We start from the raw sequence: 53056 nt of genomic DNA, 5'->3' as shown, positions 1-53056 counted from the left end.
GGATCAGAAGGTTCTGTAAGTGCCACTGATGGCATCAGGGATTGACCAAGCCCCTCAGGCCAGCAGATGTCTCCTCTCCCTAGAGAGGGACTGTTGGAGTGAAGATGAGCCACTGCCGCTGCGAGTGCCAGGGCTGGTGCCTGCCAGCTCAGCTGATTCCCTCTGGAATGGGATGATAAGGAACCAGCTACAGAAAGAAGCCTTTGAGAAGCATAAAGGAAGGCTGGAGGTGGGGAGGACCCCTGATCTCTCCCCCTGGGCTGAGATGGCGGGTAACAGTTCTCTGGTTTCCACACCAGGTCAGGTGGCATGGCAAACGGCAGTGGGGTCTGATTTAGAGAACGCAGCTGGTGTGTTGATGTACCAACTTGGACATTCTTGGGGCAAGCGTTGCCCCAGAGGCTGTTGGTTCTGGTCTGCTCTGCACAGAATGCTGCATTTTTTTAAAGCTCACCAGAAAACCCCAGCACTCTTCTTGGACCACCCTATTATCTAGCCTGGGCACCTGCCAATGCCATCATTGTAACAACTTAATGGTGGCCCGTCTTGAAGCTTCTAGAGCTCCACCTACTTGAAAGCCTGCTGTGAATCCTTGCTATCCCTGGAAAAAGCGTAGCTTTCACCTACACTTCTCTTCTTCCTTCTTTCACATTGCCTTTCTTTCCATCTTTCACCAATTATTAAAAACCAGGGGACTGTGGCTGGAGAGATGGCTCAACAGTTATAAACTAAATAAACTAAATAAGACCATTGGTTGCTCTTCCAGAGACCATAAGTTCAAATCCTAACACCCACCTCACAATCTCACTTAGTTCCGTGGACTCTGGTGTCGTCTTCTGGCCTCTGAAGGTACTGCATGCATGTACTGGTGCACAGACATGTGGACAAAACATCATACCAAAAACCAAAGCAAAGCAAGAACCCTCAAACAGAACAAGACTGGGCAGAGCTGGAGGAATAGCTCCAAGGTTAAGCCTGTACTGCTCTTGTAGAGGAGCCTATGTCAGTTCCCAGCAACCACAAGGGACAGCTTCGGGGGATCCGACATCTCATATGCACATGTTTACACACAAGCACACATGCACATAATTAAAATTATAAATAATGACCCCAAGCTGGAGAGATGACACAGAGGTTTAGAGAACTGACCACTCTTCCAGAGGTCCTAAGTTCAATTCCCAGAAACCACATGGTAGCTCACAACCATCTGTAATGGGATTGGATGCCCTCTTCTGGTGTCTCTGAAGACAGCTAGAGTGTACTTATTTACATACAATAAATAAATAAATAAATAAATAAACTAAATAAATAAATCTTTAAAAATAACCTAGCTGGGGCTGGAGAGATGGCTCAATGGTTAAGAGCGCTGACTCTGTAATGGGATCCGATGCCCTCTTCTGGTATATGTGAAGGTGGTTACAGTCTACTCACATATATTAAATAAAGAAATCTTTTTTAAAAACAACCTAGTTGATATGGTAGCATATATCTGCAATCCTCTTACTTGGAAGGCTGAGGCAGAAGCCCTGGCCTTGTGTTTAAGACCAGCCTGTCTCAAACAAAACAAAAATACCCTACTGTGTGCCAGGCACTTGTCCAGTTCATGTTGGAATCCGGTTCCCAGTTGTAAGCATTCTGAGAGGTGGAGGGATCTATGTGGATGATGAGGTTGTGGAAGCCTGGAGCCTGCCCACGCTGGGATCGCCTACCTTGTGCCTTTCTGCCTTCTGCCAAGGCCCTCACAGGTGCAAACATAATACATGTAAATTTCCCAAGCTCAGTACCAAGCAACAGAAAACAGCCTAAAGCAGCCCACAGAGGGAAGATGCCACAAGAGGCTGTGCTGGCTTCTTCCCAAGTGCCACATCCTGCCATGGTTGATGTGTACTAGGGAGGGAAGAGTGGTGGCTGAGAGTCTCACACAGGCAGTGTCGACCGTGGAGAGAGAAAGCCTTCCTGTTAGGGACCTCACAAGCCCTGGGTGGTAGAAGTCTGAAATCAGGTTCTGAGCTACATCCCTTCTGCAACTCTAGGTGGAGCATCCTTGCCTGCTGCAGTTTCCCCTTGCTCCTCCATATCCCTTGTCATACGGCACCTCTCTGGTCCCTATCTGAAGTCACGTGGCATTTCCTCTTTTCTAGTTTTCTGTTTTTGAGAGGCAGTCTCATGTAGCCTAGGTTGGCATTCAAACTCCTTATGAATCCCAGGCTAGACTCAAACTCACAATCCTTCCTCTATCACATCCCACTTAGCAGGATCACAGGAGTGTATGAACAGGAGTGTGTATACAGGAGTGTGTATACAGAAGTGTGTGCCCAGGAGTGTGTATACAGGAGTGTGTATACAGGAGTGTGTATACAGGAGTGTGTGCCCAGGAGTGTGTGCCCAGGAGTGTGTATACAGGAGTGTGTATACAGGAGTGTGTGCCCAGGAGTGTGTATACAGGAGTGTGTATACAGGAGTGTGTATACAGGAGTGTGTGCCCAGGAGTGTGTATACAGGAGTGTGTGCCCAGGAGTGTGTATACAGGAGTGTGTATACAGGAGTATGTGAACAGGAGTGTGTATACAGGAGTGTGTGAACAGGAGTGTGTGTACTACCATGACTTCCTTATGTGGCACCAGCAATTGAGCCCAGGTTTTCCTGCATGCACTGTGCCAGCTAAGCTACATCCCATCCTGTTTTGTGTGTTTATACTTTATTATCTTAAATGCTCCTTTTATTTTATGTGTATGAATACTTTGCCTGCCTGCATGCATTCCATATGGAGTGCAGAAGAGGACTCCCCTTGAGTTGGAGTTAGAGGTGGCTATGAACCACCACATGTGTTCTGGGAACTAAATCTGCATCCTCTGCAAGAACAGCCAGTACTGGTAACCACTGACCCACTTCTCCATCCCCTGCCTCAGACTCTTGAGTGTTGGGATTACAGGCATACACTGCCATGTCAGTCTTCATTCTAATTTTTTTTTATATAAGACCAACAGAGATATTAGATTGGGGGTTGTGGAATTACCTCATCCTAACTTGATGGCATCTATGAGATCCTGGTCAGAAGATACCTCAACATGCTCTTGGGCAGGATACAGAGAGGTGGTTTTGTGGGCTTTCCTGAAGAAGGGAATCCTGACCCTGGCTTGGTGACTGTACTGGCTATTTTTGTGTCAACTTGACACAGCTGGAGTTATCACAGAGAAAGGAGCTTCAGTTGAGGAAATGCCTCCATGGGAACCAACTGTAAGGCATTTTCTCAATTAGTGATCAAGGGGGAAATGTTCCTTTGTGGGTGGGACCATCTCTGGGCTGGTAGTCTTGGGTTCTATAAGAGAGCAGGCTGAGCAAGTCAGTAAAGAACATCCCTCTATGGCCTCTGCATCAGCTCCTGCTTCCTGACCTGCTAGAGTTCCAGTCCTGACTTCCTTAGTGATGAACAGCAGTGTGGAAGTGTAAGCTGAATAAACCCTTTCCTCCTCAGCTTGCATCTTGGTCATGATGTTTGTGCAGGAATAGAAACCCTGACTAAGACAAATTGGTACCAGCATAGTGGGGTATTCCTGTGACAACCTGACCACGAAGGACTTTGGAACTTTGGGCTAGAAGACCTATTCGGTGTTGAGAACTCTGTGAGATATTGTGTAGGAGCTTGGAAGATAATGTTGAGAACAGTGCAGAAAAATGGAGGCCTGGCTTGTGAAATTTCAGAGGGAAAATTAAAGACTCTTTTCAGGGCCATTGCTATTTTGGATTGTGAAGATTCTGTGGTTCTGGTTAGCTGGGGCTGAAGAATCAGCTGTGATTAACAAGATACCAGAACTACTAAAGTAAAACCTTTGCATTACTGGGACTATTGATGCTGGTTAGCTGGAGCTAAGAAATTAGCGGTGATTAAGAAGAGACCAGCATCACTGAGGTGAAATCTTCTGGGAAGTATTTTCTGAGAGCACAGAGGCAGTGTTCCAGAGATAACCAAGGTTGAACCTTGTGCTGTGGATGGACTTAATAAAGTGTAAGAGTTACCCAGGTGGTACTGGTTTTGAAGGCATGAAGGGGTCACGCAGAGCAGCTGAGGCTCGGCACTGTGAGAGGCCATGGAAGGCCATTGGTGAAGGTGCAGCCTCAGTTGCAATTGATGGCCCAGGACTGAAGGGGTCATACAGTGTTTTGGAGATGCCAGTACAATGAGATGACCACCAAGAGCAGCAGCAGTGGAGTACAGGCGGCTGGAACCTAGAAGACAAGGTGTGTGCTACAAAGGGCATGGCTGGAGAAGTGACCCAAGCCCTTGGGGGAGCCCAGAAGATCGTGAGTTAGATCCCAGACATTGGACGGTTGGAGATTGATTTTTGCTTTTGATTGTGACTGTGCCCTGATATATTTTCCTCTTGAAGGAAGTTTTTTAGTGAAGCCCACAGTTAAGAGACTTTGAATTTTAAAGTACTTTGAATTTTAAAAAATACTGGATATTTTAAAAGGATTGAATTTTTTTTTTTTTTAGAACATCTGAATTTTTTAATCCTTCTTTACAGGTTACCTAGACCACTTTTGATTAAGAAAACTGTAGAAAGTTAGTAACTGCCACAAGTGGACGCCAGTTGGTGGCATGTGTCAACTTCCACAGAGTCCTGCTTTGCGGGGTGTCTGAATGCACTGCTCGGGGTCTCTGCTCAAACTTGCTGGAATCACTCCTGGCAGATTTTAGTCCACAGGTCGCTTTTCCCCATATTTCTTTGTAAACTCTTCCACATTCTTACAGAATTTTTTACGGTTTAGAGTATTCTTCAGCTAGGCCAGCCCGGAGTGGGTGCTCAGGCTGGGGGTCATTCGCCAGTGCTGTGAGGGACTGGATTACTTGGTCAGTCTTGGTGGCTGGCTTCCAGTTTTCAGCACTAATGACTGGCAGACAGACCTGCCCCTTCTCATCAATGTTAGGGTGGTAGATCTTTGTTTTAAATGTGATCTTGGGTGGTTTGAATGGATACTCTGCTGGAAAGTTGATTTCAATTCTGAAGGCTCCCTTATCATATAGAGGGTTGTCCTTCATCAGCCTCCTGCTGGTCGCCATCTTGGATCTGGTGCTGCTGCTTGCCCCAGGACTGAACTTTTAATATGTAAAGACTGTGGGACTTTTAAAGTTATTTAAGATCTTGGGGATGAATAAGAACTAAGGGTTGAGGCTTACTAGTGATGTATTTGTGTGTCAAGTTGACAAGGGGTCAATTGTACTGGCTAGTTTTGTGTCAACTTGACACAGCTGGAGTTACCACAGAGAAAGGAGCTTCAGTTGAGGAAATGCCTCTATGAGAACCAACTGTAAGGCATTGTCTCAATTAGTGATCAAGGGGGAAAGGCCCCTTGTGGGTGGGACCATCTCTGGGCTAGCAGTCTTAGGATCTATAAGAGAGCAGGCTAAGCAAGCCAGTAAAGAACATCCCTCCATGGCCTCTGCATCAGCTCCTGCTTTCTGACCTGCTTGAGTTCCAGTCCTGACTTCCTTAGTGATGAACAGCAGTATGGAAGTGTAAGCTGAATAAATCCTTTCCTCCCCAACTTGCTTCTTGGTCATGATGTTTGTGCAGGAGTAGAAATCGTGACTAAGACAGTGACATACACAAGATCAGGTCAACTTGCCTGGTTACTACAAGTGTGCGCTGGCTGGCCTGCACAGCTAAGGCTGGTACAGCTGGAGAAAACCAACCGCAATACCTTGCGCCCTCTGCTGTCAGGGAGTGGCAAAAGCACCCAGGAGCCCGCAGAGCCATTTTGCAAATGCTTAGGGGCTTGGACCTCTCCTGTTGTTCAGAGAAGTCAGTTCTCAGGCTGTGGATTTCCCTGCTTTTGCAAAAGATGGATCTAGATTTCCAAGCTCTTTCCTCTCTTCCATCCTTTCTCTGTGACCCTAACATAGTTTCTCAGCCTCTCTGAGTCTCCATCACTGCCTTGGGGAAGAAGCCAGGATCACTCATGTTCCAACACTGCTCATGGTCCAGCAACCAGTCATTCAAATATTAATTACAATAATAAATGTATGAATAACAGCAAAGCCCTTAGGACTAGCAGACAGTAAGTGCTGAGGGAGAGAATCATATTTCTGCTCTCTGCCAAGTTCTCCTTGGATCTTTAAAGGTTCAAACATGTCAATCACAATAATAGTTAATAATATAGTAACATACTAATAATTAATTGGCATTTCTAGGCTGTTTGAGGCCCAAAGAGATATAATTATGAGGTTTCTTAATCCAAGGATACCATCATATTCACACCATAATAGCTCTGTGATTAACAGAAGCAGAGAAAATTAGCATATAGATTCAGGGTGAGATAAACTTCCCTATGAATAATTCTTTCATCAATTAAAAAAAAAAGATTGTGTGCTCAAGTGCACACATGTGGATGCCTACAGAGGTCAGGAGAGGGTGTGGGATCCTGAATTGACAGTTATAGGAGATTGTGGGTAACCACCTGAGGCAGGTTCTGGAAGAGCAGGGGGTGCACTTGACCGCCTCTCCAGCCTCCAGTCCCTGCCATGTTTACTGTTTTCCCTTTATAGTTTAAACCCTGGCTGCATAGGTGGGGACGACAGAGAACAGTATAACTTTACAAAGCCATGAAAGTGTAGGTGGTGGTTCCAGTGGGCTGGGGAGTCCAGGCCTTGTGTGGAAGGTGAAGAGATCTGGGATAGGGAATGTCCATGAGTAAATCAAGAACAATTTTGCAGCACACGGTGGTGGACACCTTTAACCCCATCCCTAGGAAGGCAGGGGTAGGTAGATCTCTGAGTTCAAGGCCAACCAGGGCTTCATAATGAGACTGTCTTAAAACAAACGTGCTCAGCCAGGATGATATCAATATCCACTGAGCAGCTGGCCTCCCTAACTTCTCCCCACATGGCTTGGGCCTGATGTTTAATCCCAAGAGACAGAATTAATCCAGACCCAGTGAGGGTTTAGGATCTGACAGCTCCCAGGCTGGCATCAGAGTTCCGGCATTGGCGCTTAATCACTTATGACTGTGGGTAACTAAGTTCACCTTCTGAATTTTGGTTTATAAAGTCAGGGAGTTGTTAGGCATTTGGGTTTGGGATATCGACACTTAGATTGAACTCGGCACAAGGAGAGTCCACAATTGTTACTTAGCTATGACTAGGGCTACTTTGCTCCTAGCTGGAAGTCTGGGACTTTTGTGTCCCTCAAAGGGTCCTGTTATCTGGGGGGCACCAGGTGCAGGGAGTCACAACTAATTCTTTACCCAGGTGACAGCTCACCATGCTCAACTGACTTGGCAGCCATCTGTATCTCTGGACACAACTCACGAAAGGATCCAGACAAATTTGGGCTGTTGGGTAGATGCTGGGGTATCTTTGAGATTCAAGAGCTGTGTGAAGCAGGTCTGGGTGTCAGTGAGTGACCCAGTGGGGACAGAAGCTGCTAGTTGGGACTAGAAAGGGGCCATTGGGTACAGGGTGAAATGGGTACTCAATATGGAAAAGTATGGGGGGGGTCCTTAGCTCATGGTCCTGAATTTGATGTGATCCTCCCCCAGCATGTCCCTCCCCCAGCAAGTCCCTTAGGAGTCAGATACCACATCTAGAAAGGGACACTAATTGTGTCTGCCTCCAAGAGTTACTGTAGTCACTTGAGAACTTGTGCGATCCAGGGCCTGCAGCTCCGCACCCCATGGAATGCTGCTCCCAGCCTCCCGGTCATGTGTACACATGCACACTTCACACACACATTTGTTTCTAATCTCTGCTCTAACCTGGTCGCCACAGCTGCCAAACAGCTCCATCAGTTCTTTATAGCCTGAGCAGTAAAACGGCTCCCTCCCTGATTTGGTCACATGAGGTCATTAAAATCCCTATTCCACTAAACCTTTGTGCTGAAATCCTATTCTCATAGCACTCATCCAAGAAGGAGGAACACAACCAGCACTCAGCCTCACATATGATCTTCCATGTTTTGGCAGCTTGTGGAAGTCTCTGAGCCACACACGACTTCAGCAAGTAACAAACACACCAGGCCCCTGCCCTCTGCTGCACTCCAGTCTATAGACGCCCTTCCAAAGGTCCCATCCCAGACACCCTCCAATCACCACAGTGAGACCGATTAACAACAACAAAAAAAAAAAAACAAAAAAAAAAAACAAAAAACAAAAAACAAACAAAAAAAAAACACACACACACATAAAATTTCTTTACTTCTGCGTCTCCCCTTGTAAGAGGAGGCTGGAAATAAAGGGGATTTAATAAAAAAAAAATGGCATAATTAGTTAAATACCTCTCCGTTAGGCTCTCTCCTGCAGAGAGACTAGTCCCAGACAGCTATGACCCTAGGGACCCCAGGGTGGCACTAGGTGTGGCTAGGGAAGGCTAGGTGCCAGAGGCTCCCTGCCCGGCCTTGCTGCATCAGGAAGCCAAACAGGAGGTGGGCAGGATACATCACCACCTTAGAAAGTCCCTAAGGAACTTCCAGAGCTTGGTGACCCAGAGATTGGCACCGAGGTCAGACAGGTACTGGATTTCGGGCGTGAGCATGCGCCGGCAGAGCTGCTCGTGTTGTGGCCCGATGCTCTTCTTGAGGTTGTAACCCAGGATGGACTTGATGCCCAGGGGTTGCCAGGGCTGCATGGCCGAGTCCTGGATGGCCTCAGCACCAACTGCTTGGCCGCCATCTATGCAGATGTGGCGCATGTGCTCGTTCGCTTGGCGCAGCTCGGCTACCTCGCGCGCCATGCGCTCACGCCCGAAAGCTTCCACCTTTCGCCAGAAGCTGGCGTTGAAGTGACGGTAGAGGCGCACGTCCAGCAGGTTCCAGGCGGTGGCTCGGCGGTACAGCTCGCCAGAGAGCCGCGGAACCGGCGAGTCGCGCCGCGCATTGAGCTTGAAATACAGCACGTCCTCCAGGTCCCAGCACAGCAGCTCTCGGAGCAGCACCAGGGATTCGTCGAAGTACTCCTGCAGTAGCACCAAGTGGAAGCGGCGCTCCACCTCCAGGATGTGCTCCTGCACGCGCGGGCTGGCCGGGTCCAGGCTACTATCATAGCCCAGATCGAAGAAGAGCAGGTTGCGGAGGTAGTGCGCGTTGTAGCTGCTCGGGTCGTAGTAGCGATCGGGGTCCTGCAGGAACTCGGCCAGCTTGTCGCGGCTCGACAGCTTCCAGGTGAGCGGCACCACGGATCCAAAGTAGTGGAAGGAAGACTCGAAGAGACGAGCAGGGTCGCGGATGACGGTGATGAAGGTGGCACCCGGCCGCACCAGCCCGCGCACTTCCTCATAGTGGAAGCGCATGTGGTTGCAGATGATGTTGAAGCACGCCCCAGGCCGGTAGTCCTGCACCAGGCTTCGTGCAAAGTACGACGGGTAGTGGAAGTCGTTTCGGCCATTGGGGAAAGCGAACTTGAGCTCGTGCTTCTGGCCGAAGCGGAACAGGATGTTGAGCAGTGTGCTGCTGGCGGTCTTGTGCGTCTTCATGAACACAATATCTCGCCGAGGTTGACACCCTCCTGCTGAGCCGTTGGCGGGAGTGGCTGCCACTGGCTCATTGGGAATAGGGGAGCAGGGTGCTGCAGCCTCTGAGGTCCTGGAGGAGACAGGGGTGGAGAAGTCAGCGGGTTGCGGGTGACAGTACCATCGGGGAATTGGGAAGGGTCTGAGCTGGACCAGCCAGGCAGCCACAATCCTCTCATGCAGCCCTGAAGGTTTAACCCCATTGTTTTATGGGTACTAGAAAAGCACTTTACCAACTGAGCCCCAATTTCCCCTGCCCAAGATTGTTGGGAATTTGGGTTTTTTTTGTTTTGTTTTTAAATTATTTATTTTTATTCTATATACCTTGGTGTTCTGCCTGCACTTATGTCCGTGTGAGAGTGTCAGGTCCCCTGATACTGGAATTCCAGACCATTGTGATCTGCTATGTGGGTGCTGGGAATTGAACCAAGGTCCTTTGAAAGAATCTTAACAGCTGAGCTATCTCCTTAGCTCCTTGTTTTGTTTCATTAAAATCACTTCCTGGCAATGATTTTCAGATTACCCTAGAACGGCTAAATGAAGAGCAAGCGGCACCAGATGTATGCTGCGCAGCCTCACAAGGAGATGGGAGAGCCCGGCTGCTTAAGAAGAGGGACACAGTCGCATAGGCCTAAGTTTGAAAAGTCCGAATCTGGACTCTTATGCCAGATAGGTATTCTGGGACAAACCACAGTCTGTCTCTATCCTGGACCTTACTGTGGCCCTGTTGGGGCCTCAGATTATAATTCAAGTCTTAGCCACAGTGTTGGATGATTTTCCTGCTCTGTGGGCCAGGCACACACTGAGGCCTGGGTTGCACCAAGAGTTCTGCCAGAATGTCTGCCCAGTACATCATGGTGCAGGTGGTACTGGGTAGTTGTCCAATAGAAAGCTTCCACTGTAGACCATGAAGGTGCCCGCCCCATGCCCACTTTGATGTCACTCACGTGAAGGCCATGTTGGGATACAGTGGAGGTACCACATAGGAGTACAGCAGCAATAGGAAACTGGTGAAGAGAGCTCCCAGCAGTAACCCCTTGGCCTTGGACTTGCAGGGCTTCTTTGGCAGCAGAGTCATCTCAGGAAACCCCTAGGGACAGTGAAGACAGAACAGAGGGGTCAAGACATTAGTCCCAGGGAGTTTCCATCGCTGCCAGGGCTCGCAAAGGGTACTGCTTTTGCCAGCTCTGTGGACTCTGGGGCAGTGTCAGAACCTTAGAAGACAGCGAACTCAACTCAAAGAGAGCAGGCGAAATGGACAGAGAGAAAAGTCTGCCGAGTGTGGTTCTAACTTTTAGTCAAATAATAAGGACACAGGTGATGACTGCCGTCTTTGCAGATGTTTTGGGTTTTATGATGAATGCATTTTGGGAAACAAAGGAGAAAATCCCGTCTCAGCCCTAGGCCTCGGTTCATACGGAAGGCTACAATCTTTTCTATTTCAGAGGGCGGGGCCAGCCTTCCCTATCCCCCTGTACCACCTTTCCTGCTGGAACTTAAACAAACAAACAAATAAACAAATGAACAAATACATTTAGTTGTATAGTTATGTTCCAAATACCACATAAAATGTACATATTAGCCGGGTGTGGTGGTGCATGCCTTTAATCCCAGCACTTGGGAGGCAGAGGCAGGCGGATTTCTGAGTTCGAGGTCAGCCTGGTCTACAGAGTGAGTTCCAGGACAGCCAGGGCTACACAGAGAAACCCTGTCTTGAAAAACAATAAAACAAAAAACCAAAACAAAAAACCAAAACAACAACAACAAAAAACCAAAACTGTTGAGTCAGCTGGGCAGTGGTGGCACACGCCTTTAGTTCTAGTCCTTTGGAGGCAGAGGCAGGCAGGTCTCTGTGAGTTTGAGGGCCAGCCTGGTCTACAGAGCAAGTTCTAGGACCACCAGGGTTACACAGAGAAACACTGTCTTAAAAACAAACAAACAAAACTACTAACTCACTTTCACAGGGTGTCTTGGTGAGTTTTTGTTATTTGTTTGGGGTGCCAATGTGATGTGGACGCAGTAGCCTTATCCATAGGAGACAGAGCTGTCAACGGTAATGGTTGAGGTCTGAGCTGCTGGGGTAAGGGAACATTTCTACTTCCCCATAGGTGTACAGAAAAGGCTGAAACTTTCCATTTCTCCCCTAGCTGATGCTTCCAAGCCCCCGAGGCTACAGAAGGTCATCCACACCGCCCTGTGGTCATGCGTGGCACGTCACCAAGTGCATGTGGAGCACCACTTCCTGGTAGCCTCCCTGGGAAAGTGACCTAAGGCACCCATGACTGTGGGCTGAGAGAATTCCTCCAGGCCCACCCCCAGGAGAGGAGGCAGCATGCTCTGAGCCCTTGGCTTGTCACCTCAAAGCAAAGAACATAGTGAGGAAATCAGCAGAGGAAGAAGCCATACTGGAGGACTGTTTCCTCTCCTGTGACAATGAGAGACGCATTGCTCATGTTAGGCTGGGTAAAGGCTGGGGAGAGTATTCCCAGAGGGCCAGTGATGCCAAATGTGGTTCACTGACATGCCACTGCTCTTGGGAAACACAAGGATACACAAGTGTATGGAGTCGTGTGTGTCAAAGGTGTTCATGGCAACCTGATTAGAAGCGGAAAGTGGGAGAAAGAAACAATTTCAGTGAGCGGCAGCAAGGGACAAGGTCCGTTCCCAGAAGTCATCTATAGATGGAAAGAAAGAAAGAAAGAAAGAAAGAAAGAAAGAAAGAAAGAAAGAAAGAAAGAAAGAAAGAAAGAAAGAAAGGAAGGAAGGAAGGAAGGAAGGAAGGAGGCTGGAGAGATGGCTCAGTTCTTAAGAGCGCCAACTGCTCTTCCGGAGGTCCTGAGTTCAAATCCCAGCAACCACATGATGTCTATTCTAGACACTTACACACACACACACACACACACACAGAGAGAGAGAGAGAGAGAGAGAGAGAGAGAGAGAGACAGAGACAGAGACAGAGACAGAGATGCAAACACACATTAGAATAAATACATTTCAACCAGGCAAAACGATATACACCTTTAATCCCAACACTTGGGAGACAGAGTCAGGAATATCTCTAAGAGTTTGTCACCAGCCTGGTTTACATAACTAGTTCCAGGGTAACCAGGGCTACATAGTGAGACACAGTCTCAAAAACAGAAACAAAACAAAACAAAACAAAAACAATAATCCTCAAAAAAAAAAAAAAACACCCTGGAAAATTCTGGAGTGATACTCACCGCTCCTCCCAGTCCATACGTGTACCTAGGTCAACATACATGAAAGCCTGGACAGAAGCAAACATCTACTGAAGGGCAGTGAAGAGCAACTGAGCTTCACCAAAAATGCTTAGAACCAGAGATGGTTCTGACTTGGCCGTTTCCATTTTGAGCTATGTTCATGTGCATAAAGAGACATCTTAGAGGACCTGAGCTATGTTCATGTGCATAAAGAGACATCTTAGAGGACCTGAGCTATGTTCATGTGCATAAAGAGACATCTTAGAGGACCTGAGCTATGTTCATGTGCATAAAGAGACATCTTAGAGGACCTGAGCTATGTTCATGTGCATAAAGAGACATCTTAGAGGACCTGAGCTATGTTCATGTGCATAAAGAGACATCTTAGAGGACCTGAGCTATGTTCATGTGCATAAAGAGACATCTTAGAGGACCTGAGCTATGTTCATGTGCATAAAGAGACATCTTAGAGGACCTGAGCTATGTTCATGTGCATAAAGAGACATCTTAGAGGACCTGAGCTATGTTCATGTGCATAAAAAGATATCTTAGAGGACCTGGGGAGATGTACAGCTGGCAAAAATCTTTGCTACTCAAGCATAAAGAGAAGTTCACTTTTCCTAACACCCCATTAAAAACAAAAGCTAGCCGCAGGGCACATTTGTAATTCTAGTTCTGGGTTGGCAGAGGGGTGAACTCGCAGAGCGCAGTGGCCAGCCAGCTTAGTCAGTCGTGGGAGCTTCAGGTTTAATAAGAGACCCTGCCTCACAAAGTAAGGTGGGTGAAGCTGGGCATGGTGGAGCACACCTTTAATCCCAGGATTCAGGAAGCAGAGACGGGGGCGGAGGGGGGGGGATCTCTCATTTTGAGGCCAGCCTGGTCTACAGAGTGAGTTCCAGTACAGCCAGGGCTACACAAAGAAACCCTGTCTCGAAAAACCAAACTAACAGAGGTGGAAAGCAAAGAAGACACTTTGTGCTGACCTTGGACTCCACATGCATGTGCATACATACATGTCTGTCATACTCAGCCAGAAAGAATGCTATACGATATTTGTATCACACCAATGTTTTGACTATGACTTGTCGCATGAGGTCAGCTCTGGAATTTTCCACTTGTGGAGTCATGTTGATATTTAAAAAGTTTCAGATTTTAGATCATCTTTAATTTCAGATTTTGGATTAAGGATCTCAACCTGCGTTCTACATTTCCAGATCCAATCCTCTGAGTGTATCTGGGGAGGGGTATAGAAAGAAATATTTCTCTAATCAGTTTCACAACAGTTACATTTCATGTATACTATTTAATAGGAAAGGGCACAATAGCCTCTAGATCAGGTTAGGGATTTTATACAGAGAGCGCTCTTTTTTTCCTAAGCAGTGCTGGGATCTGCCTGGGGCCTCCAGCATTCCAAGCAAGAATTCTCTACTGCGCTATGCACCTGCTCACAGTTTAAAATTTACAAAGTACACGTGACTGTAACCCTAGGGTTCGCTGGGGGTCAAGCATTCAGGCCAGCCTGGGCTATATCATAAGACAGTGTCACAAAACCCAAACCAAACTAACAAAAACCCCCAAAACCAAAAAACCCAAAACCCAAAAAACGTAGTCAGCACAGGGACCAGGAAGGGAGGGCGTGGACCTCAGTATCTGGTTTATTGCTTGCTTGTTTTAGAGGCAGGGTCTCACTGTGTAGTCCTGGCTGTCCTGGAACTCACTCTGTAGACCAGGCTGCCTCAACTCATTGAGATCCACCTGCCTCTGTGCTGGGATTAAAGGCTTATGGCCACCAAGCTCAGTTGGGCCCCTCAGGGCTTTGCCACTGACTTCTGACAAGCCAGGGATTCCCCTGGGAATCTGTGTCTCATCTGTAAGCTGGAGAGAAGCTGAAGAGGGGAATCTGGCTGGACCCCGGGGAGCCTCCTGAGCAGTCAGCACACTGGTATGGCTCGGTTAGCTACAACCCTCCTGAGTTCTGGGCAAGGAGCTGTGGTAGGGGGCTGAGAGGAGCTGCCCACAAATCTGCCGGATGAGTTCCCGTCAGCCGCCAGCCTTCTGTGGAGGATAGGGAGTGGGAGGCTATCAGAAAGCCAGCGTATGGAGCAAGAACTCAGGCCAGGAACAGACAGTAAGCATAAGGTTCTAGTTTTTCTAGTGTTAGAGGGATGAAGATTCTCGTAGCTGGCTCTCTGCTAAGCCTGAGGGCCCACCCTATCGCGCCCCACTCACCAGAGTACTTTCCGGAACTCCGAGTAGCTTCAATGATGGAGGGCTACGGTGGAGGACTGGCAGTAGGGGGCAGACCAGCATCCTAAGCTGCCAATCAGGGGCTTCCTGACCTCACCCAGGACAGCGTCCTCCCCGACCCGCGAAACATCACGGATTCATTCATTCTACTGTCTGGGTTTTTCGAAACCTCACTAGGTCCACCATGTGTGTACTAAGCCCCTTGAGTCTCTGCTAGAAGTCATGCAATGGTACAGGAGCTTTCCCACAGCAACTACGCAATTCCACTCAGGGGATGCCACTGTGTCGAACCATCACCCCATTTTGTAGATAGGGAGAATAAGGTCCAATGGGTGGCAAGGTTTGCTCAATGTCACTCAGCAAATAAGGGCAGGGCAGGATTTTGAGCCAGTGTTTGTGGCTCTCCCATATGTAGCATTTTGTATGTAGCAGCTCATGTCTGGGGTATCTGAAGCTGGGGGTGAGGTGAGGGAGGGGCAGGAGTGAAAGGTCAAGGCGTAGCCTGGGCTCTGTCCTAGGAACATAGAACTGTCTGACCTTGGTGGGCAGAGCTGACGGCTAATATGAAGGGGTGAGAAATAAAAGGGATCCTGGTGGCTGGTTCTTCTGGGCCAGCTTCTTGTATTCAAGGCTCCCCACTCCCTTGCTGTCTGACCTCTGGGAATATGGTAACAAAACCCCTCCTCTCTCCAATTTCAGTCTCCTCCAGCAGATGCCGGACACAAAGTAGCGAAGTCACTAGAGAAGTCACTAGAAGAGCCTCCGAGCAAACTAAGGCTAGAAATTTGCTGCCTAGTACTCAGGAGCGGGGCTGGAGGGGGAACCATCCCAGAGCTCTGTGGTTCCAATGACAGATGATCAGAGTATTAATTATTAATAGCAGTGACAATTAGCCATTGTCATCATTGTTGATCACGGGCCCAGTCCTGCCTCACAGGAGAGGTATACCCCCACACACTTTTGACCCAGCTGCAGGTAATTCACCCCAGAGATTCTTGAGCCTGGCACTTGGTGAATGTTTGGTAAATGATACCTCATGGCCTGGGCATCTGGGGGAAGAGAGTAGATCAGACCTTTAATCAGGCAGCTACCACCTGGGTGACAGTCTTAAGGGGAGATAGCCTATTGGTGAGACAGACCTACTGTGAGGCTCATGCATGGCATGGATATCAAAGGCCCCAAGAAGGTAATTGTGGTAAAGTCTGTTTAGTGTGCATCGGCCCCTGGGTTCTGTCCCCAGCATTAAGGAGGGTGGTGGTGGTGGTGATGATGGTGGTGGTGATGATGGTGGTGGTGGTGGTGGTGATAATGACTACCACATATTCACTATCCCTTACTGGGTGTGAGAGTGCATGCCTACAATCCAAGCACTTAGGCCAGAGAGAGTGGGTTGTAGATCAAGACTTTGTCTTAAAGGGACAAATAAACTTCCCGTGCCCTGCCATGAGTGAGCCAAACACAGACGTCATATGTGAGAGTCACTCATTCAGTCACAAGAACATGCATGTGAGAGAACACATGAGAGACCCAGAGAGAGCCAGTACCTACAGGCAGGATTCTGATCTTAAAGCCCAGATCTGAAGCCAGGTATGGTGGTACATACCTGTAATCCCAACAGCTCAGGGGACAGAGGCAGGAGGAGGGTGATCTTGTGGACAGAGAGACCTGTTTCAAGGAACTAAGTATGAAGGCAAGACGGCTCTGCTGGTAAAGAAAAGGCGCTTGCTACCAAAACTGATAACCTAAGTTTGATCCCCAGGTCCAGGAAGTTGTGCTCTGACCTCCACACTCTCACCTCTTCCCCATAATAACTAATTAAATATAATTTTAAGTGCCAAAACACACATACATACACCCATTCACTCACACTCCAGCTTGCTGTATGCCCTAAGCAAGACTGTCTTCTTCTAATTTCTCCTCTAAAAACAATACCAATAGTCTGTCATTATGGGATGCTCAATGTTTAGATGGAACACAGACTCAGGGCTTGCACAGGGCAGACATTTGCTCTACTGATCATTACTCTGTCCCTCCCATGGTCCCAGGCTGGCCCCACTCTGTTGTGTGCACACTAGCCGAAACAGTCTGATAGAAAATGGTTGGCACTGAAGAGTACTTTTCCAGAGAAGGAGGGAAACCAAATCTCAGAGAAGGCAACAATATTCTCAAGGTCACACAGCACAGGGGAAGCAGAAGGTGTGACTAGAAAAATAAGTTCTGTACCTCCCGCTGCTCATGATGGGGCCGAAGCCGAACCGGGCCCTAGGATCGACGGTTCCCTTGTCTTTCCCTCATTAATTCCTAGTTTCATGGGCTAGCCAGCCACATCATCCTGAGAACTGGTAGCAAGCCAAACCCAACATCCTCCAGGTCACCTAGGACCCTGCAGGACCAAAGGAAAAGCAGGGCCCATCCACTACAACCTCCACACTGTGAAACTTGCCCAGGTTGGTACTGCTGGCTGAGAGTGCTAGCACCACACAGACCCTCTGCTCTCCCTGCTGGACACAGGGGGCACACTCACCTTGGGCCGTGACTGTCTGCCCTTTTCCTCTCCCAACACCCAGGCTGCCTCTGCAGTCAGAGACAAGAATGCTCCAATGATACCCAGCAGGCAGCTAGCTGGCTCCGTCCACACCCCCACAACCCAGTGCTTATGAATATGTATGAGCTCCCTCCCTAGGGATAATGAATGGAATGCCCAGGTGCCATGGTCTTCTTGCTGTCCCCTGGCTGGACAGCCCTGGGTGACCCGCTCCCCTCTTTAGACCCCAACATCCAGGTAGCTCATTTACCTAAGAGCTCAGAAAGGTTCTAGGTGCCCTTGGGCCAAGGGCACAGACACCACAAGCTTGAAGACAAAGACCGTGAGGGAAACTGGAAAGAGGTGAACTGGTACACACACCTATGTGCACAGCTTATTCAGACTTTCTGGATGCTCTCTGGGTCAACTACCCATCTCAGGCCCATCATATAAAAAAGAAACTAAGGCCCACAGAGGCAGAGCATGGAACAACAAAGTCACAGGCCAAACACACACCTACAAGTAGCTCAGACCTAAAGATGCTAATATGTACCAGACACAGACTTTTATTGGCTAATACAGGACCCCCAGGGTGATAGCTAATAGACGGAGGCATCCAGAGGAAGCCCGGCTTCTCTGAACATGAAGTCCTTCATCATCAAAGAGTTTATGCCATGCTGGGCAGCCTACCTGAGCAAATAATAGGGTCACATGCCTAGACCCATTTTGCAGGTTTGGGGCTTGGCTGGAGATGGTGTCCCGGGGCCTTGGAGGGAATCTCCTAGCTTGAAACTCCTAGATTCCTGCTCTTAACCTGAAACTCAAGCTTAGCCAGCACAGCAATCTCAGGTCTAGCTGTTTCCTGTTAGCTTTGTCCCTTATCAGAGGGACTTTGTTGAGGCCATCCCTTCCTAGATGCCTTCACTTTCATAATGGCTCCACAGAAGGCTCTAGAGACACATAAAATCATGGTTAATAACAGTCTGTGTAAAGCCTGGGACTGTCACCAGTCTGTCCACAGAGGCTGTCCTCTCACTCTTACCCTTACTGAGTAAAGCTCCTCCCTCGGCCCTCTTTCCCTTTAAGGTTCTGTTTGCTGTTTGTGCTGTCTTGTCCTGCTCCCTCTCCAATGCTCTCTCACTTGAAGGTGCAGTTTTGAGGCTCTTTCTCCTAATAACCAATCCCTAAAGGTATACAGGTATATCGGCTCTTTTTAAGGACCACCCTGACTGGGAGGCAGTTTTACCTTTTTTTTTTTTTTTTTTTTTCTAATATGCATCAGTTTTTCTGCCTTCTGGGTTGACCTAGTTTGAAGGCAGCTTTATGGTATCAATGAGACAGCAAGATGGTACTTATGCTTCCACTTGATTGATTTATGGCCATGTCTATGCAGGTATTTTCTTGATTGCCAATTGATGTAGGAGTGTCCAGTTGGCGTGGGAAAACCATCTCCGGTGAGTAGGCCTGGAGAGGCTGCTTAACACGATCCAGTGAGTAAGGCACTAAACAGTGTTTTCTGCTTTAAACCCCTGCCTTGAGCTACTGTCTTAGCATCCCCAAGGATGAACTGTAGCCTGTAAGCTAAAATAAATCCTCTCCCTCACATGTTGTTTTTTAGCCACGGTGTTTATCAAAAGCAATAGAAACCTAACTAGACAGAAATGGGTACCAGAAAACAGGGGTATGGCTATGACAGACATGACTGTAGGCCTTGTTGTTTGGGGTTGGTTGGTTTGTTTGTTTTTGTTATTTTTGAGAAGTGTGTATTTGGAACTTTGAGTGGGAAGAACCACGAAGTGCTCAGAGTTGATGATCTGTGGGAAGCTGGAAGATAAGATAATGCTAAGAGAAATGTAGACAGTGGAGACCTGGCCGATGACATCCCCTCAGGGCTAATTGTATGATATTTTAGATTAAGAATCTGTGGAAGAGTGAGTGCACGCCTTTAATCCCAGCACTTGGGAGGCAGAGGCAGGCGGACTTCTGAGTTCCAGGCCAGCCTGATCTACAAAGTGAGTTCCAGGACAGCCAGGGCTGCACAGAGAAACCCTGTCTCGAAAACCAAAAACAAAACAAAACAAAACAAAAAAAGAATCTGTGGAAGTGTTGGCGAGATGGCTCATTGGTTAAGAGCACTGGCTGCTCTTCCAGAGGTCCTGAGTTCAATTCCCAGTAACCACATGGTGACCCACAACCACCTGTAATGAGATACAATGCCCTCTTCTGGTGTGTCTGAAGAGAGTGACAGTGTACTCACATATATAAAATTAATAATTTTTTAAAGTTTTTTTTTAATAATCTGTGGACGCTTTGCTTTACTGGGACAATTGGTGCTTGCTAATCAGGGCTGAGAAATCAGGTGTGATGAAGAAGAGACCAGCATCATTGAGACAAAGTCCTCAGGGTCCGCACACAGAAGCTGTGGTACAGGGAAGCTGCTGCTGCATCTCAAGCTGATAACCGAATACCCGTGGGGAGTTTTTATCACGTAAGAGGGCTCAGCCCGCTGTGGGGGGTATCATCCCTAGGCAGAAAGCAAACTAGAATAGACCTTTTATGTTCATTACACAGACAAGGATTCTGAGGACCAGATGTTAAAAAAGCTGCCTTGTTATACACTGTAAAGAATGAATGTATTCATTAGAGCAAAACTGTACATCTGTACTTAGATGAAAGGGCCTGAGATGGTACCGAATGTAAAGTGTAGTTCCCCAGGGAATGGGGTCACTTACCCTCACTGACACAATCTGATTCCCTACATGCAATGTGAATATATATATGCATTCATATCTTACCAGAGTCTATATTACTTTGGAAAATAGTGAATCTTTATAAATAATGGGCCAGCAAGATGTCTCAGCAGGTAAAGGTGTTTGCCTCAAGCCTGATAACTCGAGTTTGATCTCCAGAACCCACATGGTGGAGAGAAAGACAATTCCTGGGTGTTGCCTTCTGACCTGCAAGCACACACACTCGGGGCACACCTCATGTTTCTGAGGCAGGCATACTGCTCTTTCCAAACCTTAGTGTCCGCCATGGAAAGGCATAGGCAATGACAGAACAGAGCTGGGGAGGATGGAGCACACAGGGGACCTCCTTCTGGGAGGAGGCACTTCTGGGAGGTGTGGGGTGAGGCTCTCTGGAGTGGGGTCCCAGAGCAGAGAAGGGGAGCATTGGTTGCCTAGCAGGGCATTTATCTGCACCCTAACTTGTTGGCTCACAGGACGCCTCCAAGCTCACAGTCCTGACTCTTGTCACCCTTATTCTCCTTGGCTGGAGCTGTGAAGTCAATGGTTCTAGGCTCTCATGATTTGGAAGGCAGTTCTTTTTTCTTTTTCTTTTTCCTTTTCTTCTTTTTCTTTTTAAAGATTTATTTATTTATTATATGTAAGTACACTGTAGCTGTCTTCAGACACTCCAGAAGAGGGCGTCAGATCTCATTACAGATGGTTGTGAACCACCATGTGGGTGCTGGGATTGTTCAGGACCTCTGGAAGAGCAGTCAGTGCTCTTAACCGCTGAGCCACCTCTCAGTTCTTAATGTCGCCTGCTCCTTCCCTCCTCTGTTCTCTCAGTTGTGCTTCTTCTTCTTTCCCTTTTTCCCTGTGTGTGTGTATGTGTGTGCACACGTGCACCCGTGTTCCTTGTATAGACCAGCTTTTTCCCTGTGTGTGTATGTGTCTGTGTGTGTGTTTGTGTATGTATCTGTCTTGTGTAGACCAGCTCACTATGCTCCTGACTGATTTCAAACTGATGATCCTCCTGTTCAGTTTCCCAAATGCTAGCAATACAAGCATGTGCCACAATGCCTAGCAACCTATTGTTTCAAAGGGCAATCATGTAATCGCAACACACACACACACACACACACACACACACACACACACAGAGTGCCCAACAGAATAGCTCAGTATTATATGCTAGCACTAAGTAACAGGTGGAGAAATGAGTCCAGTAACTGTGGCAAAGCTAGAACTTGAAGCATATTCACAGCTCTCTGAGACACTACCCTGCTTATGCAAAAGCGCCAGCCTTCCTGGTAGCAGATCCAAGTACCCAAAGCAGCTCACCTCGCTAATGGGCAGTGGCAAATCACAGATGTCAACGAGAAACCAAACCACTCCATTAACACACAGACACACACAGACACACACACACACAGACACACACACACACACACACACACACACACACACACACACACAACCAGGGCTAAACACAGGAGTCCGTAATAAATATACTCGATACTTTATACTCGTCACAGTCTGAAGATGTACTTGACTGTGCAACCACACGGCATGGTAGACAAGGTTTATGGACGCACTGCACATGCCACGCACAACGCTCTGGCTAAGCAAGCACACCCACTGTCCATTGCAGGATGCCCTTAATACAATCCTGCTCCCAAGTCCGGAAACAGGGTGATCACTGGCAAGAAACTGTTTGTATCCTAACACTTAAAGGTACAGCTATGCTCTCTCAGTCTCTCTGGGAAGATCCAAAAGTGAGAAGTGTGCAGTCCTTAGCTCGGTGCTTGGCCCGGGCAGTGGATCTGGTTATGTTCATGGACAACTTAGGTCCTTTTAGATCAATAGACTTCAATGACCTATGTTCCCATGATTTATACACAACTTGCCTCAACTCGCATTCCACACCCAGTAAAATTGACAGAGTGCCCACAGAAAGACTGTGGGCCTAACCTCCCTGCCCACACCCAGTAAAATTGACAGAGTGCCCACAGAAAGACTGTGGGCCTAACCTCCCTATCCACACCCAGGGCAAGATGGGAGTGTCACAGAAAGGGTCTGACTGTGGGCCTAACCTCCCTGCCCTGGAGAGAGATCTCACCTGATGACTCCAGGTCTCCAGTCTGGTAACCTTTGGGGTACTTCTGCTCCATCCCGCTGTGTCTTCTCTAGTCATTCACATTTCATGGAGTCAAACCAAAGCAAGAAGCTTGCCCCAAGCCACTGAGGGGGCCTAGAGTCCCCCATTGCCATTGTCCTGTGAGTCACTGCTTTCCTGCAAGTGCTTGTTTGTTCTTCCTTGGAGCCCAGTGAGAGGCACTGTGAGTGACAGATTTATGAGAACTCAGCACAGAACCCAGGAAGCAAAAGAGATGCCCAGGAAGGCATCTTTCCTCCAGTTTGGGCAAGAGGACTTCTGGGTAGGGCTGGGATCCTGAGACAGGGACCAAAAAACAAAACAAAACAAAACAAAACAAAACAAACAAAAACGCACACTGTGGTTTGCAGTGAACTCAGCCATTTCCCAACGGTGTGACCTTCAGCAAGTCACTGACTCCTTGAGCCTCAGTATCTTCCCTCTAGATAAGTAGCAAGGAAGCCTGAAGGCACAGTGCAGATCAGCTCACCCCCTCCAGAGAGGAAGAGATTGAGTTCTGATCGGCTCTCCCTCCACACCCCTTTCCTCCTGAAGATTTCCAGGGCATCCTCACCCTCAGCCCAGTAACCTCTGGTGTCAGGTGTCAGTCCCTGCAGCCAGATGTGTGCCTGTCATCACAACCAGCTCAGGAAGGGGCGGGGCGGGGGGGGGTTAAAAAGAGAAGGCTCATGTTGGCCTCTCACTAAGGGAACAGACCAACCTGAGACCCCCTTATGGAGCACTGGTCCATGGCTCCGGAACCGTGTAGTTGTTGCATATAGGATCTTTCCTGTCCTAACTAGACAAGTCTGTCCTTGTCTCCTGGACTCACCTCCTTAGGGGCACACATATGAGAGGCCTTCCCCAAGCACAAGAGTCTGTCATTGCCCAAGGCCCCCCTCTCCCCGGTTTGTACTGTGACAGCCGCCTCTTCTGGGAACGCAGGTAAGGAGCGGGGAGATTCCTGCCTCCTTCTCCACTAGGGCCCAGGCCACAATGTCCAAGAGGATTAATTATTAACGAACTCACAGCACAACAGCTAACCTTCTGGAGCCCCACCCACCCCATTTTTAGGGACTCCGGGGGTCAGGGGAGGAGGGGCACCCAGAGCAGGGCAAGCAATCAGCCAGAGCCTGCAGGATACAGTGTTGGTGAAGCAGCTCTGCAGCATTTCTATATCCCTTGCTGGGCAAACACGATCCATCGATCCAGTAGGCAAGATGTTCAGGAAGTAGGCTGAGGCAGGGCACAGCCAGCGTGAGTACAAGACCTCCCGACATACCTTTGCCCTGTTCTCCTTGGGCTCCGGGTGGCAGGGGTCGGCCCCGGCCCCCGCCGCCGCCGTGGCGCTCACTGGGCGGCGGGGCGCACTCGCCGGGACCCGGCGCGCTGGCAGGCCTGGTCCATGCCCCCGCCCCGCCGCCGCAGCGGCTGCCGCACCCCGCTCTCAACACTCGCCAGGTGAGGCCAGCAGCCTGGCCCGGCCCCTGACGCCAGAGCCAATGGGCGCCACGGCCCCCTCCCCCCCCCCACCCCCTTCCCGTCCTCTCCCCTGCGCCGCCTGCCCAAGAGGCACAGAAGCTGTATTCAGCTCCCTGGGGCGCAATATTGCGCCCCCGCCTCCGGCCTAACAAGGACTATTTGTCTCCGATGGGCCAAGGGGTCCATTGTCCTACTGCCAGCCCAGAAGGGAATAGAGGGTGCCTGGGGCTTGGTGGTAGTGTTGGGGAAGGGAGCCTGGGCTCTGGAGAAAGGGGGCAGGACTAGTTGCCAGCCTTTTATGGACAGCACTGGAGCTCCTCAGAATCCAGTGGAACATAGGTCTTCCTAGCTCCCTCTGATGAGCCAGGAACACATTTGTGGTATCCAAGAAAAACAGGTGAAGAAGCGCCAGGATCCCTGGGCCGAGTCACTTACATGGTTCAGCTAACTTTCCTCTTGAGGATACCTCCTCTAGAGGTCTGGGCAAGTAAGTAGGGGCCTGTTTGAGTTCAGACTGTCCTTCATCCTAAAGGAAAACCAAGGATGGGAACTAATTTGGAATTAACCCCAGCTGTGGGCACTGCAGAACCAGCTGGCCATCGGGTGGCACATGGGCCACGTCAGAGTCCCACTACCCCCGACATTTCTAGGCAACCGTGGAATGGGGAAAATTCCACATCAGCCTGGCTGCCAGGCATTCTTCCATATCTAATGGGCTTGCTGCTCTTTGTCCTTGTGGGCCCTGAGTCACCTCCCAGGCTATAGGTTATGACTTTGAAACTCCTAACCCTTTGTTCCTGCCTCTTGAAACTGCCATGCCAGAACATGGCATCAGATAGAGCCCCCTCCCCCCATCCCACATATACAGTGAAGCCACCAGTTTGGGGGACCTTGGGGTCCACAAGCCAAAGCCTGCAAAACTCTTGCCTTCCTCTTCAGTTGAGGTGCAGCCATGGCAGCACAAAGTCCACATATGGGGCCAATACAAAACAGGTCTGTCAGGCTATCAGGTCCTTAGATTCAGGGAGGGCAAAGTCCAGCCTACCCTGTTTAGGGTATCACCGCCTCTGGGGAATGGCTATGGGAAAGATGTCCTGGGAAGGACTGAATGATCAGAACCCTGACCCTGTCATGATACATGGACAGTTCCAGGTAAGGACCATCATCAGAGGTACCTGGAGTGAGGGGACAGGTCCACAAAGGTCACAAGCTGAGATACCAGCAGTGACCTCACTTGGATGGAAAACTAGGCTATTGCTGCCCTTAGACCTCACGCTCACCTTCCACCTGTACTGGCTTGTTTTGGGTCAACACAAGCTAGTCATCAAAGGAGCCTCTCAGTCGAGGAAACACCTCCATGAGATCCAGCTCTAAGCTGTTCGTGGTGGTGCACACCTTCAATCCCAGCACTCGGGAGGCAGAGGCAGATGGATTTCTGAGTTCGAGGACAGCCAGGGCTACACAGAGAAACTCTGTCTCGGAAAAAAATGGGAGTGAAGGGGTGGGGAAAGAGATCCAGATCTAAGGCATTTTCTCAGTGATCAATGGGGAGGATCCAGCCCACAATGGGTGTTGTCATCCCTGGGCTGGTAGTCCTGGGTTCTTTAAGAAAGCAGGTTGAGCAAACCTTGTAAAGCAAGCTACTAAGCAGCAACCCACCATGGCTTTTACATTAGCTCTGCCCTGAGGATGCAGCCTTGTTTGAGTTCTGTCCTGACTTTCTTCAATAACGGACAGCAACATGGAAGTGTAAGCCAAACAAATGCTTTTCTCCTCAGTCTGCTCTTTGGTTATGGTGTTTCATGTTTCATTGCAGACACAGAAACCCTAAGGCTGGTTGGTACGAGGAATGGGGTTAGCTGTGTTTGGGGAGGATTGTGGAAGGACTTCGGAATGTCGGGCTAGAAAAGGCATTTCCTGTCTGGAGCTCAGTGAGAAGTCCCTGAGGAGCTTAGAGTGTGAAGAACAGGACAGACAATAGAGGCCTGGCTCGTGAAGGGTTAGGAGGAAATTTAGACTCTATCAGGGTTATTTTCTATCATGAATTGAGATTCTGTTGTTCGGAGCAGCTGGAGCTAAAGTCAGCCACAATACACAAGAGAGCAGCAGCACCATTGAAGAGAAACCTTTGCGCTACTGGAACAGTCGATGCTGGTTAACCTGGAGCTAAGAGCTTAGTGAGAATTCAGACTAGAGCCTGCTGATAGTGGCACACCTTTAATCCCAGCACTTGGAGGCAGAGGCAGGCAGATCTCTGAGTCTGAGGTCAGCCTGGTCTATAGAGTTCTAGGACAGTCAGATCTACACAGAGAAACTCTGTCTCGAAATCAAACAAGAGATCAGCATCACTGAGGCGAAATCTTCTGGGAAGTGTTTTCTGAGAACAGATGTGTTCCAGAGGCATCCAAGGACTTGGTTATGTGTAGACATCTCCAAGGTGATACTGGTTTTGAAGACATAAAGAGGTCATGGAGAGCAGCTGATGACCTCTTTATCAAAGCCCAGGAGAGGCCTTTGAAGGTGCAGCCTCAGTGGCAGTTTAAGGATCAGAACTGAAGGGGTCATGCAAAGAAGCTGAAGGCGTGGCACCAAGAAGAGTCTACTCTATGCCTTGATTTTCCTTTTTTCTTTTTGGTTTTTCGAGACAAGGTTTCTCTGTGTAGCCCTGGCTGTCCTGGAACTCACTTTGTAGACCAAGCAGGCCTCGAACTCAGAAATCTGCCTGCCTCTGCCTCCCAAGTGCTGGGATTAAAGGCATGCACCACCACTGCCTGGCTTTGATTTTTCCCTCTTGAAGAATATATAGTTTACTTTTGTGGGAGATAAATTTTATAAGACTGTTTTTTTACTGTTGTTGGTCACGGCTAAGTAAGACTGGACATCTAACTTCTCTACCATTTCTGCAAGCTAAGTATGTTTGCAGAAGAAACTTATCAAGACGATTAACTGCATCTGACTTTCTCCCCATTCCTTTGTGCGCCCTCTGACTTCATTCTCTGTTCCTTGTGTAGAGTTGCTGTCTGTGATTGTACTTGGACGGCTTGCTTGTGGCAGTACCTTCTCTAGTGGACTATCACTGCACAATAAATATAACAGCCCCTGTGGGCCCCATGGGGGGAGGGGTGGAGAAAGTATTTTACAGGAGCCCACAGTTGAGTTTGAATTTTAATAGATTGGCTATTTTAATGGGACTGAAATTTTAATGTATTTGAATTTGTAAAATCCGTGGGACTTTTAAAGTCATTTATGTGAGATCTTGGGGATGAGTAAGAAAGGAAAGGTTGTGGCTTAATAGTGATGTTTGTGCATCAGATTGACAAGGGGTCAGTTGTATTGGCTTGTTTTGTGTGTCAACTTGACACAAGCTAGAGTTATCAGAGAGGAAGGAGCCTCAGTTGAGAAAATGCCTCCAGGAGATCCAGCTGTAAGGCATTTTCTCAATTACTGATCAATGGGGGAGGGCAAAGGTAGGTAGTGCCACCCCTAGGCTGGTAGTCCTGGGTTCTATTTAAGCAAGCCTTGTAAAGCAAGCCAGTAAACAGCACCCTTCTCTGGCTCTACACCATCTCCTGCCCCCAGGATTCTGCCCTGTTTGAGTTCCTATCCTGACTTCCTTCAATAATGGGCAGCAATGAGGAAGTGTGAACCATACATACTTTTGTACATACAATGTGGAAGTGTGAGCCATACATACTTTTGCACATACAATGTGGAAATGCGAGCCATATACACTTTTGTACATACAATGTGGAAGTGTGAGCCATACACACTTTTGTACATACAATGTGGAAGTGTGAGCCATACACACTTTTGTACATACAATGTGGAAGTGTGAGCCATATACACTTTTGTACATACAATGTGGAAGTGTGAGCCATACACACTTTTGTACATACAATGTGGAAGTGTGAGCCATACACACTTTTGTACATACAATGTGGAAGTGTGAGCCATACACACTTTTGTACATACAATGTGGAAGTGTGAGCCATACACACTTTTGTACATACAATGTGGAAGTGTGAGCCATACATACTTTTCTCCCCAGCTTACTTTTTGGTTATGGTGCTTCATCACAGCAAAGGAAACCTCAACTTAGATGCCTCCTTTCACCTTCTCAGGAACTCCAGCAGGAAGTGAGGGAAGACAGTTGTTTATGGACCATGACTGAATTGGACAAGCATACTGCTTGTGGGAAGGTTCCAGAACTTCCAACCCTAACTTGAGGAAGGAGGTTCAGAGTAGAGCCTGAGCTGAAACAGGAACCAGGCCAGGGCAAGTGTGACTGAAACCCAAGCCCAGAACCTGTGTCTTTTCTACCTTCCTTGAACTCGGGAGTCCTAGTGTGCCTGAACCCATCTGGATTGGAGAGGATGACACCTCTCCAATCCCAGGGAGGCTTCTGAACACAGAATCCAATTGGCTGTAAAGATCCAACCATTTAATAATAAAAGCTCACCACCCTCACTCCGCAACAGCATCCTGAGCACAGGATGGGCACAGCTATGTAGGAGGCTGTAGAAAGCCAAGGAAAATGAGGATGTCAGACGGACTCCTGGATTAAGAACTGCGTTGGGTTGAGGTCTCTTTGCCCAGGCACTGGCATGAACCACAAAGGCGGCTGGGGCTAGCCACATACCACCAAAGTATGAGAGTGCTGGCTGGTGTGTATGTGTGTTTCACTAGCTTGCTTCTGCCAAGTCCAAATCTCAGTGAGGGACAACTGGAGCTCACACGGGCCTTGTCCTCTTGGCCTTTTTCTCAGACCTCACAGCATCATCATGGGCTTTCCTCTTCTCTGCCAGCTTGTTGGCCTGTAAGAAGGAAAGAGGATCTCAGGCTGGGGAGGGAGGAGGTGAGCTAGCGAGAGGGGGCTCTTCCCTTACTGGGGCTAATGTTTCTAGCAGAACTTCTATTCTAGAAAAGCTACCAAAGATTTCAACTTGAACCTTAGGGCAAAAGGACAGAGCTCCTACCACTGCTGTACAGCTCGTTACTTCATGGTCCACAAATCTCAGAGCTCCTACCACTGCTATACAGCTCGTTATTTCATGGTCCACAAATCTCCAGCTTGGAGAATCCAGGCCTACTCTTCCATTAGCTTCTCTGAGGGAAAGACAAATTCCACTCAAGCCTTTACTGGAAGACGGCAAGACAGGGAACAAGACTCCTTCCTGGGCTACAAGTAATGCTCCTAAGAACCAGTCAGAGGTCGGCAGGGTCTGCTCTGGGTGTCTCCAGAAGGTGGTCACACTAGTGTCATAGGAAGAACTGAGAAGACACATGGTTCTGTTATTTAAGAGGCAAGGCTGCCAGCCACCTCTGGAGGCCTCAGTGCTCAACTGCTTTGTTTTGTTTTGTTTTTCCTTTTTCTTCAGTTCTTCCTGAGCCTGTGAGATAGCTCCATCCACAGGACAGCTATGCTGCTTAGTGGTGGAGACTGTCTAGCATAAGACCTAGGTTTCTATTCCCAGGTATATAAAACCAAATCAACAAAGTCTAAAGGAAGAGGCCAGGATCAAATGGCCCAGAGTCCGTCCAGAAGACAGCCTGGGGGCCAGAGCTCTGTGCAGCTGTGTGGAGGCCTGATCCTAGGACAGGAACCTACCTCTCGGATTTTGCGCCGCTTGCCAAACATGATCTTTTGGTAAAGGTACTTCTCTCGCTTTTTCATCATCATGATGGCCAAGCGCTTAGCCTCACTCTCTTCCTCCTGGGCCAGCCGCTGCTTGTCTTCCAGCTTCACAGTGCCGGCCATAACCTGGGGTTTCTGGGGAACAGTGCATCTGCATGTGAACGTGGCCTTCTGGGCTAACCAGGCTGCTTCCCAGGGATAGCGCTGCCTAGTGCTTCCTACCTTCTCTTCCAGCCTGTGCTGCTCCAAGGCCGAAAGGTGCACCTCCTCCTCCTCCTCCTCCTCCGATTCAACTTCCACATCTTCCTCTTCATTTTCCGCTGCAACATCACCTTCGTTGTCATCATCTTCATCCTCCTCCTCCTCCTCTTCCAAGTGTCCTGCAGATCGCAGGTAACTTCTGAAAGGCCTACACATGCTCTTCCCCAGCACCAACTTGCCTCTGCTGCTTACATGCATTCCAAATGCATCTCAAGGGTGCCCTACCAATGACCCCTAACAGTTCCTACAGCCCCAGCTGAGCTGCCTTCAAAGAAAACTCTAAGGCCCGCTCTTGAACACTCTTGATACCTGTGCGAAAACTGACAACCCTATGGCATGCTGCTCAGCTAACTGCTCCCTTCAGATGACTACAAATGTCAACACCAGACTAACCCTGCAAATGCCTGCAGGGCTGAGAGTTCTCTGCTCCAGCTGTCTTGGGGTCTGCCAACTCTGTAGCCAAGGGAAATGACCAGCTTGGGCACAGAGGCAGGGGCACCCAGAGGAGCCTGTCCATACAACTGCCCACCCCTGCACAGCTCACCTGGGTCTTCTCCCCGCTGCAGAGCCAGGAGCTTCAGCTTCTCAGGGGGAATGTAATCTCCTTCCTTCTCAGATACGAAGGGTGAAAGATGTGGGGGCAGCTGCATCCCGGGGAAGTACTCTGCCACAGGGAGGAGGAGCCGGGCATTCACACAGTCAAAGACCCACTGGGGCTGTACATAGTACCTGGTGCAGAGCAGCCAAAGAAATGTCACAAGGGAATAACCAGAGGGTACCACTGTATCACCAAGACCTAGGGCACACAACCTCCCCTACAAGGCACACGAGGGCCTTGAAAATCTACCTGCCAATGATGGGGGTTTGCTGCCCCGGCCGGTCAACAATCTGGTGGGTGATGCATGAGTCTGTGACGTCATAGGTGGCTCCGATACACAGAGACTTGTCCCAGGATACATCCCCACCAAAACTCCTACAGGCACAGGAGAAACCATAAGTCTTTTAGGCATTAGATGCCTGCCTTGTAAGCTGGTTTCTCTGGATCTACTACCTACAAATCCACCCTTCTAGGAAGTGCCTATCCCTGCCCCAGAGTCTTCTGTCTGGGATAACAACTACACTCCTGGTGCAGTTAAAACCTCAGCTAGTAACAGCAGATCTCCCTGCAGCTGAGTGCTCTGAAGATGTCTGCATGAGGTCTGGCCAAGCACCCTGTACATAATTGCTCGGTGAGAAGTGGAGACACGCTCATGATGTTATCAACAGGCCTCCAAGCTAGGATGAAGACTGGAACACTGTACAGCATAGGGGCTAAAGCCTCCCCACCTGATGATGAAGGCCAATGCTTCACGGGGCACCTCTCGGTTCAGGAAGAACTTCAGGCCTTCAAAGAGTTTCTTGTGCTTTTCCTGTGCCTCCAGCTCTTTCTTCCGATCTTCCTCCTGTGCTGTCACCTCCTGCAGAGAAGGGGCCAAGCTTCACACAACCAGGCCAGCCATTTCCACCAGAAGACAGAGACTGGAGTTTCCTTCTAGATCCCATGGCTTCTAGGTACTGGCCCCATCCCTCATCCTGTCCCACCCTGTGCACTCCAGGAAGGAAGGCAGCACAGTACTCACTCACCCCATCAGTAGGGAATTCATCAGCCTCAGCCTCCTCTATAGCAGGCACCACCACTCGGGCCAGGCTGGCACTGAGGGCAGCCAGTTTCTGTAGGGAGAGAGTAGAATTGCAAGGAGGCCTGCTTGCAGGCAGGGAACCTCATCTGGGGGTGGGGTGGGTGGGGAACAAAACCAGCTACAGGGTCACATTTGGGTCTGGGTTCTAAGGGTAAGTCTTACAACAACCCACCTAACAAAACACCAAAGTATCCACAGTACAAAGACCATCTGAATGATGTAAGGCCAATGCCTCCCAAAGCCCTTCTTACCTCCATAGAGCTCTCAGAGTCCAATGCATATGTGTCCTCGCTGATCTTTGTCTCTGCTTGGGCTTGACCTTCAAGCTGAGAAGAGGGAAGCGACACCTATAGTCTCTTGCCTCAGGGTGGGGATAGAAGGGCTAGATCCAAGCTAAGTGAAAAGGTTCTAGGGCTCTACCTTTGGTGGGTAGTGAAGGTTGAGTGACTGGTAGAGACGGAAGTTGACAAAGCCCAGGAGCGTGGTATAGAACTCAGTGAAGGTGGCCATGACCCTGTAGTCCACATCTGTCGGATGCTGGAGATATGAGACAGGCATATCAGCATTCGTTAGCACAGGGGGGAGGTAGGTGCGCCCACAGACCCACAAGTGAGGCTCTGGACAGAGACCTTAAAGGCTATGGAGGCCAGTGCCAAGTTGCCATGTGATACAGGGGACCAGGACAGAGGCAAGGGGATCTACAGTGCTCCCCTGCAGCCTGCCCTATCTCTTCCTGGCCCTCCCACTTCTCTGTCAATTGTCAGCGGGACATAGGGCACATGCCTTCTCCACCACCCATCCCAGAATGTGTTCAAGATCTGCTTCAGGGCTGCTCTGAGCACTAGGAAAGCAACCTTCCCAGAGCCCAGCAAGGCCTATGTGTGTAGCACATGGTCCATAGCCCAGAAGAGATGACAGGCATCTACTGACTAAGGTGCCTTGGAAAGCCAGGTGCCACTGGTTGTAGCAGGTGAGCAGAACTCAATCCCTCCATATCCTGGAGAGTCTGTGATGAAGCTCACAATTTAGCATTTCCATCTCTAACCCAGCCCAATACTAGGCTGAGCAGAGGTAGACCACTCTCCCCAGCAGGCAGAGAGGTGCAGAGCTCACCTAAAGCTAGACTAAAGTGTCTTAATTCTGAGTAGGCCTACCCTCTAAAGTCAAAGTGGCCTACCCAGGAGCCCCACCAAGCCTTGCTAACCACTAGGAGGCACACAATACACAGGAACCATTAATAAGAACTGTCAAAACTGATCATGATCACAAGGTACCTTCAGCTTGGGGTACCCAGGACTTTGAGCTAGTTCTCCATTTTTCTACTGGGCAGCACCCTATGCCACCAGAGTTTCCCTGGTAGGAATTTGAACACAAACACCCTTTTCCATGGTACTGAGCAGGGCAGGTACACCCTGCCCTCACCACTGCCTTACCCCAAGTCCCACTGCTGTATGTATGCCCAGCACTGGCTGCCCAGAGGAGGGGCACATGGGGGTCCTTGTTACAACCACCCATCGCTGAGAGGAAGCAGTCGGCAGCAAGCTGGGAGGAAGGAGGCATGGCTAGCCCATGCCCCTCCCCCAGGGCCAGCTGTGTGGAGGCTGGTCCTCACAGGGCCCTATTCACCACTCCAAGGACACACAAAGACCAGTCTGAGCATAATGGGAGTTCCACATCAGAGAGAAGGAAAGACAGAAAGGACCAAAGAAGTTAGGCAGGAAGGAGGAGGAGCAGAGAAACGGAGAGGGGAAGAAGGGCCATGTAACGTACCCTCGCTTCCCAAGCCTGCCTCTGGCAAAGGAGACAGGAGCAAAGCACTTCTGCTATGGTATGTCATGACAGAGTGGGAACAAGGACCCCAGTGGGTCTGAGAGGAGGCCTGGCTCTGCCGTTTGATCCAGGTGGTAGCTGTACAAAGCACCAGGCATCCCTGGCCTCCAAAGCTGCCCTTACTGCCATGTAAGCACAAAGGCTGCTACCATTCAGAACCAGGCTCTTTCAAGACTTCTTTTCCCTGAAGTCCTCATGGCAAGGCTGAGAAGATGGTAGCATATTAACTGAAGCAGAAGGTGAAGGAACATGTCCAAGACCATTTAGCACAGCGGTTCTCAATGTGTGGGTAACCTAAGACCATATTCATATCAGATATTTACATTATGATTTATAACAGTGAATTTAGTTATGGAGTAGCAACAAAGATAACTTTATGGTTGGGGTCACCACAGCATGAGGAAGCCTGTTAAAGAATGGCAGTGTCGGGAAGGCTGAGAAGCACTGCTCTAGCAGGGGTGCTGGAGTGGACAGTCAGGCTTAGCCTATGCGTCTATGCTCATATCACACTGAGAACTGTGACTGATCAGGGTTATTGACCGACTGGGCTGTAGAGCATAGTCCCTATTCTGTCCCTGGCTCTCATCACGCGTAGCTGCCAATAATCAGGAACCAAGCAAGGGCTAGACTCCAAGACAGCACCCCACCAACACCTTTCCAGGAAACAGCACAAAGCCCTGCCAACAGGCACACTTACATCATGGGAGAAAGCATAGGGTGCAATCCATACGATGGGCTGACCCAGCACCTCAGCCTGATAATAAATGCCTTTAATGGACAGGAAGACCTGGGGAGGGAGGGAGAACAGCATGAAAGCCAAGGAGTGACAGGGCAGGACCAGGGCTCCCCAGAAGAGCCTCAGCTCACCTTGCGCAGGGCTCGGGCAGTGATGACATAGTGCAGGAACTCCACAGTGAGCCTACGGCACAACTGAATGGTCTGCACATGACACTTGCCAGTCCGAGGGAAGGTGGAGAAGAGGAAGCACATTGACAGGGCATCATCGAGGTCCCGCAGAGCATCGATAAATGTGGGGTACCTGCAGGGTGGAGAGGGCAGCATTCATGCCCACTCCATTGGGTTCCAAGGCCCTCTATCCAGAGGCCTTGACACCCAAGCTAGGCACTGCCACAGCTACTTCCTCAGATGGTGATAGCAACAACTTTCCCACAGCTGGCCATGCATCTGCAAACAATCCTGTAGCCACTGAAAACTAGAAAGTTCCAGTGAACTCTTGGGACCTCAGGAACCTTCCCCATGTTACCTTCTGTGAACGAGGACACCAAGTTGATGGCTCTTTGACTCTACTTGAAACTGGAAAGGCCCACAGAGAAAAAGGAAAAACGGGAAGTCGACCTAGTAGGCCAGGGAAAGTGGGCTTCCTTCCCCAGGCGCACTGGCACCTGGGTGGTCTTGTCTTCCCGTTTCTCAGCAGTCCGATGCATGTATCTGACAGATCCATCTCTAACTGGGACCCTGTCCAGTTAGAGTAATCACGGATTTCCAGGATCGCCGTGGTGAGTGAAGAAGCAGACAAAGTATCACTTGGGCAAGAGTGCTGGGATTGAATGATTTTTTGAGATAGGGTCTTACCTGTCTCAAAAGGTGTCAAAGCACAACTGCTTTGGTGGTTTCCAAAAAAAGGGACAGAAGTGTGGGACACAAAAGACACTCCATCTCAAGTCGTGGTACCTGAACTGAGCTGTGACCCTAACTGGGTCACTAGGCCTCATCTAACTCCAGCTTTATCTAGAAAAAGGCACTGCTGAACAAAAATGACTTAAAATACGGTGTCTTTAAGCAGCTGTGGTGGTGCACACCTGCAGTCCTGGCACTTGGGAGACTGAGGCAGAAGTATCCTGAGTTCCAGGCTAGCTTAGGTTACACTATAAGATCTTATCTCAAAAATCAAACCACCAATCCACCCACCTCTTGTGGCTCTAAACACACCGAGTAAAGACAAATATGCAGGACTCAGTTTCCCTCCTCAAGCTCGGCATCCCCAGAGCTGCCAGCATCTAAACCACAGTCTAGGAAGGCTCACTGGGAGAAAAGGTCTTTCCAGGTGTGCTGGAGCACACCTTTAATCCCAGCATTTGGGAGGGAGCGAGGGAGGGAAGGAGGGAGCGAGGGAGGGAGGGAGGGAGGGCGATCTCTGGGAGCTGGAGGCCAATGAATTTCAGGATAGTCAGAGCTAGTGAGACCCTGTCTCAAAAAACCATTCAAACCTTTAATTCCAGCACTTGGGAGGCAGGGCAGATTTTTTTAGGTCAGCATGGTCTACAGAGCAAGTTCCAGAACTCCAGAGAAACCCTGTCTTTAACAACAACAACTAAGATTGCCCTGCCATGTTATAAAGGGCTCTGAAGGGCACAGGCAACACTGCTTACGACAACTGAGAGGGCTGCCAGGACTTCAAAAGCAGGCAGAGATGAAGGGAAGCCTTAGGGACCTGGCAGGTGATGGGACAGCTTCCTAGGTTCCTGAGGCAGAGGAAGCATCCTTCTTCAGCCCCCTTGGTGCCTCAAAGTTTCCTAACTTTCTACTCTGTAGACAAAGCTAACACCCCAGGCCCTTTGTAGGTCAAGCACACGCCTCTTCTAGACCACCCGGCTTTGGTTCTGGTAAAGGAGACTTTTTGCTTTGTGAATGAACCCAGGTGCTTGTTCTGGGTTCATTCACACCCACTATCTCTTCCATATAAAGGTCATGTCATAGGCAGGACAGGAGCTACCAAAATGTCTGTTAGTAACGTGTACTTGCTCAGGAGTTCCTGTCCTCTGGCATCCAGTTCCTGATACCAACTGTTATCTTCCAGGCCAAGGCCCTCCAGATCCCAGGAAGGAAGCTAGGCCCCTTCATTCTGGAACTAAGTGTGCCTAGACCACTGCACAGAACAGAGATAATAGCCTAGTAGTTCTACACTTAATTAGTTCCAGGCCAAAGTGTTGTGGAAACTATTATGAACACTGAAGAATATTTAGCACCAATGCTGGCTTCCATCCAAACTGTAGGAACTACAAGGGTCTTCAGGCATTTGCCCAATTCCCCAGAAAAGGCAGAAGTCACTGATCAGCTAGTGACTGGGAGGGGTCTTTGGAAGGCTGAGCAAGAAACAGTTAAGACCAGACCTCTCTTACCATGCTTTCTAAGTCTGTAGTATGGGAACTAGTGGCTCCAGCTCTTCCACCATGGGGCCTTTGAAGGTACTGCTGTCTCTGCTCATGAAGTGTATTCCTGGCTGCCCCAAATAGGTCATTTTGCAGACACCTCTCTGAGTATGCAATTGTACCATACACCTAAGCCCTCTCCATGCTGCCTTACAACCCTTACTGTAACCAATGCTACTTACAATCAGGACTGATTGCTAGCTTGGCTTTTGGTCTAACTCCTCTAAGAGGACATGCACTATCAGTCAAGTGCTGGTCTTGAGCCCATTTCATCCCTAACACTAGGACAGCACTCAGCAGCAACAGCAGCATTCTGAGGTGCAGGACTCACCGCTCCTTGACAATGTGGTCAAGTTTGTAGCAGGGTTTATTGTCCTTCAGGCGCTCCACAGCATTCCATTCGCTCTTTCCATAGGCTTTGCGGAGCTTCCGAACAAACACCTGGAAGAAGGGACCAATGAGGCTTCGGCCAGGGCCTCTGAGCATCTCCTCTATGGAGGATGAACATGGGGCAGGGTCTTCTCAATGCTTTCTGAAACTGGTCATACCTGTTTGCCTGGGCCAACAGGCCCCTCAGCTCAAGAATGCCAAACAGCCCATTGCATGGAGCTCTAGACCCATGATAATGACCAGAGGTGGTTTAGGGCCCCGCCTCTGATGCAAGGCTATGTTGACACCACATTTACCTGGGATGAGAAGGCACATCAGCTGTTTTGCACTGAGGCAGAGTATGGCTAGAGGAGCTAGCCCTTACTGTAAACTCCTATGGGCACCACCCAAAAACTAGTTGTTAAACAACAACAACAAAACAACAACAACCTGAGTTAAACTACATGGCCACATCTTCCAAACCAACACGTGGTTTTCCTTCCAAGAACTGTTCAAACGAGCCCCAGAGCTCCTCAAATGGCCGGAATGGTTATGTGGGCTGATAAACAGCAGGTCTTGGACACATCTCCCACTGCTTGCCTATTTCCAGCACTGTTTGATGTAGCTGCAAAAGCCAGCCACTGGGGTTGCCCAGATTTCTGCTGGCCACCAGGTGGCTCCTCCACTCCTTGTAGAACCCCATTTTTAGTCAAGAGCCAGACACAGCAGTTTAATTTCAGTAAGTCTACTTTCCACTCTCTACCCATGGTGGAATAGGTGTCTGCTGTCCCTGTGGCATTTGAGCATGTATGCTTGTGTATGGAACTAAAGCAGGTGCCTTGGAGGCAATCTGACAAAGAGCTAGAATAAGGACTGAGGAGCAGAGAAGGCACCAAAGGCCCCTGAAATGGTACCAGTTTCCCCTGTGGGCAAAAATAATAGTAATCATCTTTTGAAGGGGCAGAGTTGGTTAACATTATGCATAGGTCCCATGCAAAGGATGTGTAGACAGGCAATCTTACTGAACCTGAATGACCCTCAGTGTGGCTCAGCAACCTGGCCAAGGTCAGGGACTCGTAACGCTGCAAACACCCAGAACCCAGGGCTCACCTTGTACTCTCGGAACTTGTTGACGATGGGCTCATGGAGGAGGAATTTAATGTCTTTGATAAGGTAAAATGTCCGGGCTGCTGTGGAACCCTTGTTAACTTTCTTCTTATGCTTGGGTTCGTGAGGATAAATACCTTTCAGGATGCACAGCCGCCTGGAAGATAAGCCATCTATTAAATCATCAAAGGGGCAAAGCCACAGCTGGGCCTAGAAATCATGAGTGACCAAGCATGGATTCTGTGCTTGGAGATCTTTCAAGTGGGTTTGTCTGATGATCTCAAGTCCTAAACATACAGTGCAAGTAGAAAGGACATTGACAAAGCAACCAGCAAACACCATACTGAGAAGTCAACATTTCAGACATATAAAGGACAAAGGGCTGAGGGACAGCCAGGCACAGTGGTACATAATTGTTCTCCTGGCACTCAGGAGGCTGAGGCAGGAGGAGCGCAAGTTTAAGGGCAGTCTGGGGCTGGAGAGATGGCTCAGCGGTTAAGAGCACTGACTGCTCTTCCGAAGGTCCTGAGTTCAAATCCCAGCAACCACATGGTGGCTCACAACCATCTGTAATGAGATCTGACGCCCTCTTCTGGAGGGCCTGAAGACAGCGACAGTGTACTTACATATAACAATAAATAAATCTTTAAAAAAAAAAAAAAAAAAAAAGGCCAGTCTGGACTATGGGAGTTTGTTTTTCATAACAAACAGAAAAAAACAGGCTTGGGAATATAGTTTAGTGGCAGAGTGTTTAAGTAGCATTATGTGAGGCCCTTGATTCAATGTCCACCCTGCAAAAAAAACAAATAAAAGAACCAAGCAAACAAGAAATTCTCTTCAAAACAACAAAAATCTCTAACCAAAACACACACAGACACACACGCTCAGACACACATGCGTAAACACGTAAACACGCAAACACACACACACACACAGGGGAGAGGTCAGGATTAGCCTGATGGAAGGACCCACTGACTGCAGAGACATCTAGATCTGACTCTACAAGACAGAGCTGAAGGACTCAGGTCTTCTGTCAAAGGGAGTAAAAGCCCAACGTGAAGAACCAGTCCTCTGGCTCCTCCCCAGGCCACAGATGGCAGAGCTCAGCTCCCAGCAAAGCGGTGAGGAAGACTATTACAGAGCCCACAGCAGCTCAGGGAGGCTGGGAGGTGGCTGAGCTTTCACTGTGCGCTCATTTCAGTATCCAGGCTCCCAGGGACCCCGATTTTGCTCCTCTTCAACCTCACCTGAAGTCAGGCAGGCTCAGCTGCAGCTTCTTCCTGGCCTTGTTTCGGGTGATATAATTGGTGGCAGAGCCTCGTTCATACTTAGGGAAGAAAAAGCAAACAATTCTTCATTAGCAATGACGGAGTGAGTAACGTCCAACTGTGGGGAAAGTGAATTCTAGAGACAGCTAAGGTTCCGGGCAGGTGGCAGAGATGTTTCCAGGATGGGGATTGCTGTAGGGAGTGAGATGACCTGACCAAAGGAGCTTGGTACTGTCCTTGTAGCTGCCAACACAGAGAAGTGCATCCACTCCATGCTCGTCTTGAAGTACTTAGCACCAGCTCCACATCCTGTCTAGCATAGTGATTCCACCACAATTGATTTCACTCAATCCCCACAGGCTTGTGGGGTAAGTGCCATCAGAATACCCATTTCACAGCAAAGGAACGGGCTCAGTACAACAGCTCATTCAAGCCACACAGCTTAAAAGCTGGGGTTGGAGACAATGACTGCTCTTCCAGAGGTTCTGGGTTCAAATCTCAGCACCCACATAGCAGCTCACAATTGTTTTTAACTCCAAGATCTGACAGTCTCACACACACATACATGTCAAAACACCAATGCACATTAAAAAAAAAAAAAAAAAAAAAAGCTAGGGTTGGGTCTCTAAAGGCAGGCCTGAGTCCAGAGCCTGGCTGTCTAACTAATCTCGAATCTTATTGTCCCTTTAGAATCCCCTCACCACTAGACTTTTTATATGGACCCCGTAAGCAACCACTCACACTTTCCTCCCCTCAGCCCCTTTGAATGTTAGTACTACTAAAGATCTGGGTAGACTATGTTCCTTTGAGATAGACTGCAAGGCACTGTAAAATCTAAGTTATCTCCTGGTCATTTCCCCCTCCCTCAGGGGTAATATCACTCTAATTGAAAATGTTTGCCCTAAGCCACACACCCCCCAAGTCCCCTTCATTCACCAGACAGTAACTATGTTCAAAGCTTTAAGCTAAATGCTGAGGGTGAGGAAGACAATGGGCCTGGTTTCTAACTTGCTTCCAAGAAGCAAGCTGTCTTGTTCAATCATCTGGATATCTGTAGTGTTAAGATGGTACTGTTCGTTTATATCATTGCTAGAGAGAAAAACAGCATCCGGTTCCAAAGAGCCTGAAACAATAACCATCCACGTCCACCCCAGATTAAGATCCTCCTCTGAAGCGAGAGCAGGACCTTCTATACCCAGGTACAGCTCTAAGAGTCAAAGCCCCCTGAACTACCTATGTAGTCCCCCAGCCCCCACAGCTATGAAACACTATGCAGCCTTTCCTGTAGCCATCCACTGTCTACTGGGAACAGCCCAGGCTAAGCCTTGGGGTAGCCAAGGATGTGCTTCCCAGTTTGCATCATAAATGTTTCCCACTGAGGCCAGTGAGAGGGCTCATCAGGTAAAAGCTGTCGCCAGTCTTGATCCCAAAACACATAGAGTGGAAGGAGAGAACCAACTCCTGCAAACTGTCCTGTGACCTCCACATGTGCACTGTGGTTCTTTGGGACACACATGCACACATATGCACGCACACAAACGTACACTAAATAAATGTCAAATAGAAAAGTATTTCCCACTGAGCTAGGCATGGTGGTAAGCACCTGTAATTCCAAACTCAGGAAGTAGAAACAGGAAGATCATGAGTTCCAGGCCAGCCTGTGCTAACAGTGAGCCCCCATCCCACCACTAACCCCACTACAGACTACTGATGCTGCCCTTGGTTACTCCCCAGAGGAGGAACTAAATCCCTCCTGCTGCAGTCACCATGCACTTCAGAGGCAGGAATCAGAGGCCACTGAGGAAACTGACCTGCACGCCTCCTCCCCGAGGCCCAGCTTTCATGGTACTGGGAGGGATGCAACCACAGTCCTGCCCAGCTGTGATGTCTACAAACCACAGCAGCAGTCAGCACGGCACAGTAAAGGGGGCAGGAGAGGTGTGAACACCAGGGCAGTAACAAACAATTTTCTACTTGGACTTAAGACCCTCTCAACATAGGAAAAGCATGCCCAGCCAACTACCCTGGGCTATGCAATCCTGAAGGAGAACCTACAACCACCACCTCACAAACCAGCATAATCCCCGACTACACTCAAAAGTATTTGTCCTTATACCCACAGAGAAGTATAGTCCTCATCTCAGAACTGCTGTGCAATAGAGACCATTACAGAAAACCACAACCAACCAAAACGCAGAGTTGAGGAGCCCAATCTCCCAATGAATACATCCACAGAACAACTCCTACACCCAAGGCTCAGGGATCACTGGGGAAGAAGGAACTGAAAACCTTCAAGAGCCGAGGATCAGGAAGTTTGCTGAGATTTGTGTCTCCAAGGATGTCAGAAACTACACCCAGAAAGTCTCTCAACATGGCTGCCTAAACATAAGCTGAACAAGGACAACAGACTTGCTAACATGGATAGAAGAAAGGCCAAGAGATGTGAACCCTACAGGCAACCAATACTGTGAGTGGGAGAAACAGTATTACCCAGGGAAGAACAGACCAATTAGCTATCCAATACCAAACAGTCAACCCTGACGCTGACACACACTGACTGACACACACACACACACACACACACACACACACACTAGTATATAGCAGGTGTATTTATGTATTTAGGAACATATATATACTATGTTATATAAAAATCATTTTAAAAAGAGGCCATGAATTTGAAGGAGAGCAAGTGAGAATATATGGAAAGGTTTGGAGGGAAAGGGGGAATAATGCAATTATAGTCTCAAAAAAGTAATTAAAGGGGCTGGGGAGATGGCTCCGTGGTTAAGAGAACTGGCTGCTCTTCCAGAGGTTCAGAGTTCAATTCCCAGCAACCACATTGTGGCTCACAACCATCCATAATGAGATCTGATGCCCTATTCTGGCATGCGGGTATACATGCAGATAGAGCACTCATATACATAAAAATAAATAAAAAATAACTTTAAAAAAAGTAATTAAAAACAACAAAGCAGATTGTTACCAGAAACTTGCAAGTCAAAGGAAAGACTTGAGCCCATCTCATCTTCTTCATTCCTATCCCAAAGTTACTTCATACCCACAGTCTCCTTACAGAAGCAAGAATAACTCAGATCAAGTCACTTACTTTCTTTGTCTTCTCCACTCAGAATAAGTTCCAGCCTCACATGATACGGCCCCAGCCTCACCTAGACAGCACCTCACTTATTTACATCTCACAGCCATGCTACTGTCTGTCCAAAACCCTGCACACCACCTGCCTCTCTTTCCTACTGGCCGTGGAATTCACTTCTGTTTTCTCTGCTAAGCACTTCTGAATGAAAAAAGAAAAACAGCAAGCTTTCACATTAATTATGATTAAGAAGCTTAAACTTGGGAAACAAGGTTGCATAGGAAGAAGAAACTGTCTCTAATCTGAGACAACAGAGCTAAAACTGCACTGACTTCTGCTTTTAACCTGCTCACCCTTTCCCCTTTTCTAAAGAAAAAAAAAAAAAAGGTCATTTTCTCCCTTGAGAATTGAGCACCACCAATATCACACGGATAGCAAGTTCCATCTGCTAAAGATAAAACTATCATAACCAGAGCCTGTAAAGGAACAAAAGGGTCATCCTAAAATATAAGATTGTGACAACGCCTAACCCCATATAAACCATCAAACACAGAGACGGCTAAGAGACGGCTGGAAGCTACAGCTGCACGCTGATATTAGTCTCTCCTTTCTCTGAGTGCCGAGAATTCTCTTAGGGGAAGGTTGGGGACCATCCACACTTCCCAACATTTTCATGCCCCAGACTAAAGTGTTCTTTAAGTACTGATTTCCACTAAAATGCTACGTCAGAAGAGGACCTACAAGACAACACTAATCGGATTAAGCGCCTGTTGATACTCTCCACTCTACTGCTCCTCCCTCCCTCCCTTTCTCAGGAGCGCACTTAAAAACCCTTAGCCACTTTATCTGAAGTTGACACTGGGAAAGCGGGGCCGCATCTGACTGCTTACTTCTCAATTCCCAGTACCTAGGACCGGGCCTGGCTCAATTAAGAAAGTCCCAAGTCTTGATAATGAATTCTACGTCCCGTTGGTCACTGATCACTCTTTTGGCGGCTCCGCCTGTCTCCACAACTCCTTCCACAGAAAGCCCGTCACAGTTCTTCCCGGCTTCCAGGGGCCTACGTGCAGAAGGTTCGCTCCGGCGGCCGTCTCAAGACTTCTCGGTCCCCAGAGGCCAGGGAAAGTGATAAAGCCGGAGCTCCGACCTCCGCTGGAACTCACTCACCTTCTTCTTCTCCAGACCTCCCATAGCTCCACGTTGAGAAATTCAAGGCAGCCAGAACACCAGAGCTACTTCCTCCCGCACGTGCCCTGCCTAGGGCCCTGAAGGACCCCACGCCGCCAGCTGAGGGCTGTCTGAAAATATGCCTGTACAAATCCAGAGAAAGTTGTGCTTTTGGCGACCTCGTTATTTACAACCAAATTCTCTAAAGCTCAACAATTGTGGTAGTTCTTTCAGTTCTTTTCTTAGTTACCAAAATCTATAGACAAGCTTTAAAGCAACATGGAAATTTAGGCAGTTTTATAAGCACCCTAGACACGGTTGTTTGAGCACGCGAGCCCCAGTGCATTTTGGGATACAGCAGGACTGAAGGGATGGGAGACAGACAGCCCGGAGCCTTCTGGGATTCAGAGAGCTCTGTAGTTTGGCCTCTAATCCAGAGATCCGCCTGCCTCTGCCTCCAGAGTACTGGGATTAAAGATGTGTGTCACCACGCCTGGCTGATGTTTTCTTTAAAAACCAAACCAACCAAACAAACAAACAAAAACAGAAATGCTCACTAAACCTAAAGCTACTAGTTTTTGTAATGCTAGGCCAGTGAGTTTAAGGGAGTTCAATTGTCATGGCAACGGTTGCTAGGCGTTGTAAACCCAGCTGACCAGATTTTGCCTTGTTGACCTTAGATTCAGCTGCACCTAGTTTGTTCAAGTTAGAATAAAATAGAGCAAAGGCCGACCTTTGACCTCCCACGGACACGGAGAGGGTCTAAGGAACTGCTTATATTTGGGGAATGAGTTGAGGCAGAAGGGACGGATCTCTGTGAGTCCGAGGCTAAGTTCCAGGACAGCGAGGGTATTGAGTGACGCACTGTCGAAACAAAACAAAAATGAAAAGAAAGAAAAATAATGGAAGGCATAGCATGATGGTGGTGCCTGTAATCCCAGCACACAGGAGTCTGAGGCTGGGAGAGCACAAGTTTCAGGCCAGCCTGTGCTAGAGATAGTGTTTCAAAACAACAAAACCAAGAAAACAAAACAGGACTGAGGAGATGGCCCAGTGGACAGAATTCCTGACATGCAAGCATAAGGATATGGAGTTCAGATCTGCAACACACACATAAAAGTTGTGCGCACATTTAAAACATATCATTCCATCTATAAAGATAATTTTTAAACTTATGAGATCTGATGATAGGTTTAAGTCAGTCTTAAAGGTGGTAATTTCATGTTTATAAAAAAGTTAAAATTTATGACTTTTTTATCAATTTCCTTTAAATTTTATTACTTTTACTTCAAAATGTTAAAAAAATTCTTGGTTTTCTGCTTAAAGTCATGTATAGCTGAAATGTAACTTTGAAAGATGAGTTTAATAAGAATGAACATTCTCTTTATCAGTATTTATAAGAGTGGTTTTGTATACTTGATACAGTAAGCATATTTATCTCTTTAAAAAAGAAACTGTGATTTCCATATGTTGAATATATATTTATACTAAAATAAAGTACCAAAATCCAAAAAAAAAAAAAAAGTTGTGTGCAGGCACTCGGAAGGCAGAGGCTGGTGAATCTCTGAGTTCTAGGCCAACCTGGTCCTCAGAGTGCGGTCCAGGACAGCCAGAGTCACAAAAGAAACCTTGTCTCAAGAAAACAAAACAAAAGTTGCAGTGGGGGCTGTAATACCAGATCTGGTAGGAGAGAGAAGGGAATCACTAATTTGGACATGGGATAATTGGATCCCTTAAGCTCACTTGCCAGTCAGCCTAGCATTACAAAAGTTAGCAGTTTTAGGTTTAGCAAGCACTTCTCTTTCTTTTAAAAAGGGGAAACATCAGCTAGGCGTGGTGGCAAACACCTTTATTCCCAGCACCCTGGAAACAGAGGCAGTAGGATCTCTGAGTCCAGGGCCAGACTAGTCTATAGAGTTAGTTCCAGGAGAGTGGGGGCCATGCAGGGAAATCCTGTCAAAACAACAACAACAAAAACACTAAAACAAAACAACCAGTCAACTTTATTCATACACATCTGAACATATAGTGAGAGGCCAAACCTACTCCATCTTGGGCCCAGCCTTCATCTTAAAGAAAAGGGAGCCTGAGAACATGACCTGCAGCAGAGCCCAAGCTGTACCCATGTACCAGGAAGGACCCCACGGCTTGCTGTTGGCCAGAGTCACTCCCTAGCTACTCCCTAACAACAGTTAATCAAAGATTAGTCGGTTTCAGATGCATTTTCAGACCATTTGTGATTGTATACGGTCTTTCTTCAGAGCACTAACCTGTTGGCTTATAGTCACTCTATGAGATGCTTGCCAGACTTGACACCCCCTCCCTCATCCCTCACTTGCTCCTATTTTCCTATAAAATGTATCCTGTTCGAGGCTGTTCCTCCTTCCCTTCCCATCCTGCTATGTCAGGGTTGGATTAGAGGGGGGCCCAAGCCAGGGCTTGTCATAAAGAGACCCTAATGCTATTACATTGGAAAGGGCTCCTTGGTGTTGTTTTGGGGTTCATGAGTGCTTCCTAGCACCACAATAGTTGCACATTCGCACATGAACACTGAGGTGTTACAGCTCTGAGGGGAAAGGCATCTTGGCAGTCAGGAGCTAAGGAAAACCACAAAGTCACACTGCACAAAAAAACCTCACAAGAAATTCATTGGGAGCCCGGCATGGTAGCGCACGCCTTAAATCCCAGCACTTGGGAGGTAGAGGCAGGCAGGTCTCTGAGTTCGAGGCCAGCCTGGTCTACAGAGTGAGTTCCAGGACAGTCAAGGCTACACAGAGAAACCCTGTCTCGGAAAAAAAAAAAAAAAAAAAGAAGAAAGAAATTCATTGGGAAAGACAAGAAGTTGGCTGCCTCTGCCTGGGAGAAAAGCACTAAAGAACTGAGCAGAAGGCAGGCTTTACATAGGGCTTCTTGGGGTTGGGGCTTTCCAGAGTGGCCTGGGATTGGTCGGATTTTGTGGCCCCATTTTGGGCTTTTTATCTCTGTGGTCAGAGCTTGGCTGACTGCCTCTTGAAAGGTTTTTAGAGTAGTCTGGTCATGCTGCACCTCAAGGGGCTCTCTCTCTCTGTCTCTCTCTCTCTCTCTCTCTCTCACACACACACACACACACACACCTAAAGTTGAGCAGAATGAGGTAATTCATGGAATGTTCTTAAATATGTATTTAACAAATCTGAGCTTAAAAGCTAAACAAGGTTGCAAGTTCCACACTGGGATTCAGGACACGGCCCCATAAATAAAGCCCTGGAGGGCAATGGTGAAGACTCATTTAGATCCTCAGAGCCCACGGAAAGCTGAATCTATACTTCTGTGACTCCTATGATAGATGGGAGCCAGACCATGGAAAGCTCACAGGACAGCTAGAGTATGCATCTCACTGGTGCTTACGTGTTCACTACAACAATAAACTGTCTCAAGCAATGGAAGGAGAGGACCAATACCTACTGCTGTCCTCTGACCTCCACACTCATACCATGGCTCATGTGCACCTACACTCCCACACAGGAACCTGCACACACACATGCATACTCCACATACACAGTATACACACACATATAAAAAGACAAGTCCTGTATTGTTTCCCTTAAGGAACAATCACAAGATATGCATATTCACACTTGCTTTAGGTGGTTGTTTTGTGTATGCAATGGCAGAAATATATGTTTTGTGTCTTTTCACAGTAGCAAAATTTATTTAATAATAAAGTCACAGAGTATGTCAGTTTCCTTGGCTGCAGTCTGTCAACTGATCCCAATTTTGTTTGCTAGCTGGCCACTGGCAATCACAGTTTCTTTGTTTCAATCTTAATTATGAAATCAATCCATAGATTACATATTATACATACACACATGTGTACATACAGACACACACACGTACAGATTATAGGCTGGCGAAGAAAGAGTGCAGAATCCAGGAAGACTATCCTGAAGTTAGAAACAGGATTGACACAGGAGCAAGGGAAAGTCTGTAGGCAGCCAGATAAAAAAGGCTTATGAACCACAGGCAAGAGCAAAGTCACTCAGATTCAGGGATAGCTGCAGTATGGACTGGACGGCAGGTGACTCCATTTGATGGTCTTTTTTGTACCTCTAAATTTGATTCCAGTTGAATGTCACCAGCAGGGGAAACTGGCATTGGAGCCTTGAGACATAGGCAGGAGTCCTTTGCTGTGGCAATTTTCCTAGTCAAGATTTGTAACAAATGACTGTTATGGTTTTGATCATGGGATAAGCCCAGCACTCAAAAGACAGAGGCAGATAGATCTGAGTTCAAGGACAGCCTGGTCTATAGAGCAAGTTTCAGGACAGCCAGGGATACACAGAGAAACCCTGTCTAGAAAAAAACAAAATAATAATAATAATAAATGACTTAGTTCATGCATATGAATGTTTTCTGCATGTGTGTATATGCACTGTATCTGTGCCTGGTGCCCATACAGAGGCTAGTAGAGAGCATTGGATTCCCTAGGACTGAAGTTAAAGGAAGTTGTGAGCTACCATGCATGTGCTCAAAACAAACCCAGGTCCACTGCATGATCAGCAAGTGATCTCTCTAGCCCCTAAGAAGTTTTTTTGTTTGTTTGTTTTGTTTTAAGTTTAAAGTCATGGCCCATGTAATTCACCTGACCCAAGGTCATGTTCATAGAAGCTATCCCCTGGAGATGCAGATTTTAAACACTGCTGAATGCCAGAGCAATTTGAATTTTGTTTTCTATTCTAAAGCTAAAACACAAACAAATAAACTTCAGCAATCATACAAACATGAAGCACAAGATGAAAACTAGGAGCAGAAGAAATGATCTCGAAAATGCTGGAGAGTTTTTGAAAAACTGTGAGGAAAGTCGAGGCTTGGGACATTTACAGCATAAGACAGAGAGGAGAGTGTTTGGGAATGAAGTGAGAAGCAGGGCTTGGGATGACCAGTACGCCCGTGATGCTGCTCTCTATCCCCAGCACTGGAAGAAAGAAAAAAAAAAAAAAAAAAAAACCCTGCAAATGAAAGAAAAGGAACTAGCAGACAAGGAGAGGAGAACATGCAGGCTAAAGGGGTTGCAGAGAACATTAAGGTACCCATTATACCCAGAACATGGAGGGTGTGACTTGGTAAGAGAGAACCGGCTGGAGATGGCAGCAGTTGCTGCTCCTGAGAGAAGCATGGGAGCAGAGCTCCTCCTATTTCATCCAACGATGCCACAGTCCTGAAACTCAATTTTTAGAGATGAAGCACTGGATCTTCTTTTCATTCTAACGCTCACCAGTCCTCTGCAGCTGGCTCTGCACAGGAGAAATCATATTAGAGAAAGACAGACTGTGTCATCTCCACATCAATGCTGAGGGGTCAGGGGAAGACTCAGATGGTGCGATCCAGAAGAGCCATTGGATGGTCAGGTCTAGAGTCCAAATAGATGTCGCGTCCGCTCTCGACCAGCAAGGATGACACAACCACCAGTCCTTCTAACAGCAGTTTATTCAGCAAACTTCAGTCTTCATCTCTCTCTCTTCATCGTTTTCCTCATCTATCTCCCCCGAATCCCGGGCCTCTCACTCTTATATACTCTCAGTCCCCATCCACTCACAGCAGGCCACGTCACCTCACCAGGCACGCAGCTTCAGCCAATCAGGGCGGCAGGGGCATGTCTCCACCAAATATGGACTTGTTTAAACCGCCAGCATCATGGTGCACCTGTGCAGCTCTCACGACGGTCGTGGCTTATTTTCAGGTGTATGAGGAAGTCAGGTGCAAGTCAAAAGACTTAGCTGCAGTCCCTGGCACCTTCTTGGGACTGCTGCCACACCCGCTCCTCACAAATAGAGTCATCAGAGTTGGACATTTTGCAATTAGGGGAACGTAGAGAAGTGAAGGGTCTTATCCAAGACCACTCTGCTGGTAAGAAATACAAAAGAGCTGTGCCCCAAGAACCTTGCCTAGAGTCCACTGCTGAATTCACGCTCTTCTGCCTACTGGGTGGTGGCTAGGCCTGTGGATACTACACTTAGGTCACTATCTTGTGAAAGACTGTTGCATGACTCCAGGAAAATATCAAGAAAGGTTTTGTTGTGGGTTGTCCTGATGCTGTTTGTACTCTGATTTTAATTCTACTTTCTCAAGAAGGGGTTGCTCCCAATGATCAGTCGATCACGTACTCAAGTGATCCCATATGATCATATCAACCTTCTCCCCATTTTAACTATTCAATAAAGGCTAGAATCTATGATTGGGCAATGGAGGGGAAAGGTGGGACAGGAGGTCTTTGGGAGTGAGGGCAGGTAGAGAGGAGAGGAAAGGGAAGGGAAAGAGAGAGGATGGAAGAAGAGGAGGAAGCCATGATGGATGGAGCAGAACCACGTGGCCAGGAGAAACCTCAAGTAGCAAGGAGTCTTACAGCTGGGGAATAAGTTAGTACAGTGTTACATCTGCAGAGTCTAGGCTTATAGCTTATGATTATAACAACTGGGCTGTGTGGTTTTTGTTTTTATGAAGCTTATTGGGGTTGGAAATTCCAGCAACAAGGTTTGGCTCTATAAAGGGAAGAGGTGTAAGTGGTGGTAGGCTGTACAGAGCAAGGCTGTAGAGCTTTGCTCTTACATACGCGCTCTCAGCTCAGTAGGCCCCACCTATAGGAACCATGGCAGGTGATGAGAGAACCCACTTTGTGGGGTTGAGGATAGAGATTGGAGAAAAATTGAGTGGTAACTATGAAAAATGCCAGTTAGCTGAGCAGTGGAGGCACACGCCTTTAATCCCAGTATTCTCTCTGGTATTTGAAATCAAAATTTTCATTCTGCTTAGCCCCACAGAGGGTGCCACTTCTGGCTGGACTTTGCTACTTTGTGGATTCTTCTTTCTTTCACTCTTCTCCACCCCATTTTAACCTCCAGCACTAGATAGGAGAGAAAAAAAAAAAGGATAGAAAGGAAAGAGGCTAGCCGGGCGGGGTGGTGCAGGCCTTTAATCCCAGCATTCTGGAGGCAGAGGCAGGCAGATTTCTGAGTTCAAGGCCAGCCTGGTCTACAAAGTGAGTTCCAGGACAGCCAGGGCTACACAGAGAAACCCTGTCTCAAAAAAAAAAAAAAAAAAAAAAAAGAAAGAAAGAAAAAGAAAGAAAGAAAGAAAGAAAGGAAGGAAGAAAGAAAGGAAAGAGGGTGACATTATTGTTAGACCCTCTGGGCAAACTACAAACTCTGCATCTCCATGTCTGATGTCCAACTTCTTTCAGCTTTGTTGACTGCAGCACAATTCTTTCTCTCGGGCTGGTTCCACTTCCTGTTATCAGTTTTCCTCAGAAGGTATCCCATGGCTCTGGCATCTCTTAACATCTTGGGAGATCCAAGGCAACTTCAACTTCACAGCTTCTTGTTCCAATGTCTTCTGGCTCCTCCAAAGGACTTGGGTCACTCCTCCAGCTCTGTCCTCTGTGGCACTCTAGGCTCTGACTGATTCCACTCCACTGCTGCTACTGTCCTTGGTAGTCATCCCATGGTACTGGCATCTCAAATACGCTGGGATTTTCTGCTGCAACTAGGCTGCACTTTCACCAATAACCTCTCATAGACTTTCTTCGTGGTATTAAGCCGTAGTTTCTTTGCATGACCCCTTCAGTCCTGGACCTTCAACTGCCACTGAAGCTGTACCTTCATCACTGGCCTTTCCTTGGTCTCTCACAGTGCCAAGCCTCAGCTGTACTCCATGACCCCTTCATGCTTCAAAACCAGGCCCACCTGGGTGACTCTTACACATTACCAAATCCAGCTGCCAGCTCAATGTCTATCTCTGGAGCACATCTTCTTTGTGCTCTCAGAAAACACTTCTCAGAAGATTTCACCTTAGTGATGCTGGTCTCTTCTTAATCCCTACTAATTTCTTAGCTCCAGCTAACCAGCATCAATTTTCCCAGTAACCCCTTCTATTCTTGACTCTAAAACCAGAGCCACATGTCCAAAGCTGCCAAGTTCTGCTGCTTGCTGGGGCTTGAACATGGCCTCATTGTTTTTATTATATCTTTACCAGTTTTCTGTTTTCAGTAATTTCCCTTCCTGCCTTGTAGCAAGCCAGCCTGCGGCTTGCAAGCACCGGGGTACTCCTGGGAGGCAGGCTGGGACTGAAAAGAGAGAAACTAGACAGTCAAGAGAAATAATGGAGCCAAGGCTCTCTAGTTTATTAAGAGACCCTGCTTATAAGGGGGAAGGCCCATCCCCCCCCCCCGCTCTCACCCCCCCTACTTCCCCCTCCCTCCCCCCCCCCCCCAGTCCACTCTTGGTGCCTGGAGCCATTCCATCAGCACTCGGTCGCCAGGCTTCTGAATATTTTGTTGCCAAGTTGTTAGCAGTAAGTCGCCAATTTCACAGGTAGTCAGCTATCTCAGGAACATCTTGGGAAGACAGGTTCAGCCTCTCAGCAGGTAGCAGAAGAGCAGGGCAGTTGTCACTTCAAAAAGGAGCCAGCCAAAAGAAGCTAGCCAAAGCTGAACCACAGGTGGTCCACCTCAGTGGGGCGTGGTCTGTACCAGCCCGCTTCAGGCTGTGGGAGCCTACAATTCCTCCTTGATTATATAATAAAAATAGCCAGACTGAGGCATAAAATTTATTTATGCTCCATAGTCCTGCCTGGGAGTTATGGTGGCTGGCGGCCATGCCTGTCTTAGGAAATCTCAGATTTTCCTGAACCATTCAGATCTGTCAAGGAGCATACATGCAGCTTGTTTGTGTTTATTTTAGACAATACATGGCTCTATGGTGTATTATTAACAAACCACGGCCTCTTGGCATGTACCTCTGTCTTAGATTGATATGGTTCCCGAAATCTGGTTGCCCGTCATTGACTAACCGGCCCTCATAGCACACCTTATTCCCAAATCAGACCAAAGCTACAATATATATTGAATATGCTTCTTCATATTGATTAATTTCCATCACCCTCACTTGTTGGAGGCGAGGCTGCACACTTGCTGAAGTCAGACTGTGAGGCGTTGACTGACCTGCTTGAAAAACAAAGCCCAGACAGTGAAAAGCAACAGGATAAAAGCTTCTTTGTGGAAGCCCAGGTACTTTATTCAGTTGCAAATTAGCAAGGATCAAGCTCAGACTCTGACCTCCCAGTGTGGGGGAGGCTGTGCTCCAAATTAACTTTGCTAGGTAATTAAGATTTTTAGCTATCTTCAATAGGAATCTCTAATATTGGAATTACTACTAGACCAGTCCAAGATTGAGATAGAATAACTGGTCACATTGAAGGAAAGAGAAGAATCATTATAACTCTTTCTTATGACTAATCTTTCTAAGTCAGATTCCACGGTCTTTAACGTTCTATGTCCCATAAGATTAAAAAGCTTGAAGCAAGGCACCTTAGCTTGTCCAATCTGGGACAAAGGCAAGCAAAGGTGGGTCAAAACATATACCCAATTCATCTTTCTTGTCACCACAGTCAGGGCACTCAGCGAACTCACAGGTCAGCTTGTCACACGAATCCTTCTGACAGTTGTCATGCTTCTGCAGCATTCTGTGGAGAGAACCTAAGCTTTCCCCTTCCCCCAATAGGGTAGCTGTTCAGGACCAAGCCATATGCCAATAAGTAGATCCTTTTCATCTCACCTAGACATGATTATGTATAGTTTTAAGAT

General features: G+C 48.1%; 2 protein-coding genes, 1 long non-coding RNA gene and 1 pseudogene across 9 annotated transcripts; all 4 read right to left on the bottom strand.

The window, feature by feature from the left end:
- Positions 1-4479: 4479 nt before the first annotated feature.
- Positions 4480-5083, bottom strand: Gm11954 (annotated as a pseudogene).
- A 3089-nt stretch (positions 5084-8172) lies between these two features.
- On the bottom strand, positions 8173-23865 carry Gal3st1 (galactose-3-O-sulfotransferase 1). 7 transcript variants are annotated; one of them, NM_016922.3, is made up of 4 exons: positions 23661-23865; positions 22343-22560; positions 10450-10592; positions 8173-9575 (listed from the first exon to the last, which is right to left on the bottom strand). In NM_016922.3, the coding sequence occupies exons 3-4, from the start codon at positions 10578-10580 to the stop codon at positions 8435-8437; spliced, it is 1272 nt and encodes a 423-aa protein (NP_058618.2). In that variant the 5' UTR covers positions 10581-10592; positions 22343-22560; positions 23661-23865; the 3' UTR covers positions 8173-8434. The 7 variants fall into 7 exon arrangements, with proteins under 7 accessions (NP_058618.2, NP_001171174.1, NP_001171162.1 ...); NM_001382291.1 differs by having other exon boundaries at positions 8175-9575; positions 23211-23850; NM_001382290.1 differs by having other exon boundaries at positions 8175-9575; positions 22343-22675; positions 23661-23850.
- On the bottom strand, positions 18742-22336 carry Gm46265. The gene is made up of 2 exons (XR_001780153.1): positions 22254-22336; positions 18742-22194 (listed from the first exon to the last, which is right to left on the bottom strand). It is a non-coding gene; the product is annotated as a predicted gene, 46265 (long non-coding RNA).
- Positions 23866-27496: 3631 nt separating the features above from the next.
- Pes1 (pescadillo ribosomal biogenesis factor 1) lies at positions 27497-43526 on the bottom strand. Its single transcript, NM_022889.3, has 15 exons — positions 43441-43526; positions 39159-39238; positions 37915-38068; positions 36767-36876; positions 34133-34304; positions 33963-34052; positions 31856-31972; positions 31687-31761; positions 31380-31466; positions 31083-31213; positions 30604-30729; positions 30301-30485; positions 29718-29875; positions 29469-29630; positions 27497-28674 (listed from the first exon to the last, which is right to left on the bottom strand). Exons 1-15 carry the CDS (start codon positions 43462-43464, stop codon positions 28591-28593), a joined length of 1755 nt encoding a protein of 584 aa, NP_075027.1. The 5' UTR covers positions 43465-43526; the 3' UTR covers positions 27497-28590.
- Between the last annotated feature and the right edge of the window lie 9530 nt (positions 43527-53056).

Source organism: Mus musculus, chromosome 11 (genome assembly GCF_000001635.26).
Source record: "Mus musculus strain C57BL/6J chromosome 11, GRCm38.p6 C57BL/6J".
Classification (NCBI taxonomy): domain Eukaryota; kingdom Metazoa; phylum Chordata; class Mammalia; order Rodentia; family Muridae; genus Mus; species Mus musculus.
This window is presented reverse-complemented; position numbering and strand designations above follow the sequence as displayed.

What these genes read in the sequence shown, in the direction of transcription:
- Gal3st1 (NM_016922.3), bottom strand. Translation starts at nt 10,580, where the DNA reads ATGACTCTGCTGCCAAAGAAGCCCTGCAAGTCCAAGGCCAAGGGGTTA. An exon ending in TATCCCAACATGGCCTTCAC is followed by an intron (nt 9,576 to 10,449) that starts GTGAGTGACATC and finishes TGTCTCCTCCAG; the next exon opens with GACCTCAGAGGCTGCAGCAC.
- Pes1 (NM_022889.3), bottom strand. Translation starts at nt 43,464, where the DNA reads ATGGGAGGTCTGGAGAAGAAGAAG. An exon ending in ACTCTGAGAGCTCTATGGAG is followed by an intron (nt 31,467 to 31,686) that starts GTAAGAAGGGCT and finishes CTCTCCCTACAG; the next exon opens with AAACTGGCTGCCCTCAGTGC. An exon ending in GCATTGGCCTTCATCATCAG is followed by an intron (nt 30,730 to 31,082) that starts GTGGGGAGGCTT and finishes CTGTGCCTGTAG; the next exon opens with GAGTTTTGGTGGGGATGTAT.